This window comes from Adiantum capillus-veneris, chromosome 22 (assembly GCF_014529385.1).
Source record: "Adiantum capillus-veneris isolate H3 chromosome 22, ASM1452938v2, whole genome shotgun sequence".
NCBI classification, from domain to species: domain Eukaryota; kingdom Viridiplantae; phylum Streptophyta; class Polypodiopsida; order Polypodiales; family Pteridaceae; genus Adiantum; species Adiantum capillus-veneris.
The window spans coordinates 43,858,418-43,930,506 of record NC_140952.1 but is presented as its reverse complement, the minus strand read 5'-3'; the positions used below and the strand labels follow the sequence as shown (position 1 = coordinate 43,930,506).

Here is a 72,089-nt window from a genome sequence, read left to right as displayed (position 1 = left end):
AGAAGATACAAATTGGTTAGCATGGGATGCATGCCGCATGTCTGATCTCTCTCTCACACAGTACCTTTCAAAGTATCGGAAAATCATATTAAAACTAGAAGGTCTAGATGAATTCCAAAAGATATGGGGTTTTAATAGGGGTCTTGACAAAGACTATCATCTTCATGTCAAGACACAACATCCAAAAACTTTGGAAGAAGCCATCAATCATGCCCAAAGATATGATGATGACCAAGAGAGGAAGGGAGATGTTCCCTACTCTAAGAATAATTTTACTAAGAGCAATGTGGCTAAGAGCCAATGGCGAGGTAGATCTCCCACACGTTCCAAGAGAAATAAGAGACAATCTACCTATCCATGCCCACAAGAGGCTAAGAAGCCTACGTAATCACGAGATACTCCACGTGGGTCCTCAACGCTGATATTGAGTGTGCAAAGAAACACAATTTGTGTTTCAAATGTCTTTCAGACCAACATAACAAGAAGGACTGGCCTTTTCTTTTGCAAAGAAAAGGCCATGCACACGGTGCAACACCTCACATTAGATTCATCTCCTAAATATTGTGTTGTAGAGGTTCTTCATATGGAAGAAAAGCACAAGTGTTGTGTGCCTGCTTCAATGTGGCAGCCCACATTTGGCCCCCATGATTTGATTTGCATACATGGCACTATTAATGAGCAACATGTTTGTATTTTAGTGGATGATGGTGCAACTCATAACTTCTTGAACTAGAAGCTAGTCAAGAAATTGAAGCTTACAAAGACTCCCTGCTCCCACAAGTATGTGGTAGAGCAGATGTCTGGAAATAATAAAGAAGTATGGGACACGGTAGTTCAAGGGGTTGAGCTTATTGTTCAAGATCATACGATGACTGTAATGGGAATGGCCTATGAACTTTGAGAATAGCGGAATTAAGAGAATTAGGGTGAGCATTTTTGTGATATTAATTTGAGAACATAGATGGTGAACTTAATTGATGGTAGCAACATGAACATAGTACTTAATTCACTTGGCATGGAAAATAATTTTGAAAGAAAGAGAGTATTAGAGAACATGACAATAGTTGAGGACCAGATTTACTTGGAGCCGGTCCCCCTTCCAAAACGCGTTTATATTATGGATTCTCCCATCAAGAGAGACTTGGTACAATACAATCTTTGTGTTCCTTGTGACCTTGGTGATGCTATGAAAATGTAAAGCTTCATGAATCATGAGCTTTACATAAACTTTGCAAAAAGCATTAACTATCCCAAGCCTCAGTCCCAAGGCCTCAAACACCTTCGAAGGTGGAGAGAGCTAGCGGGGGAATGAGGGTAGGAAAGAGGAAGACGAGCCATTCATAGGAGAAAGAAACAGTTCCTCACTTATCATCACTCTTCTTGCTTAGCATATCATAATAGCATAATAATGAAGATGAAGAAGATGGCAAGCTTAAGCATTGAAGCATGGCTCTTGGTGGGGTTTGCATTTCATAGCCAAGAGTGTTGGTGTAGGCTCTCCACTTCTCAACAATCTTGGAGAAGGAGCTGGAGCTCTTGCACTTTGCACTCCACACAATGAGAGAGAGAGAGAGAGAGAGAGAGAGAGAGAGAGAGAGAGAGAGAGAGAGAGAGAGAGAGAGAGAGAGAGTGTGTGTGTGTGTAGGAGAGTATACCCCCCTCTCATGCTTCGTCCACAGCTCTCTCTCTCTCTCTCACACACACACACACACACACTCTCTCTCTCTCACACACACACACACACTCTCTCTCTCTCTCTCTCTCTCTCTCTCTCTCTCTCTCTCTCTCTCTCTCTCTCTCTCTCTCTCTCTCTCTCTCTCTCTCTCTCTCTCTCTGGTTCCAGTTCTGCTCGACTATGCCCTGGTCCTCGTCCTGGCTCTAGGCTTTGGTTTCGGCCTTGGCTGGTTTTGGCCCTGCATTGTTCCTGTGTGGCCCTTCTCGCCTACTCGATTTCAGCCCTGGCTTCTACGAGTCCCTATTTTTCCCTCAAGAAGGCCTTACAGTGGGTTGTGCTAGTATGACCTTAAGAAGGTCGTCCCTAACCCAACCTAAGGTTTCAAGCAAGAATCTCAAGCAAGAAGATGTTTCTATGTGCCTTGCTCTAAACCCTTGATGCTAGAGCACGCCTTGTGAAGTGCGCCACACTCTGCACAGTGTCTCGTCGAGCCAGTCAATAAGAATCAAGGCACATTGGCGGACAACAGGCTGTACAGTGCCACCCATGACCACTTGAGCATCATCCCGAGGCAAGCTCAGTTTTGCAAGAGTCATCACAACACCTAAGAAGATGGACAGCATGGCTCGCCTTCAAACCGAAGTCGAAAGACTCCGCAAGGAGAATGACGAGCTGAAGCAAAGGCTTCTCGCCTTTGAGCTCGGCTTGCCGCAGTGAAGGATAAGAAAGAATTGAAACAAATGGAAGTCAAATTTAACAAAGCAAAGGTGGAAGTAAAGACCACCCTCACAAGGGAAATCAAAACTCAAGTGCAAGAAGAAATGTCTCGCAAGGTCGAAAGCCGTGTATCGTCCATGCTATGCAAGCGACAACAACAAGAGGAAATGGAAAGAGGAAGGGGACCTCAATGACGAGTCCTTTGCCCACATTCAAGAAAATATCCACATGGCACAATGGGATCCAACAACAATCGCCTCTCTTACACACGAACATTGCACCAACCATGCTATCCGTACCTTCAAGAAGAAGACAGCCCAAATCAAACTCCTTGAGCAATTGAGGCTTCTCAAGGACACCAAAATGTGGTTTGCATAAGATCTTACACCCACCCAACACAAGCAAAAGAAAGAAAAAACTTCAAAAGATGCAAGAAGCACATGCAACAGGGAAGTGGGCAGTCTATCAAGGAGGTAAAGCTATCATCCAAGAGTTTCAAACTCACAAACCAACTCCTTCCTCATCTTCCCCTCCATAGGTTTTGCTCAACTTATCTTTCTTTTTATTTACCCCTTGTTGGACACTCAGTCCTTAACTGAGATGTATCTCCCAGCACCCCTCGCTTCGACAAACTCTTTGTAATGTTTTTTTTCCAGTCCCATAGGTCATATCTGACCTCCGTGGACAATAATTGATCTCTCTCTCTCTCTCTCTCTCTCTTATTATTTAGTTATACCATTTGGACATGTGTCCTCTTTTTCTTCTTTGAGAGAAAGAACTTAATTATTTATTTTTATGCATCTAAATTCTCATTGGACCCCTTTAAAGCCTAAGCACATCATGAGGGCCACATGTGGAGGATCATTTACATGTGTCTTTTATGCTTCTTAAGTCATTTGGTTTGAATTGAATACTTCAAACACTTAGTCAATCAAGCATGGAAACATTTTATGCCTCTTCAATCTTTGAATTGAACACTTCAAGAATCTTGGTCACTTAAGCATAAAAATCACCTCAAGCTTTGGGCAAGGTTCCCACAAACACTTTAAGCACTTTAGTTAGCAAGCCGACAAGCACCTCATGCTTGGGTGGGATTCCCACCTCAAGGTCTAAGGCCAAATGACTTTTTAACAATAAATTTTCGAGGTCTTTAATGAAGCTAATCCTAAGGTCTTTTAAGCTCCATTAGATGCATGTTGCTCTTTGATAGACTACCTCCTTTTGGACCCCTATTGAGATGTAACCATCTCTCCTCTTGGTCCCTTGCTGAGGTAAATCTAGAAGCACTTATTGCACATTGCTCTTTGGTAGACCGTTTCCTTTTGGACTCCTATTAAGATTCAACCATTTCTCCTTTTGGTCCCCTGTTGAGATAGGTCTAGAAGCATATATCTATATCCTAACTCTTGTTACTCTTTTATCTTTTCATATTAAATTATCAATTTAATATGAGAAAATCATTTGGTAAAGTTAGATATTATATTTTATGACATTACCTCTCTCTTGAAATCATAGTCATCCGTGATTATGAGGTAGAGAAGATAAAGCCTAGTCATTAATCCATATTTCTTAGCAGGTAGAGGATCCCTTTTTATCCTACGACATCATTCCAAAATGGATGACTAGTCAATTTGGTGCTTGGGAGACTTAGATGCCGCAAGCATGTCTTCTCTTTAGTCCATATCATACTTCCAAAGTAGAGTGACATGTTCTACTTGGTGCTTGGGAGACGCCATCACCCCACTAACATGATCCTAAGCATGTATACTTCTTAAATATTTTTCACAAAAAAAGAAAGAGAATGAGTCTTATAAGACAAAAACATTGTTCATTTAAAATGCATTTTCATTTGCTTACTCTAGTGTAGGATTGTAAGCATGACAAGGTCATGTTATCATTAAGCTAGGTTCCTTGCATCCATCTAGCATCTTTAGAAGAGTAATTCTTAAACTTAACAAGATATCATTGGATAACGTTATCGTTTCTTAGTACCTTGTCTTCTTGTCGAAGAATCGATTCAGGATGTAACACCTCTTCTTGATCTTTGATCTCTGACGGGTCCTCCATTATTGGTTCGTTTGTTGGCTCTCCTTTGTTAGGCTTGAGTAGGCTCACATGGTTAGCATTGTGAATGAGCCAATGGTTGGGCAAATTTAACTAATAAGCCGTCTCATTGATTGGCTTAAGAATTTTAAAAGAAAGGACCATAGTATCTTTTTGCTAGTTTAGCATAATACTCTTGGTAGCTTGTAGGATTCTTGCCCGTAGTATGTCTTAGATGAGCTTTGAGAAACTTTAGCAAGACTCAATCATTTTACTTAAAGGCTAAGGCTCTTTTGTGCCTATTAGCAGCAGCCCTTTTTTACTTTGCTATGAGATGGATATAACCTTTTTAATCTTTGGAAAATATTCTTGTATGACTCGGCTATATTCATGAGCAGAGCGGAGATCTTCCCATGTACTTTAAGTAGTAATGGACTTTTGGATCTTTACTCTTTAACCTCAAAAAGTGCTTTCCCCATAGAAGTATGTACAATTTCATCGTACGCATACTCTATAAGAGGTAGGTACTTCTATCATTGATAACTTTGACCTGCTTCCATGACATAGGCTTTTAGTAGATTCAAGAATCGTGAGATTAGTTATTTCACTTTGTTCATCCGTTTGTGGATCATAGGCCAAAAGAGAAATTTAATCTACTTCCTAGATTCTCAAAGAGACCCTTCTAGAAATTATTGGTCATTCTAGGATCTTTGTCCAACACTATGGATGTTGGCAAGCCATAATATTTGAAAATTTGAGATCTAAAGAGGGTTGCCATTTGATGTGCCTTAATAGTCTTTTTGACAAGCATAGAGTGTGTTTTCTTGCTACGCCTGTTGATTGAAACAATCCAAGTTGCTTTCCTTGATTAAATTTTAATTTGTGGTATACCACGCATTTTGAAACATACTTTTGTATGTTTAATTTTCATGGTAGACCAACAGAAATTTATTTCTACTCCTCAAAGAGTAGATTATGGAATCCTTCTTTGCCTCACATAATGAGAAGCATGGGATTCATAGATGACTTTCTTATTGAATGGGTGAGTAACACATAGCCTATTGCCGTTTGGAAGATAACCATCCTCCACGGTGAATGGTTCTTTTTGTCTTCCCTAATGCAAAGGGTGTAATTACCTAAAAGTCTTGGTCAGTAGAATACTCATCTATCATAAAAGATAGATCATTGTGAGTTGCTGTAGACACCACATTTACCCTTGGCCGTTGTGAAAGTGCATCAACCACTTGATTGTGCTTGCCAGCAATGTGAGCAATATGAAATTTAAATTGCAAAAGAAAATTTGCCCACCTCATTTGTTTGTCGGAGAGCTTGTTTTGCATCATGAATTTCTTGAGGCTTTGTGATCCATTCGTAGGATGAGTGGAATCCCCAAGAAATAGTGCTTCCATGTGTCTAGGGTATGTAGAATAGATAAATGCTCTTTTTGTTATATGCCCAAGGCCCGTTCATCGGAATTGAGCCTTCGGCTCTCATATCCTATGGCATGCCCTTCTTGAAGCAAAACCGTTCCAAGGCAATCACCATAAGCATCACATTGGACCTCAAATGGCTTTGAGAGATCCGGAAGCATGAGGACTGGGGAGAGGTAAGCTTCTCTTTGAGCTTGTCAAAAGCATTTTGCTCCTTAGCAATCTATGAATACTTAATGTTCTTATTTCTTAAGCCATGCAATGGTCTTGCTATTTGAAAGAATTTTTCTATGAAGCGTATATAATATGCACACATACCAATAAAGTTTCTTAGCTCATGTAGATTCCTTGGATTAGGCCATGCTTTTATTACGTCCAACTTTGATGGATCCATACGGATACCATCTTGAGAGATAATGTGACCTGAATATTGAATCTCTTGTAGAAAAAAATCAACTTTTCTTTTGATTAATGAAAAGCTTATTCTCTCTCACAACTTGAAAGATTACTTGAAGGTGTCACTTGTACTCCTAAAGAGAATTTGAGTGGCCTGAAGATTTTTGTCCATTGTGCGTTTGAATGCGGCTGGAGCATTTGTCAGGCCAAAACTTGTAACTTATCAAATAGATCTTCTACCCTCGGCATGGGAAATCCTTTTGTTTTAAAGTGATCCAATTTAGTGCTCTATAGTTGACACACATGTGATATGTGCTATCTTTCATTTGCAATAATAGTACCGGTGAACAGAATGGAGAGGAGCTAGGCCTCACCATCCTTTTTTCCACCAATTCATGCACTTGCCTCATGATCTCCTCTTGTTGAGATTGTGAAACTCAATATAAAGAGGTTTATTAGGCAGTGATCTTCTTAGAAGAATCTCTATTGCATGGTCATCATCCACTCGTTTTGGAGGTAGCTCACTAGGGATGCCATCAACCAAAAAATATTGGAATCCATTTAGAAAATTCGACAACTCTAATTCCTCTTGATTCCCTTTATTGCTACTTGTAAAAATATTAGAATCATTTACAAATTCTCTAACAAATATCATATACGCAAAAAAAATAGAGCTTTTCATCGACTTATCAAAATCAAGTGTATTTACCATGGATATGGTGCTCCCCGACTCATTAGCATCTATGTACATGCTCTTTTCCCTATAAGTGAAATATATTACTTTCAGGGAGCTTCATGTTGGTAGCCATACAGTTGAACCATGGTCCCCCTAGGATAACATCCTCATCTTGGACAGGAGAGATATAAAATTCTTCTTTGTCGACATAGCTTTGGACATGAAGCCTCAACTTCCCAATCAAGGGAGTAACAGAGGCTTTCTATCCCTTGAAAGCTCAATTGGCAGCTATAGTATCTCCCATCTTGAAAGCTTGAATGTCCAACTTAGTGGCCAACTCCATTGATATAAAGTTGTGAGTAGAGCCACGATCAAACAAGATGAAGGCATCATGTTCCCTTTTTCCCAAGCATAGGAGACTGATGAGCCTTTGTAATGAGTATCCTCTTTTGGAGCTTCAACTAGAGAATCTCTAGGAGTGTCATTGCATACATTTCTTTTGGGGCAAGAACGATAGCCATGTCCTTGCTCCCCACACTTAAGCATTTATGGTCTTTATGAAAGGCCTCTAATTCTTTGGGAGAGAGCTTATTTTTACCTTTGTAAGCTCCTTCTTTCTTGGCATTTTGTTGTTGGTGTTACCTTGGGAAGATTTTTGAGCATTGCTCTTCCCTTTAGCTTCATTTTGATCCTTGTTTTCCATGGGCTTGAAATTTCTTCTTATCCCTTGTTGGAAATTGATCCTTAAAGCAACCATAGTGCGGTGGATGACTTCGCTAATAGTGCTAGGCCGTTGTGAGTTGACATAACCGGCCATTTCTTTAGGTAATCCCACACAAAATTGTTTCTTTTGTTCGGCGAAGTTTATCCTTTGAAAAACTGTAGCTTTGAGATGTAAATCCCAAAACTTGTCTACATGTTTGTGGATAGACTCGTGAAGAGTAGCTTCAAACTTTGCCATTCGGTGAGCATTTTGTCCTTGGCATCGCTTCCAAGGAATTACTTCATTAGGAAAGTCGTAGAGTTTTCCATGTCATTGGGGCTTTGTTGTTCCCACGAAGGCTAGCTCACCATTGACGAGCAGATTTTTGGAAGTGCATAGTTACATGGCATAGCTTGGAGGACTCCGTGAAGCCCTCATCTCCAAAGGCCACATCCAATTGTTGGATGAAGGCCAATACTTTGTCGATGGCACCAAAGGTGCCATCATAGGTAAGAAAAAAAGAGATACTCTTTCCTCTCTCCTTGAATTTCTTGAGCTTTTGGGACCTTTGCCATGCAGGGTAGGTTTTGCAATGTCCTCTCCTCTTGTATTCTCTAGGAGAATAACTATTGCTTTCGTCGAAAGAGGAGGAAGGTAAAGAAGAAGGAGAAGAGGGTGACCTCTTTCTTGCCTTTTTCTTCCTTTGTTTCCTCTCCTCCCTTTTGCAATGATGAGGAGAAGGACTATGGGTTGACCATTTCCTCTTGGGAGGAGTTGGCAACAGTCTAGACCGCCGTCTTCATGGAGCCACATTTCTAGAGCAACTTAGGGATTCACTTCTTTCTCGTTCTTTGGATTCATCCTCTCTTATGGGAGAGAGTCTTCTTTCAGGAGCTCATCAAGAGGCCTCCTAAACTCTCTCTCTTCTTGGAGAGGAAGGGAAATCTCATAAGCACAAAGTTATTGAGTAACTTTAGCTTGCAAAGTAGGGTTGCCCATAGCTTGATGCAACCTAGTAACAAGCTAATTGATAAACATGGGGGCATCATCATTAGCACCTTCACGTGCAAAATCAAAGTTATCAATATTTGTTCTACTCTCTTGGTTATTGTCAGCCATTCTAATTATACTTATGTGTTTACTTAGTGTATTCTTTGGCAATTCAAAACCTTAGTTTCTACTCATCTTAGCCTTTGAAAATAATCACTTAAGTATCTACACCCACGGCTCGAATTGGTTAATTATACAGACTAGTGGGGTGGGTCTAACATAGCAAAATTGCCGAGGGATAGCTCCTTTCGGGCTTCTTATGGCTCAATAATGGTAAAGCCGTAGGCAAGTCTAAAAAGACTCCATTGTTAAGACCAAAGCTCCCCAGGTGTGCACCATATCCCACATAGTGGACTCAACAAAATCGATAATAGATTCCAATCCCAATTATCCTAATATAGTTAACAAAATCAACCATTATTAGGCTACTTAAGGACCTCTCTTCTTAAGCAAGAAAAGAGAAACCAAATACTCTGATACCAATGTAATGGGAATGGCCTATGAACTTTGAGAATAGCGGAATTAAGAGAATTAGGGTGAGTATTTTTGTGAGATTACTTTGAAAACATAGATGGTGAACTTAATTGATGGTAGCAACATGAACATACTACTTAATTAACTTGGCATGAACAATAATTTTGCAAGAGAGAGAGTATTAGAGAACATGACAATAGTTGAGGACCGGATTTACTTAGAGCCGGTTCCCCCTCCAAAAGGCGTTTATATTATGGATTCTCCCATCAAGAGAGACTTGGTACAATACAATCTTTGTGTTCCTTGTGACCTTGGTGATGCTATGAAGATGGAAAGCTTCATGCATCACGAGCATTACATAAACTTTGCAAAAAGCATTAACTATCCCAAGCCTCAGTCGTAAGGCCTCAAACACCTTCAAAGGTGGAGAGAGCTAGCAGGGAAAGAGGGTACGAAAGCATAGTAATGAAGATGAAGAAGATGGCAAGCTTAAGTATTGAAGCATGGCTCTTGGTTGGATTTGCATTCCATAGCAAAGAGTGTTGGTGTAAGCTTTGCACTTCTCAACAAGCTTGGAGAAGGAGATGGAGCTCTTGCACTTTGCACTCCACACAATGAGAGAGTGTGTGTGTGTGGGAGAGTATACCCCCATCTCATGCTTGGTCCGCTCCTCTCTCCCTCTCTCTCTCTCTCTCTCTCTCTCTCTCTCTTATTATTTAATTATACCATTTGGACATGTGTCCTCTTTTTTCTCTTTGAGAGAAAGAACTTAATTATTTATTTTTATGCATCTAAATTCTCATTGGACCCCTTTAAGGCCTATCCAATAGGATTTAAGCACATCATGAGGGCCACATGTGGAGGATCATTTGAACATGTGTCTTTTATGCTTCTTAAGTCATTTGGTTTGAATTGAATACTTCAAGCACTTAGTCAACCAAGCATTGAACATGTGTCTTTTATGCTTCTTAAGTCATTTGGTTTGAATTGAATACTTCAAGCACTTAGTCAATCGAGCATGGAAACGTTTTATGCCTCTTGAGAGTTTATCTTTGAATTGAACACTTCAAGAATCTTGGTCACTTAAGCATAAAAATCACCTCAAGCTTTGGGCAAGGTTCCCACAAACACTTTATGCACTTTAGTTAGCAAGCCGACAAGCACCTCATGCTTGGGTAGGAATCCCACCTCAAGGTCAGCCCTAGCTTACATAAGGTCAAAGGACTTTTTAACACTAACTTTTGGAGGTTTTTAATGAAGGTAACCCTAAGGTCTTTTAAGCTCCATTAGATGCACGTTGCTCTTTGATAGACTACCTAATTTTTGACCCCTATTGAGATGTAACCATCTCTCCTCTTGGTCCCTTGCTGAGGTAATTTAAAAGCACTTATTGCACATTGCTCTTTGGTAGACCGTTTCCTTATTGAGATGCAACCATTTCTCCCTTTGGTCCCATGTTGAGATAGGCCTAGAAGCACATATCTATATTTTAACTCTTGTTCCCCTTTTATCTTCCCATATTAAATGATCAATTTAATATGAGAAAATCATTTGGTAAAGCTAGATATTATATGTTATGACAATGATCCTTGACTTTCAAGTTATGAATATGGATCGTATTGATGTAGTTTTAGGATGGGAATGGCTGCATGGTTTAGGAAACACATTGCACACTAGTTATGAACACAACTTCTTATCCTTTATGGCTAGTGGTAAACATGTGATTTTGGTTGGTGAGAAAAATATACCATATGCACCTCTTATATGTACAGCCAAGCTTTCTATTTTACAGAAAGCATATTTAATAGATGAAGTCTTTTTGTGTTACTGCTTGTCTCCAGGTTTTGTGAATTCTCAAGAGCAAAGTGCTATGAATTCTAATTATGGTGTGCAAAGTGCAATGAGCTATAATGATAAGCAAAGTGTTTACAATTCTAAAGAGCAAAGTGCTCTCAATTTTAATTCTATTGAGCAACGTGCAACTGTTGTAAAATAAACATTACAGGAATTACAAGATTCTCCATCCCAACATAACTCTAGTTTACTTTCTCCTTTTGCACGGTAAAATCTAACTCACTTACTCACAGAGTATAGTGATATATTCTCAAGTGATTTACCATTGGGTTTACCCCCGACACGTGAGGTGCAGCATGGCATAGATGTCCTGCCAGGCACTAAACCGGTGAGTAAACCACCTTATCGTATGAGTGCTAGTGAGGCCAAGGAGGTTGAGAGTCCGTTGGCTGATTATCTCGCCCGTGGTTTCATTAGACCTAGCACTTTTCCTTGGGCATCACCAAATTCTATTGGTAAAAAAGAAAGATGGTACTATGCACATGTGCGTAGATTATCGCGGGTTAAACGCCATAACCATCAAGAACAAGTATCCTCTACCTCGAGTGGATGAGCTGTTTGATCAACTCCATGGGGCAAGATATTATACAAATATAGATCTTTGTTCAGGTTACCACCAGGTGCGTATTCTTTTATAAGATATCTCTAAAACTGCCTTTAGAACACAGTTCGGGCATTTTGAATTTTTGGTTATGCCTTTTGGTTTAACCAATGCTCCAGCTACATTTATGACACTCATGGACAGTGTCTTACTTCCCTATCTTGGAAAAAATGTTGTGGTTTTCCTTGATGACATTCTCATTTACAATAAGACTGAAGATGAACACATAGAACACTTACGATTAGTGTTCAAACAGCTACGAGCTCACGCTCTGTATGCTAAGCAAAGCAAGTGCGATTTCTTTAAAACAGAGGTACATTACCTCGGTCATGTGATCTCTTATTCTAGCATCAAGATGGACACTGACAAGGTCGCTGCCATTCTTCGATGGCCACATCCCAACACGGTTAAGGAGCTTCAAATATTCTTAGGCATGGCTGGATTTTATCGACAGTATATCCATGATTATGCCAAAATCGTTGTTCTTATGACAGATCAACTTAAAGCAAAAGGTAAGACCTTTTCTTTGGAAGAAGCCCAAAAATGCAGTTTTGAACAGCTCAAGGTAGCTATAGCCACTGCTCCCATCCTAGCAATTGTTGACCCACTTAAGCTGTTTGTGGTAGAGACTGATGCTAGTGATAAAGCAATTAGTGCGGTACTTCTCCAGGAGGGAAGACCTATAGCCTTTGAAAGTAAAAGTTAGATAGATCTCAACAGAATTATTCTATCTATGAGAGAGAGCTCTATGCCATAATTCACGCTTTATGAAAGTGGCGACACTATTTATATGGTGCCGAGTTTGAAGTAGTTTTTAACGATGAGAGTATCAATGGTTTACTCCTCAAACGGACTTGAAGGGCCGTAAAGCTAGATGGGCAGAAATCCTTCAAGATTATGATTGTAAGCTACGATATTGCAAGGGGTGATATAATGTAGTAGCGGATGCACTAAGTCGGATGCCTCAGATTAATTCACTTGCTTTCACGAAAATAAAGAGTGTATTTTTGGAGTCATTACGTGGAAAGTGTCCACAAGATCATTCATATGCTAGAGTGTGGAGTGCAGTTTTGAACAGGGATTCTTGACACTTACATGTCTCTGTACAGCCAGATCAACACGTCTCTGTATGCGTAGATAAAAACTCCAACACATAGAGCTCCACCTACTTAGGAAGAGCTTAAGCGATGGAAGAATTTTTCCATTGATGATGCTACTTACTCCACAAGAGTCAAGTATTTGTGCCAAAGGACAGACACTAGACACCAAATCTTATTTGAGTGTCATGATAGTCCAAGTGCTGGTCATCCAAGTATTTGTAAGACGTATTAGTTCGATGGCAATTTTATTGGCTAGGTTTCGATCGTGATGTTCAAGAGTACGTACTAAACTACCAATAGTGCCAAGTTAATACTTTACATCCTCAAGGTAGGTGGTCTTTTACATCCTTTAGAGATTCCACAAGGTAAGTGGGAGAGTATCTCTATGGATTTTGTAGTAGGACTACCTACTACATATCATGGACATGATGCCATATGGGTAGTTGTAGGCCGTCACAAAGATGGGTCAATTCATTCCCACTAAGACTACGGTTAAGGCATTGAAATTAGCACGGCTATTTGTAGAGCATATATATAGACTCTACGGTCTTCCAGCTAGTATCATTAGTGACAGAGATCGAAAGTTTAATAATCACTCCTGGAGAGCTGTGTTTCAAAAGTTGAAACTAAACTTAATCTAAGTACGGCTGATCATTTAGAAACAGATGCTCAAACCGAAAGAGTTAATCAAGTGCAAGAGAATATGCTACGAGCGTACGTTATCAAGAAGCAAACCAATTAGGAAGACTACTTACCTATATTGGAATTTGTTTATAAGAGTTCAAAGCACGTGACTACAAGGTTTAGTCCATTTATGCTTTTATATGGATTTCAACTTAGATCACCCGTTACGGTGGGGTTGGCTAAGGAGAAGATACAACAAGCGAAGGATTTTCTCCAAGACCATTTTGACATGCTTCGAGTTGCTAGACAGAATGTTAAGCAAACTCAAGATCGATATAAGAAGTATGCAGATGAGCATCATCGTCTTGCTACTTTTGAAGAAGGAGACAAGGTTTTCCTCAAGGTTCCGGAGTATTCAAAAAGTCTAAAGACGGGAAAAGTTGCTAAACTTTCACCACGCTATTGTGGACCGTTTACCATTCTCAAACGTATAGGTCAACTAGCCTATAAGTTAGCTCGTCCAGAGCACTCACGAGTTCATCCTGTTTTTCCTGTTAGCCGTTTACAAAAACAGCTAGGACAGAATGATAATGTCATTGACACAGGGTGTGTTAGTTGATCTTATCAAACCGCCAAGCATCTCTCATGGGCCCGAAAAGATTTTGGATTGTCATGAGATTCGCACGGGACATCATGTCAGACGACAGGTGTTGTAAAATGGCTAGATAGACCTGAAGAAGGTTCTACATGGGAGAATGTCTCCGCACTTAAGAAACGTTTTGCTACGTTCGTTTCGAGGAAGAAAACAATTCTCCAAGGGGAGGATAATGTAAGGACATGGGTCCTACGAAAAAGGACATCGGCACGGTCGGACAGTGTGTACGCTAGGGAGAGGCTATAAGATAGCACAGTTGGGTGGAGACTAGCACACGCATTACCACCGCCTTTTCATTCATACTCCCAGTTTTCATTTAGAAACACTCCATCTAGGATTGAGGTTCTAGGGGTGTCCATTGAACTAGATGCACTGCGGCTCTCTATGGTTTGACCCTTAGTGGTTGTTAATTCAGGAGCATTTGATTGCTCGACTAGCATGGATATTGACATAGGGGCCTTCTCCTTTAGCTCTCTCCATTGCTCTACCTTTCGTAAGCTTTTGATTTCCTATTCCCTAGCTGCAAGGATATATCGCTCAACCTCTTGCACTTCGGCAAGGCTTCTATCATCAGGTAATATAACCTCGGAGGGGATAGCTCTGAAGAGTCATCAGGTAATATAACCTCGGAGGGGACAGCTTTGAAGAGTCACGGAGTGTAGTGAATGGAGGATTCACATGCATACTCTCCATGAGCATGGGGTCTACATTGGTCATGAATGATGAATTTACTTTTCCACCCCCTTCATTTACATCGCTAGCTCCATGTTCGGAGCGAGTGGCTCTAATAAGAGTATCTTTCAAGCGGCTAAACACGCTCCACCTGGACCGTGGACCCATGGCATGCATGTCTTTTCTTGAACTATTGGGATTGGGTGTCGGGTAGCCTTCCATGACGTCGTAGTCAGAGGAAGAGTCACTGGATGCAATATGTGGGTTCTGAGTGGTACTACCTTGGATTCCCGTTGAGAGCTTAGAGCCTAATGTGGAAAAATAATGCGTGCCTGCGTAAACGGAGACACTCTCTATATGATCGTCCTCTAGCACACGACAAAAGCGTAGGTGCATGTGACCTCAACGTCCTAAAAGTGTTGTGAGTGCCCGTGAAGACGGCTCACCTAGTTTTTTGGGTGTTTTGGAATCCAAATTTACTCTCGATTCATTTATTTATTTTTAGTTTTTTAACCAAGCCATGTAATATGGCGTCTGATAGCTCAAAACGAGTGTTTTGGTTAGAGGATATGTCGTGCTTTACAACCCCCAATTCGGTTACTTAAGGCCCTCGGAATCCTAAAAACAGTCTTTTTTTAGTCGAGAAGAAAGCTAAAATTATTAAGTCCAAGGCGAAAGAAAGGGTGGAGAACTTGAAGGACTTGTCTCACATACCCTCCCTTCACCTTTGAGGGGGTAGTCTTTATATATATAGTAGTGTCTAATAATATATCATAAGATGAGGACTAAGGCTCGAAAATGATCCCGATCCCTTCCTTTTAATAAAAGATTTTTTCTTTCCTTTTGTTTTTGAAAAAAATTTGTTCTCAAATTTTTCAAGCGTTTATCTTTTTCAATTTTTTTAAAAAAAAACTTTATGTGGATAAGGTTGTGCTACGTGGGCATCGAGATCACGCGCACAGAGCTTGCCTAACGCGCACAATTGCATCTTGCAGCTACAACACACTTAGAACAATAACACTGCACACTAACTAACACTGCACAATACTGTCCACTACAAACAACCTGCACATTGCAGAGCTACTAACACTAACAAAACCTGCACATTGCAGTCACTAACAAATCTAATAAAAGCTGCTAAAACCTACACATTGCAGTCACTAACAAATCTAATAAAAGCTGCTAAAACCTACACATTGCAGCCACTAACAGATCTAATAAAACCTGCTAAACCTACACATTAGAGCCACTAGCAGATCTAATCCAAACTCAAAAAAAACCAAAAACAGTTGAAAAGAATGGCTTCAAGAGGTAGCACAGAGTGCTCCTCAAGCTTAGTGCAAGGCAATCCTTGGTAGCGGCACCAAAAATGTGTGCTTCTACTGCATGTGTCGGAGGCTGAAACTTGTTGAACACGGTGTGTGAGCCACGAATGACTGCAAGAAATTCCGTGCCACGAAGAAGAGGGAGCCGCTGCCACCGCGCTCAATCGCCTCGCCGTCATTGATGCTGCCGCAATGCTCTCTCTCTCTCTCTCTCTCTCTCTCTCTCTCTCTCTCTCTCTCTCTCTCTCAAAAGCATACACACACACACACACACACACACTCGTGAGCACACAATGGAGAAGAAGGTAGCGGTAGAGCAAAAGCACTTCTTTAGCATACACCTCAAGAATGAGGATTTTAGGTCAAAATGGACCTTTTATATGAATCTGACCCATTCATAGATGGACGCCCACAGTGGCCGGTCATAAGGAAATAAATGTAAAAATGAGATAAGGTGTGCGTCTCTCATCGGTGATTATCTACACACTTATAAGACCACAAGCCCAGTCCATGACTCAAATAAAGTGATAAGGCGTCCGTCAAAGGTGATAGGGTGTCCGTAAGTGGTTAACAAAGGTAAACACATGTTTTGGCATGCAATCCAAGAAGAATATTAGGTGGTTGGTAACAATCCTTCTCCTCTCTCATTTGACTCAAGAGTTGCTAAGGTCATCATCGATATTGGTAGGCAATAATAAAAAGATAAAAGATTGCAAGTCCCAGATGTGGCGAGCTTTGAGGTTGAATGGAGCTTGGCAAGGGTCTTAAGACCCTAAAGGGAATGTTGCGGTACAAGAAATGTGCTCCCACACTATTTTCATGTATTTATTGCTACCATAGTAAAGTCTGAATGAGCATTGAGGGCAAGGGCTCCATGAAAAATAAGAAAAGGGGAAAAAAAGCTAAGGTATCTCTAGTTTGAAAATGATAGTGAATAAGACACTACCGTAATGGTTTCAAGGCATCCCTAGTTGTGAACAAAAAAATTGATGATTCTCTACATTAACGACGCTTGGAAAACGAAGCCTACACAAAGAAGGGAAGATAGCGTAGAAGAATTTGAAGGCATTCTATTGAGTGAGGGTCCCCATGGTGGTGCAATAGAACTAACAAAGGATAAGAGGTAACCAATAAGCACACAGGATGGGCCCAAAATAGAATTTATGGGTGGTAGAAAAAATTGGTACTTGATTTTAAATTGTTCTACTCCCAAATCTCCATTGTGGTGAAAGGTTTCCACTTACAGGGAACGAAGAGGTCCTTAGACTTTGGCACGCTCTTGTGTGGCAATCTCTTGACAATTCTTTAAAGCTTCTTTAGAAAGTAAAACTAAACGATGATGAGCTTGACACCTCTTTAAAGTTGGCAATTGACACTTTCATTGTGTGACTCATATCATGGCTAAAACACACATACAGCATTGCATGGCGAGAAAAGCTTTTCACCTCTACATTTTTTTTTTACGTGAGCTAGAGCTAAAATTGTTGCATACTTTTTGCACATGGGATATGCTTCCTTGACAAAAACACTTCACTAGGAACTTGGAAAAATGCAGGAATGGAGCACTCACATCATCAAGCTAAAGCAATCTACTTTAAAAATATGCATCTCATAAGTGGAGGAAAAAAGAGTAGTGCTTTCCATGCAACGTTCACCTAGTTCTTCATAATTTTGGCAAGAATAAAAAGGGAGAGGTCTTACATCAAAAAAAACTTAAGATACAAGATTAGTAAAGTGATTAACACGAGATGATCACAATTCTATCATGTTTTAAGTGCAAGAGATCGGCTCCATCAATGGATGAAAAAACAGAAAGGTGATGGATAGAAAGCTTCTTCCTTTTTTTGTAAACTTGTGTGAGATTTCAAATCATTTTAATTTTTGTTCAATTTTTAAATATTTGTTAATGCTTTTAAGTTTTACATTCTGTATAAGCCAAAGCTCTAAACTTAGAATTTATTTTTCATTTAGAGTAGCACATACTCCATTGTTGTATATCATGGTGGAAGATGGGCAACAAACAAACTGTTTGGCACACACGGCAATCAATGGCATGGTTATTGATGATATCCCACAAAACCCCCTAGGGCGATCATTTATCAAAAGCTGCCTATATCACATGCGTTCAAGAGGTTATTACTAATATATCGATATACATATCACATTTACACTACGGGCCTATTTAAAAAAACCACATCCCCCTCTAATGTATGCATATAAGTATACATTTTGGATAATTAATGATCCTCTCTAGTTAACTCAGATGATATGATACACATTTTGAAAAGTCATCATCCTAGGAAAAACCCTCAACCTCCTATCTCAAGTAGATGATGTCTCTATTATTCATCTTATTCATCATACATTTGTTAACCTCTTTCCATTACCAATTTTTACATAAACAACCTTGCCGGAAACCCCCCCTCGCCCCCATGCCGAGCAACACCGCATGAACTCTAGCAAGAAGAGCAATAACACTAAATTCATGAGAAAAGGGAGGAAGAAGAAGAGGATAGAAGGAGATGAGAAAATAAAGAGGGGTGAGGAGCATGCAAGGAATTTCTGTGAGGAGGAGCACAATAGGAAAGGTTCAAAAAGAACAAAGGGGCCCTCTAGATAATGAAGGAAGCAGGCCTACGACTGCAAAAGCACACGAGAAAGTTGTAGGGCAAGCAAATTTGAGGAAGTTTAATCTTAAGAGAGTAGGCCACACAACAAGCAAAGAATCTAGAGCAAGATTCCCAAAGATCTAGATGCAAAGAAGAACTAAGGGAGAAAAAACAAAAGGACAAAGGGGGTGTTGATCGTCACCAACGTGAATTGTCATTTTCACCTGGTGATTGGGTTCTTTTCCGGTTTGAAAAGGCAAGGTTAAAGAATATGAAGGCAAAGGAAATGTTGTTTCCTAAGCTTAGCATGTGTTACTATGGGCCTTTTCAAGAGCTTGATAAAATTAGCGATGTTGTTTATAGACTGAAATTGCCTAACACTTGGAAGATTCATAATGTGTTTCACGTGAGTCTTCTAAGACCATTTGTGGGTGATGTGCCTGAAGATATGCTAGATGAGGATCAACTAGAAGTTGAAGAACTTGATGAGATCTTGGTACCTGAGAAATTTTGGCACACAAGGAAAGAAAAGTTAAGGGACAAGTTGCAAGACATTATTTGGTGAAGTTCATAAACTATCTACCTATGGATGCAAAGTGGATGGAAGAGTGTGAATGGCTAGAGTCATCGAATGTATTGCAGCTCTACCTTGAGGCCTTTGGGTTACAAACTACATATGTCCTAACTCAACGTGTTTAAACAAAGGGTAATGATGGAGTTATCACATCGTATGTACATACAAATTCAATGAAATAGAAGTGTACATCGCTCCACAAGTATCAAAGATACAATGCTCACTTATATGATAGATAGAAATGACAAAAGTATGAAACTTTGATTAAGTCATTTGTATCTATGTTCCATGACCTTTCTTGGCGATACATGTGATGATGAAAGGGTGTTAATTACACTAAATCATATACGGTATGTATAAAAAACATCCAAATTTTCTATGCCATAGATGATTTAGTGCTAACCGAACTAAATCATTTATGGCATGTATCGAGGATGTTTGCTATTTCAAGAGGGGGATATATCACGAAGGTGTGATAACCACTACCTTAGTTGGTTTCTTTTTCCTTGATTTTTGTTTTATTTTTGGGATCCTCTTTTTGAAGTCACAAATGCCCAAACATTGTGTGACTAGTGTGAAACGGCCAACGACCAAGAGTTTTACCGTAGCAGTAAATACTGGGATGACACGAGTTGGTCGGGCCAATCGACACCAAAATCCAAGCAGTAAAAGTATTTTTAGGCTCAATTCAAAGTCATTTAGGCCCCACACAACACTTTATAAGTTGATGGCTATTAGGAAATTAACTCAAAATAGGCAAACTTAACACATGGCAGCACAAGAACTCATCTACAAGCCATCTCATCTAGGGGCGCCCAAATTTGCAAGAGGAGATCAACTTGGGGCTGATCATCTCCATCGTGAGCCTAATGTGTGTGTGAGTAGAGGGTACAAGCAATCTCAGCTTTAATGGAAAGCTTGTCTTCTTCCCTGTTCTATGTAGCACGATGATTCCGCTCTCGTGCACCTCTCTCCCCTTTTGAATATAGAATCATGATGTCGAGTCAAGGGCTACTAATCTGTATGTACAGTTGTGTGTGTTCATACGCGATTGCCAAGGCAAGAGCCTCTTGTCTATGTAATGGATTAGCTAATTGCTAATCCCCCGCAGGTAAGGTGGTTTCAGAGAAATTTCTTGTTCGAATCAAAGGGCTAGTAGCTCTACATGTGCGGGAGCTCAAGGGCTTGCTATGGATGCGATCGACACACGAATCAGAGCCCAAAATAGTAAATTATAGCTTGCTGCGTATTTTTGCAGATTTAGGGTTTTGACCCTTTTTTATCCTAATACCCCCAAGAGCTTCGGGGAAGCTAGGGGATCATTATACAAGTGTTCTGGTGCATTTTTAGGGTAGAAAATAGAGAATTCAACGTGCTGCAAATTCTCGCCAAGTTTGGGAAAGTGCTCAAATGCGTTGGGAAAGTCACCTTTTTCATGGAGGTTTTGTCTGTGAAGCTTCCTTCTGCAATTATGCTACCAAAATTGGGCTAGAGTAGACCATTTTCAACCCAATAGAAGGGGGACACCTCTCAGGTATTCTCTCCAAAGTTTTAGTTGAATAAAGAAATACCAAAATGGGTGCCAACCTTTGGGGCCAACGTGGTGTCATTGTCTGCTTGGAAGCACTCCAGCTACCAAGCCGTGGTTTGTTTGAAGTGTATTTCTTAGTCACAGGTTTATTCTTGAAGACCCTTTGTGTCGTAAATTTCAAGCAAAGTTTGTCAAAGTAAAGATCGGGTGAAAGCTAAAGTATACCACCCTTTAGCGAGTCTACGGGCCGGTTTCGGTGCATGTCATAGTGCACATAGCCTTTGTTATCCTGTGGCGCACCGGCGAGTGCCATGGCACAACTACGATGCCCATATAGTGTCCCATGGTTCCTCACATGGTCAATTTCATTGGGGTTTTGCAATGCCCATTTCATTTGGCTACATATTGTTTTGTGGTGCTTGTTGGAGGGATAAGGCACTATTCGGAAAAAATGTGTTTCAACTTAATATCGTGCGGTTTTGAATTTCAAACATGTCGGTTGAGGGCAAGCGCAGAAGGAGAAATTCCCCCTCAAAATAGAGAAAAATAGTGACAAAATATGGAAAAATAACCTAATTTCTAAAAATTTCCTCTTGGCAAATTCAAGAAAATGAATTTTGTATGTTTAGGAAAATGGTTTTTCCCGAACATTGGGATTAGGGTTTGTTTGGTCATTGGTCTTGCATAATTGTTTTCAGTTTTGCAAACAATGTCAAGAAAGTCAAAGAACGACTTTATTCCCTTAAAGCCATGTTTTCGCTCTCCCTCTCCATTTCTTCTTTGTGATTTTTTATGCCCACGAAGGAGTATCATTCTTGTACCTTTTTTTTTGGCTCTCCTCTTGCCGCTGTCTCTTTGTAGATGTGGGGGCGGTATTCACATTTTTTAAAGCGTGTTAGAGACTTTTTGTGACATCGGTTTCCATATGTCGCTTGTTGAGTGACTTGCACACAATCTTCTTGTGCCTTGTGCTCAGCCTTAGTCCCTTGTGCTCAGCCTTAGTCTTAGCTTCCTCATTTTCTTTGTAGGCTCTCTCCTCATCTAGTAAATTTCTCCTCTCTTCCTCTTGCTACCTCCTTATTTCTATCTCTTCTTGATCCTTCTTTGTTTGCTCCTCCTCTTTGTTTCTCCAAGGTAAGCTTAATTTTCTTATACATTTACACATCGATCTACTTCAAAGACCTTGTCCTTTGTGTGCAAAAAAGGTTCCTCATTTACACATCGATCTACTTCAAAGATCTTGTTCAAAAGGTGCCTTGCATGTTGACGAATGCACCATATTGGTGTATGCATACTCAAGTATAGTTAAATACTATTGCCACTTGCCCTTATTATCTAACACATAGCATTTCAGGAAATCTAAGAGAGTAAAATTAGCCTCTTCTGACTGTCCATCAGTTTGTGTATGAAATGATGAGGAAAACTTGAGCGTAGTGTCCATGTTATCAAACAAGCCTATCCAAAACAGGATCGTCATACGAGGATCCCAATGATTGATAATTGATTGTGGCATACCATGGTACTTCAACACATTATACATAAATAATCGTGTCATCTTATAGATTTTATCTTCTTCTTGAGAGGAGTAAAATGGGCTTGTTTGTTGAATCTGCAAATAATGATCTATATACCATCATTCCCTAGCGTTGGAAGATCAAAGATGGAAGCCATAGCAATACTTTTCCATGGCTTGTCTGGAATAGGCAGTGGCTGTAACAACCCTGGTGCCTTTTGCCTATCAAACTTGACCTTTTGGCAAATCACGCATGCTCGCACAAAGGCATCCACATATGTCCTCAAAGTAGGCCAATAAAAGAATGTCTCAACCGCTTTCACTGTCGCATCTATACCACGATGCCCTACATACGCGGGCGGGGGGGGGGGGCATGGCTTTCTACATAACTTTATGTCGCAATGCCTAGTGACACATACTCTGCCATGCATCATTATAAAATTATCCATGAGGAGATAGTGCTCATGACATTGTCCATCCCTCAACTGTTCAAAAATTCTTTTGCAAAATCTTCATCAGTAGCATATTGTTCATTCATGTCATCAAGCTCACGATGAGAAGGAATTGACACAAGTGAAATTTGCGGATTTCTTGATAATGCATCAGTCACAACATTCTTCTTCCCTTCCACATGCACAATCTAAAAGTGGAACATAGAGAGAATGTTTGCCCATCGCATATGCTTTTCAATATAGTTTGATTGTGTCAAGATGAATTGCAAGGTCTGATGATATGTTTGGACAACAAAATCAACACCTAGTAGGTAGTGTTTCCAACTCGAAAGTGCATGAATCACAGCCCCAATATCTCTTTTGTATAGATTTGTACAGTCTTTTTCGGCCCTTGCAAGGTTCTAATTTCATAAGGTACTACCCGACCATATCGCATTAGCACTGCCCTGACACTATTGCCACATGCATCACACTAGACCAGAAATGACTTCCTAAGATCTGGTAAAATAATTCTCGGATCCGAAGTCATATTTTTCTTGAAGATATTAAAAGTTGAAATCTCTTTTTGTGTCTATTTGAAAGTGACCTCTTTCTTTTGCATAGCATGTAGGGGTGAAGCAACCTCGGCAAAGCTCTTCATAAACCTCATAAAGTAAGAGCATAATCCCAAGAAGCTATAGATATCGTGCACAGTCTTCAAGTTTGGCCATGTCTTAATTGCTTCAATCTTGGCAGGACCCATTCGACACCGTCCTTTGACACTATATGGCCTAGAAAGTGGCTCTCTTCCAAGAAGAATTCACTTTTCTTAGGATTGACGACCAACTTGTGACTGCAAAGTTCTTCAAACACAATGGTCAAGCAATGCATATGCTCCTCTTCATTCTTTAAATAGATTATCATGCCATCAAAGAATGTGCCAACAAAATTTTGATGTAGGCGGAAAATCCAATCTATTATCCTATTCAATGTAGCAAGAGCATTTGTAAGACCAAATGGCATCACTAGAAACTTGTAAAGACCAAATATTATCATAAACGCAGTCTTATGCACATCCTCTAATACAAATCTAATGGTACCCACTTTTGAGATATATCATGTTGAAAATTGTCTCACCCTCTAGTCGATCAAGAATATCATCAATCCTTGGAATAGGAAACATGTTCTCAATGGTATTCTTATTCAACGCACAATAATCAATACACATGCGCCAAGATCCATCCTTCATTTTCACTAAAAGCACTAGGGAGCAAAAGGGTGAAGAACTAGGTTAAATCATCCCTTTCTCTAACAGCTCCTCTACTTGGCTCATAGTGTCTTTCTGTTGGGCCACATTAACCCTGTAGGGAGGGCTATTTGGTGCGCTACAACCTGGCACCAAATCTATTGCATGATCCTCAAGCCTCTCCGACGGTAACCAAAACGGTAATGAATCATAAAAACAATCACTAAAATCTTGCAAAAATGCTGACCTTTCTTTATCGAGCACAGATAAATTTGAATAACAATTATCTGAAACATCACGTGCAAAAATAAATTATCTAGAAAGATGATTCTTAATTACAAAAGTGATAGTCATATATGATACAATAGGGACAGACTCCCCTTTAAACTTTACATCAAGGATGTGGGTTTTGCCCCTATGTTGCAGGGTCCACATACGATCGAATATGCAGACACAACTTTCCAATGATGGGAGTAACATACTCTAAGTGGCCAGGACATGCCAAGCATGCCTCTGCCATGTACCCCATCTCTTCAGCTTTGATGCCCAATTGATAGCCAACTCCGGTGAGATAAAGTTTTCCTTAGCACCTTGATCAAGAAATTGAGTGATGTCTGATCCCTAACTTTACCCCACGCTCTGCATAACTCATTGGCATCCGAGTTCGGTCTATCACCTAGCATGTCTGGTGCTAAACCTGTCGTGGGTTTGAGCTTCTTCCCTTTCTTGTCCTCTTTGTCTTCTGAGTCAGCTGGCCTCTTTCGGACAATCTGTAGCAAAATGACCAGGCTGCTCACAAATAAAGCATTTATTCTCAATCATCAAGCCTTCTTCTCTTCGAACGACTTGCACACAAAAGGATTCCTTTTCCATTTATTGCATGTCCAGCAGATGTCTCAGCTGAGTTCTTAGCTTTCTCTTCCTTTTCTGACCCCTTACGCTTAGGAGTCGCTTTCACAAAGGGCTTCTTTGCTGAATTTTTCTTGGGTAAGTGCCCTTTCACGTTGCCTTGAAACCCACAGTCCTCTCCCTTCTGCAAGGCATGAGCAATATTGGCAAATTCCATAAGCTCGGTAAGGGTAGCCACTCTGCTCTTTGTATAGTAGTTTCGAAGCCCTTTAAACTACCCACAACAATACTTCTCAATCTGCTCTATCAATTAAACAAACTGATAAGAAGTTATTAAGAGCAACGCTTTTAAAAAAATCCGATTGTACTTCTCTAATCTTTTGCAAGAAGCCACATTGAGCTAGTGCCAATCCATCATGACATCGGTGTCAAATTCATTTGACAACCACACAAATGCAAACATTTGCTTGAAGTATACCCATTGGGCGGGTGCCTATCCTTGCATCTACTGTGTCATCCACCATGCACGCATATTTTCTTTCAATAAGGTGGCAGCTTTCTTGACCTTGGAGGCCTCTGTAAAATTTCCCCCTGCATAAGTTGTATCAAACTGTTGGAGGAAAGTAAGAGCCTTTGTCTTATTCTCGAATCCACTTAAGGTATCAAACTTCACAACTACACCACCTTCCTTGTATACTTTTGGTTTTTTCAATGTTCCCAAATTATCATAGGGAATTGTCTACAACATGAGTACAATGGTGGGGATCATCAGTGCCCCTTGGCCATTGACATTTCCATTCCCTAAAACCATAATGTCATTCCAAGTTCTTGTGCTCTGTCTTCGACAAAAACCAACCAAGGCTCACTCTTTAAGGGAAAAGTGATCCCAACAATGGAACCATGAAACCGGCCCATAGAGTTGTTAAAGGGAAATATACTTTAGCTTTCACTTGATCTTTACTTTGACAAACTTTGCTTTACCTTCACAAATAAACCTGTGATTGGGAATTAACTTCAAACAAACCACGGCTTGGCAGCTAGAGTGCTTCCAAGCAGACAGTGACACCGTGCTAGCCCCAAAGGTTGGCGTCCCCTTTTGGTATTCGTTTATTTAATTAAAACTTTGGAGAGAAAACTTGTAAATTCCTACGAGCTGTCCTCCTTCTATTGGGCTAAAAATGGCCTACTCTAGCCCAATTTTGGCAGCGTAATCGTGGTAGGAAGCTTCACAAACAAAACCTCCATGCAAAAGGTGACTTTTTCGACGCATTTGAGCACTTTCCCAAACCTGGCGAGAATTTGCAACACGTTGAATTCTATGTTTTCTGCCGCGGGGCAAGCTTTTCATTAAACTTATGATGACTTGCACCCATTATTCACACACACAGTAGGCTCACAATGAAGATAATCAAGTCCAAGTCGATCTACTCTCTCAAATATGGCGCCCCCAGCTCAAGTGGCTTGCATATGAGCTCTAGTGACGCCATGTGTCCAGTTTGCCTCTTTTTGAGTTAATTTCCTAAGACCCACCAACTTACAAAGTGTCGGGTGGGACATAAATGAATTTGAATTGAGCCTAGACATACTTTTACTTCTCGAACTTTGGTGTTGATTGGCCCGAGCAACTCGTGTCGTCCTAGCCTTTACTGCTGCGAGTGAAACTCTCGACCCTCAACTGTTTGACACTGGCCACACAATGTTCAAACATTTGCGACTTCAAAAAGAGGGTCCCAAAAATTAGAATTAGAATCAAAGGGAAAGAAACCAATAATAAGGTTAGTGGTTGTCACAAACACCTTCTTTTGAACTCATCCTTGTATTGTAGCACACAAGGCCTCGTTTTTGTCCATGGGGTAAGCGTATGTTAGCTGCAAAGCTAACAAGCCACTGAAAGCCGATTCTTGGGAAAAAAAAATTACTATTGTATATGAGATCCTAATTGATTAGACTGGGGCCAAGGGCTTCCACATGGTAGCTAATTGCTCATCAGAAGACTTACGTAGTCAGATTTGAGAGCTGAATTTAACTCAGAACCCCCATTTTGGCCTTTTGGCTAAGGTACATAAGGTAACTTTTGTAAGAATGACGTAAGTTTTTGGGTAATGGCTTTGAGTAGTTTATCTATATTCTTGCTTCATCCGCTTGTATCTTCCTCATGGAAAGTGCATTCGCAATTCCACAAATGGCATTGTGTTCACATGTGAAAGCTCTCCACAATGCAAGTCTCACCTTATATTTCCAAGTTTTGGCAAGGCATCCTTTTGCTATTTTTGCTCGTTCTACTTTGAATTTTGAGCATAGGAGAGGTTAGAGGTTCTCTAGATGGACCAATTGAGCATATCAAAGATCAAAACCAACCTTCTAAATTTAAGCATGCTATCAAGAGTCGTTTTTTGAACAAGCATTCCATTCAGAAGTTCTATCGGGTCTTGCTTATCTTTGTCTTAAGTCTGGTTAAACAGTTTAGCTTGATGAAATGCGCATATAAGATGTGCAACTATGAGTCACTTTTGATGTTCAACAAGCTATGTATGTCAAGTGTAACGAATTGCCCGTTAAGGTGTAGGAAGTGTTCAACAAGCTTATCATTTGCATTGTTGTCGCTTGGAACACCTTTATTATAACGTATGCTATGCAAAGGCTTGGTGACACGGCTTTGAACTTTTTCAAGGAAATGTGACTTACAAGGCTCTTTGCCATACTAATTCAGATCAAGAAAATGGGAAGCATCCCAACTACAATAATCTAGCAGATGGCATGCAGAAGACCAAAGAAGTTGTTATGGCTCTTCCCATGCGGACGCTGATGGAGAAGGATGGAAGCATCCCAAACATGGTCACCTATAGCAACATTATAGATAGTATGTTAAGGCAAAGAAAGTGAACAAGGCTCTTGTTGTCCTCACTTAGGTGGTGTGAAGGGATGCACCGCAGGTACCATGACCTTCAACAACTTGGTAGAGGGCCTTGTAAAGGCAAGGCAGTCTTGCCATCCTGACTCCCATGAAGAAGAGGTGATGCAAACTAGACATGATCACGTGCATAAGTCTTGTTTAGGACCATGAGACCAATACACTCCAAGATTGCATGAGCCAAGGGAAAACAACAAGATTCTTACCGCTGCGACTTAGTTGCACAAGGGAGGGGATGCACCCCAAACAACATCACTACAACAATCTGTTGGATTTGTGTGTTGAAAGCTAAGGAAGTCTATATGGCTCTTGCCATGTGACCCAAATGAAAAAGCATGTGCACCAGCTGGATAGGTGGCCAAGTAATGGCCAAGGAAGTTTTGTTGAAAGAAGTGCGTACGATGAAGGAAAAAGCAACAGCTATAACATCGCATTCATGACAACAAGAAGCTCATTAGACAACATAAGCTTAAGGTAATGATTTAATCTACATAAAATTGTAGTGCTTAAAAAGAAATAAGTCCCTCTTAACACTAGAAGAGAAGCATAAGTCCCCCTTCACAACTGGAGGAAATAAAAATGATCGGGAAAGGACACATTCTCTGCGGTATTATTAACAATGTGGAAGATGGGCCAACTCCACACCATATAATGTGATGGTGTTTTCTTCTTCTTCTGATGGGCAAAAGCATCCCCATGCACGAAATGCATCTCTCCATTGTTGGAGATTATCGTCTACAAACTCTTCTCCTCCACGCATCCATTAATGCCAAATCCTAATTGTGTTGCGAGGTCGTAGAGCTTTCCGTAAAATCTTCATGGAGAAATGCTACAAAGCCTCAAAAATAAGCTATGATATGAAATGCAAGTTACAACTCTACTCCGCTTTTTGAATTCACATGTTTTCCATAGTGAAGCAATCAAAGCAAGCTAGTTTCATCTTTCGAATTCTCTTTTTACAAACCTTTGGCCTCCTATGGATTAAAGCCCTCAATTTCTAAGCTTTTAGACATCCTTTCACAAATTAAGACAATTTTCACAAACTTGAGGTCCATGTATGTTCTTTGCACATTTGCAATGTTTCCTTTTGGAGTAGCCCTTTGATAATAAACAAAATGGAATTGCCTGCAACACCCATCAAACCTCAAAAGGAAAGTCATGAAACCTTTTATAGACATTTAGAAGCCATTCAAGCCAGCCGTTGGCTTAATTCTTCCTTCAAAATTTAGCATTTGGGTAGGACTAGGACTAGGACTAGGACTGCGACTATTCTACTGTCCATTCTACTGTGGTTAGAAACAGTGGCTAAGTTCCCCATGAACTGCGACTCCATGTTGCCCTGCTTCTATACTTAGAGAAGAAACACTATCAGCATCCCCTCTGAACTGCCAATCGAAACCGAAGGAGTGTGCATTGTTGTCCAATTTTCTGGTGTCAAGGTTACCATTCTCAGCAATTTTGTCTACTTAGATGGCGTCTTTGCTGAAAAGGCTTACCTGTATTTCCACGTCCATGACCTACTTTCTTGTGCAAGAGATGCCATGATGCTCGCTTCTTGAAGTCTGAAGCAACTGCTGGAAACATTCACAGAGAACTTATCCTCTTTGCTGAACTTGTGCTCCAACTTAAAACTACAAGTTTCAGCTCATGTTGTGTTAGTCTAAGTATCGATGGCCTGTCTGTCAAAGAGATCTTGCTAGCACATTAGCAAATTCAAGTTGAAAAGCATTAAAAAGCATTACAAAACAAGAGACAAACCTGAAGGTTTTCGGTCCATTGTACTTTGTGGTGCCTGCCACTTCAACATGAGTGGCCTTCCAAAAGCTTTGACTACCTTGCAGAACTAGTTCTCTGCGACCATCGCTTCCAAAAAGAGCACTGAAAGTGAAATTATAATAAGATTAATCCTTGGATTTTTCATTGCATACAGAGTGGTGGGTGCAATTTCAACACGCTTCATAAAATGATGAGAAAACTACTCTGCTTATGTGTAAGACAGTGGTTGCAATCAAAATATGACACTGGTCTTCACTGGTCTTCACTGGTCTTCAGACATTGTCTTGGCAGGATAATTTGTCACGATAAGATCACATCCGTGCCAACCTTGGCTTTCAAGAGGATCTGATTTGAACTTCTGAAAACTAAACAGCAATGTGGCAGCCAACACATGGTGATTGAGGAGCATCCATCATTACCTGTCGGTAATTGTAAGATCACTTGAGCCCCTCAAAAAAAAAAAAAGCGAGGCATCATCTGCATAGGCTTAAGAGGTCCAGAGCATACAAATTTAATAGAAAGCCTGAATTTGATGGCGTAGCTCAGCCTGCTCATTGTTTGCCTCACAAATATTATAGAGCTCCAGGCCCTTGCCATTTATGCACCAAGACGTAGATCAATCAGATGATTCACGATTTAACACATTCTCACTGGTAACATAGCCAACTTCTTTTTGTTAGGGGCAATCTAGGATCTGGAGAAATTTAGGCATCGTCAGGAGGCCTGCTTATGATGAGTAAGAACAGCTTGAATCATTATGCTACCTAATGAAAGAGGCCATAGGCTCCTCAGTGTAGATCATTCGGCTCAGCCACATTCAGAAGCCTTCTAAACAGCCATTTTCCATTGAGCCCTTTACCCAAGGACAATGTAGCCTTGGATTGGGCTTGTTCCATCAATCAGTAAGATGCCTCCTCCAAGCTGATACGTCGATAACTGATGTCTAAAAAACTGCCTAGGTTTGCAGATCTTTGCTGGGAAAGGACCAATAAACCACCGGAGACTTATTATTTTAGGAACTTGATGATCTGAAAGCAACCAAGTGAGTGTGTCCATGTATCTCAAACTGCATGACATCCATGTCCATGGCTGTTTTCTGTCGTTGAGGATCGATGGTCACCAACTTGAGGCTTATTTCATCGATTATCGTAATTTGGCATGGATGACTTCACAATTAACCTCGTATGACATTCATCTATGTGTGGATTTTATCCACACCTATATTCAAAAGAAGAAGACGTTATTTCAACAACCCAAGTTTTGTCTCATGAAGCAACCGAGGAGGGCTATAAACAATTCACCGTGATATGAAGCTGGAATCAATTGATGACCAAGCAACATCCAGGCTGGAGTATCCATTTCCTCTGGACGGCATTGCCAACAAAAAAAGAGTAAAAATACTAATTAGCGTTTCCTTGACAATTTACAAAGAGTGTCAAGAAAACTATGTGATCATGTAAAGAGCAATTAGCTCTAAGAGTAAGAAGTGAAGCTACTGGAGATCAGTGCTGACTGAACTCTTTAATGTAAGCTCAGCAGGCAGTGCAGCACTGGACTGTATATGCAAGTGATGGAGTGCACTTCGTAAGTTCTTCATAAACTTTCCAGCAACCTGCATAATGTTTCGGGCTTGCTTAAGATAAAACTGTCCGGCAAGTTCTGTAACTAAAACAAGCAACTTTCTTTTCACCACAAACTTGGATTCTGTGATCAGGGCAATTTGAGCAGCATATTATAATCTCAACTCCCACGACCATTAAACAGAGGAGCTTTTCTATGGAATTAATGGTAGTGAGCGAGATCACAATAAAAAGCATGAAAGTGCGCCTTTTGCTGACCTTATAATAGCTCTTTTCTTGCTGGAATTCGATACACAAAGTTGGGTCACTGGATAAACCTTCAGCATAACTGTAATTGCAAAAGGCAAGAAAGAGAAATTAAAAAGACGTCTCAAGAAAAGAAAACTTAAGAAACAGAGATATTCAGACCTTGAAGAAAGTAGGAGCCCCTCATTCACATTATGGCAAGCATCAAGACTGCAAAAAGAATCTGCCAAGACTTAGCTAAGAGCAGCTTTAATACTTGTTTATGTAGGGTGCTAAGATGAGCCACAAAATAAAACGAGCATGCCAACCTCCTCTGGAATTACTTGCATAAAACAGCTTCATACAGCTACTTAAACTTAGATTATGTGAGGTTGACAGTGAGAAACTTCTCTCGCATGCATGGCCTCCATAGCTTGCCAAAACTGCATCATATCAGTTAAATTAACAAGAAAGTAAGATGCTCCGAAAGAAAGTTAGCAGGCTTATTAATAAGCTACTAGTTCTAATTTACCAAGCAGCATTTCCACAAAGATACTTAGCTAGGTGAAATAAGCAGTACTGGATCGGTCATAGGGACACGTTCTACCTGTTTGAGTGCTGTTGTCTGCCTGGAGTTCTACTTTCTCTTTAGTCCAAATTTTGTCGGTTTAGAATGTCATAAACTTGTGCTTGAAACACTAGGAATGGAAATTAATTTAAAAACTGGCAGAAAAAAGTAAAAAGTTCACCTTCCAAATTCTTTATACAGATTAAGTTTGTTCACCTGTTTTGTGGCAATTGGTTGTGTGTCACAAAGCCACTGAAGACCCGGCGGGTTAAGGTTTCCCAGACCCCACCCTAACTGACTTGTAGATCCCGGCCAAGGGGCCTAAACCCTAGAAGCACTAGAAGAAGCAGAAGTTCTCATGATCGCCATTTGATCAGAGGATAGTGACGGGCTCGCTACTGCAGTTCGCCCCCCCCTGCTGTGCCATCACTACCTCCCCCCCACTGCCCCCCCGCCCGCGCCAGCCCCTGCGCGCGGCAGCCCTGCCCGCCCATCCCCCTGCTGCGCGTACCCGCCTGCTGCCCCCCCTTTTCGCGCTGCCCCCAGCCCGCTGCCTCCCTTTCGCGCCGCCATCCCCCCCCCCCCCCCCCCCTCCCCCCGCTGCCTCTTGAGAACCAGAACATTGCCCGCCTGATCCCCCCCCCCCCCCGGGATTCTTTTTTCCCCGAAGCCTCCTGCAATTGGCTCGTGCAGCACTGTCTCTTTGGGTAGTGCTCGGCGCGCTCGGTTGCAGAATCTCTCCACCGCCCGTTTCTTCACCATAGCAGTAGACACACACGGAGGCTCCAGCTCTGCCACAGAGGGACTCGTCCGAAGCCCCCTCGCCCGACCCCGCTGAGCCCACCATTCGACTTGCTCTTTCGCCGACAGAGCAAGCGAACCTAGCCGCAGAGGTAGAGCGGTTGCAGGCGACTTCTGTCATCTACAAGATTCTCGGCACCCGACCTAGCAGAGGAGAGCTGCGTGACCTTCTCCAGGCCCGCCTTCTCGCAGAGGTGGGCAAGATCTTGGACGTACAGATACTCGGACGAGGTTACTATCAGATCGAGTTTAAGACCTCCGAGATGGCGTCCAAGGTCATCGCCTCGAGTCCATTGACCATCCGAGCAGCACGAGCCCACTTTCGACAGTGGAGACATGGTTTCGACCCTGCTTCGGATGTTCTAGTAGAGGAGGCAGACATCCCCATCTCTGTCTGCTTTCCGGGGTTGCGGAGGGAGTACTTACCACTTTTGTCCAGGATCGGCTCAGCCATTGGGACTGTCCTGGAGACACCTCGCACAGCAGCCTCAGTAGCTACCAAGGCGGCTGGCATTCCCTCAGTTCGCGTTTTGGTCAGAGACACTCACACGCTCCCGAAGGTTATTCTTCTACCTCGGGTGAGTGGGGGTTCGTTTAGACAGAGTGTGGAGTATTCGGGCCTCCCAAACCAATGCTTCATTTGTCGACAGATGGGCCATCTGGCAAAGGCCTGTCCACGGAGGAGGCCTCGACCTACACCACAGCCTCAATCCCAGCCTGCAAGGGCTGGCCAGCAGACACAGACAGAGACACGACACACACATGCAGAGTCACCCTCTGAGCCTGGGGCTCTAGCGGAGGAGGGATGGCAGCAGGCCCGTGGTAGACAACGACAGGGGCCACAGCGACAGCCTGGCACTCAGAGTGGTCCTCAGGCGCCTACTCAGCAGCAGTGGGTTCCCACGGGGAACCGGTTTGGTCCTCTTGAGCAGGATGAGGTCCCTGCTCGAGCCCACCCCAGCTTCACCCTCAACAGTCCCTCCCCCCCTAGAGTTCCCCCCCTTTTCCTCCCCCCCGCCTCCTGCTCCCGCCGCCTCTTCCCCCTCACCTCTACCTCTGCCGCTCCCTCCCGCCCCTCTTCTCCACCGCTCCCCCCAGCTCCTTCTCCCCCCCCCTCCTGCTTCAGTTCCACAGTCGACCCAGGGGGCAGGGCCTTCTCCGACTGCTAGGAGATCTCTTGGCAGCGCCTTTGCCACAAGTCGCCTAGCGAGAGAGGGACAGCCTTTCTTGCCGCTCCCTCTGCAGGTACAGACGTCTCCCCTTGCAGCTATCCCTCGTGGTCTGACGAGCATTGACATCCGGCGCCGATGGGACTTCTTCGACTACGACTTCACTCGTTTTCTCGGCGACAGCAGACCATGAGGCAGCCTGCTTCAGGGTCCATGTTCTGTTCCTTGCAGCTAGGGGGACAGAGGCCTTGGACTCAGCAGTTGGCTTCTCCTCCCCCTTTGCGGCAGGGACCAGACAGAGTGGACTCTCGACTCAGTGTTGGGATGGTTGCACACACAGGTCCTAGAGTTCTCTCACCACATGGGAGAACTAGGAGTTACAGACATGCTTCAGACTTTGTGGCCATTGGCCAAGTTTACGGTGACACCTCCAGACTCAGCAGGATGTAGACACATTGTGGTTTACTTCTTTGCCGATACATAGTGCTTGCCATGCTATGTATACATTCATGAGGACTCCTGGACAGAGGAGGTTGCTTTACGTACGGCTCACTCTGCTTGGGCTTAGGCCAGGCACTCGTTGCAGTCACGCCTATCTAGAGGACACTCGGATGCGGATTACTCCCCATCCAAGCCAGCCTCGAAGATAGCCCGTCTAGCTGTTGCAGCAGCATCTGTTCTCTCTCGCTCCCCATGAGGATTGTCTCATGAAATGTGCAGGGACTAGGTGGGCCCCAGTTTCAGCGTCAGCGGGGCCGACTGCGTCAGGAGCTTCAACGCTGCCTTGTGAGAGGAGAGATTTATCTCCTTATGCTTCAGGAGCACCATTTATGTGAGAGCCGCATTAGACATTGTGGTCAGCTCTTGCGTGGACGATATGATACTTTTTGGTCAGCTGCTTTTGGACCTGGAGGCATCCAGGGTGGGATATGTATGACTATTGCGGACTCTTTGCAGCAGGCCATTGTGGGCAAAGGGATTATTGTGCCAGGCAGGGCTCAGTGGATTACTATGCAGGTTTAGGGTTGCCTAGTGGGCTTCCTGAACATCTATGCGCCCAATGTGGAGAGTGCTCGAGCAGAGTTTTGGTCACAGATAGTTTAGTCTCTACCGCAAGCAGAACATTGGTGCATAGGAGGGGACTTCAACATGTTGGAGGACCCTTCTGACAGGATTGGTGATAGCCATGCTACTGTGCATGGAGTCTGGCAGCTTGGGAGAGGTTTTGTACGACTCTGAGGGTTTCGGATGTTTGGCAGCACTCTGGTTTTGTGAGGCCCCCAGACAGCCTTGCCTTCTCTCGTTTGGACCGCAGAGTGGGAGGAGTGAATCTATCGCGGATAGATCGCTTCTACACTAGTGACCATTTCAGTGACTTGGGAGGGACAGTGGACATTCTGGCAGGGACCTCCTTCTCAGACCATGCACCAGTGATCCTCACAGTGGCAGACAGGCAGAGGAGTGGGAGCACGATGCTTCGCATCCCAGAGAGGGTCTTGTTGGACTCAGCACTCAGAGAGCGGGTAGAGGCTCTCTGGATAGAGAGCTAGGATAGGCAGGATTCTCCTGCTAACAGAGTGGCCTCAGGCCTAGCTCAGATTAGCCATTTTTTTCTCCAGGAGTCTCTGGCTCGCCGGGCTGCAGCGAGAGGAGCAGCGTCTCACACGGGGCATTGCTTCGTTATAGAGGATGCAGGAGCAACATCCAGACAGTCCTTGGTTGGAGGAGCAGTTATAGCAGGCTCGACAGGAGCTTGTTAGCACAGAGGAGAGGTGACATGAGTTTGCTTTCCACCGACAGGAATCTCAGTCGACCCAGGTGGGCGACAGAGTGACTGGTGCTTTCTTTGAGGCAGTGGGACCTCGGCACTCGCATGCCAAGGTCAGTGAGTTGAGGAGGCCCGACGGGTCAGTTGCTTCTGAGACCGAGGATATGCGTGCAGTTGCTACTAACTTTGACCGTGAGTTACTGTCTGCAAAGTCCCAGTCAGAGCGTCAGGATGCATGCAAGGAGCAGGTTTGGGCACAAATGCCTTGTCTTGTGACTGAGGAGATGCGTCAAAGGCTTGAGCTGCCTCTTCAACTTGAGGAGTTGCACACGGCTCTTAGGGCCCTCCCCCGTGGTAGCTGTCCAGCAGGTGAGGATGGGTTGACTCCCAGTTTTTTTCTTGGAGTACTGGGACCTGCTTGGCCCAGATCTCTGTAGTGCTTTTCAGTACATTTTGCACACAGGAGTGATGCCTGACAGCATGAGTGAAGGCCTGATCTACCTCATTCCCAAGGAGGGTGGCTCCTTGGATGAGATTCGACAGTGGCGCCCCATCACCATCCTCAACTCAGCCTACAAAATTCTTGCCAAGGCTCTGAGTTTGAGGATTCAGCCACTTCTAGAGAGCCTTATACATGGGACTCATACAGGTTTTGTCAAGGAACGCAGTATCCTTGACAACATCTTTACTCACGTGAAAGCTTTTGTTGAAATGTATGTGCAAGAATGCGTGCAATGTCAGTTCAACACAGCTGAACGACAAAAACGTGCTGCATTATTACATCCTTTGCAAATTTCCGATAGCAAATGGACAAGCATTTCTATGGATTTTGTAGTTGGATTACCCCAAGCCAACCATGGGCACGATGCCAGACGGGTCGTTGTCAATCGACTCACAAAAATGGCGCCATTTATCCCTACACATTCCATCGTAAAGAGCCACGAGTTAGCTCAACTCTGTATGGAACACTTACCCAAACTATATGGTTTGCCCAATGAAATTGTCAGTGATCATGATCCAAAATTCACAAGCAATTATTGGCAAACGATCTTCCAAAAATTGGAGACCCATCTATGTACGTTGTCCTCATACCATTTTGAAACTGATAAACGGACCAAACGTACGAATCAAACCATGGAGGACATGCTACGAGCATATGTCTCCCGACAGCAAACTGATTGGGAACGCTATCTCCCATAGATTGAGTTTGCTTATAATTGTACAAAGCACTCGGCTACTGGCTATAGCTCGTTTACGCTTATGTACGATTATGAGTCAAAACCACCAATTGCCACCCGATTCAAGGGGATCAAGATGCAATCGGTAGACGATTTCTTACACGATATGCAAGAAATGCTTCAGATCGCGAAAGTGAGCATTAAGGCGGCACAAGATCGTGCCACTTTTTGCGCTAATCATAAGCAACCCCACGAACTCCAGGAAGGCATGTGGGTGTACCTTAGGGTACCGAAGAATTCCGAAACAATCAGAAGGGGCCAATGCTCGAAATTGTCCTCTCGTTATTGTGGTCCGTTTCAGATCACAAAGAAGATAGGTGGGGTTTCGTATAAGTTGGACCTGCCTCCACGCATTGCTGTTCATCTTGTGTTCCACGTGAGCCATCTGAAAGAACAGTTAGGGCATGATGACTTAGTAATTCCTCATGAGCAAGTCCCGAACTTAGAAGACACCACCCGTTATATTCCACTTGAAACCGAATCGGTTCTCGATCAAAGGGTCCGCAAGTCTCGCAAGTGAATATTTGATCGAGTGAAAGCATCGTCCCGAGTCCCAAACTTGGGAGTTGGTTAGATCACTAAGGAATCGTTTCCTCGGCTTTATACATAGTAATAGGGGACGCCCTTTTTTGGGCTTCCCATCCCCACTTGCCGTTCTGCCCTCTTTTTTACACTAAAAATCCATTTGAGCCCCGTCCCCCGTCCCGGAATGCGTCCCTTGTGACTATGGCTTTATAACCGAGGATATTGCTAAAGACAGCAATTAAAAATAAGGGGGAAAGTGTTACGTCCCCAGACATCAGGATGGCGCCTGCAATTATGTCCGGCCAGAGTGAACTTGGCCCTTTGGTTATGAAGTCCTATAAATAGGACATGAGTCTCATTTGTGAGACATCTTGTGTGATCACCACACTAGGACTCTAGGCCCTTGGCAGCTCTACCCGCACACCCGTATTGGTGTGGGCTTGGTGGTATGGGACACCGGTCCTTGTGGTAGAGGCTAGCCCGCTTGGCTACAGGCTCCCAGGCTCAGGGGTGAGCCCGTATGGGCTCTATGGCTGGGAGGTGAGCCTGATGTCCACTCACTATGTGCATTTAGGTGTGAGTTTGGCTTGTGTCATGTCATGTGTGCAGGATGGACCCGGCGAGGGACTAACAGAGGGAGCTTCTGCAATGATAAGAAAAACCTAGAGAAAGGTAGAGAGAGAAAATGTTGTAGACCCCAAAACGATGACAATTTGCTATTGCTAAAAAATGAATACAAAAAAAGGGGGGAGGGGGGTTCCCCACATTTGTCCAACTCACACTAAAACTCCACAACCAAGAAAAAGTGGGGGCACCCTGACAAAAATGCCACAACATCATTGTGAGTGGTAAATTGGCCAAGGGACCAAATTTGGTCTCCGGCCACACATACACTAGGAAAACTGCAGAAATAGGAGAGACTTACCCCAAGAAACCCTAGGAACAGGGGTCCAGCCTCATGCGAGCCTACGGGGTGGGCACATACATGGCTCATACCTCAAGAAAAGATCAATCTACCTCAAATACGGTCGGGCACAGCTACAAAACAGCCCTCACTCCCTAAACTGCTCTTGGGAGATATCGAAGCCACCACCAGACAAAGATGAAACTCTCAACATTCTGCATGTGAAAGCTGCTTCCAAACTAGAAAGAGACTTTCTAGCAAAAAGAGGTCATAGTGGTAACTGGCCTTTGGTTACTGGGACAATTCGTCACAACTCCAACACATCAATATTCCATAAACCATCATCTTTCCCCATTGTTCATGGTTTAAAATGAAAGCAAAAACTGGTAGTTAGACAAACTGTTTAGCTGAAATTAACCCCAACCTGTATGTGTCCCGTTGTTCCATGTCTTCTCTTGTGAACTTACCCCTTCTACAGCAGCTGGTAAATGAACTTCATGTTCTCGCTGTCACCAAAATTGGAGAATCGAGTCATTGTACAATGGTAAGAAAAGAACATGACATATTCTTTGTTGTCACTTGGGAGAAATGCTAGAACAACAACCTAACATTGCCCAAAGTTTGAAACAGAATATTGGAATCAACAGAAAAGCATATCTACATTCTGTTTTCCACTTAAAACAACTGACATAAGTTCTACCAGCATGAACTTCCCAGGCGATTAAGTTAATATCTCCATGCTAGCAAGTATACGATTCAAACTAGCAACACATAATGGAAGGGAAGAGAAGGTGGGAGGTTGTTATACATTGACTGAATTAAGAGTTTCATAAAACACCAAATGAGTATACAATACATTTTCATTTGTATTGGGCACGGATTTTACCATGCCTGGTTATTATCACACTTACACAGCTCTCCATCTCTTCAGGATTTTGCAGTCACTATTTTACAGCACTGATGCTTTTGTTCCGTGCTTTAGTTTGGTATCATCGGTTCCATTGTTTTCTATAAATCTCTCCTCTCTCTACTTATTTGCAGATGAGGAAAGAAGACCACCGTAGCCCCCAAGTTTTCAATCAAGTCAGCGCTCCACAAACGGAAGGATAAGAAAGAAAAACAACTAAACAGCTCATAGAAATCCACTAGGAATGTAATGAAAGCACATCAACCAAATGACTTCCCGCGTTGCCAATCAAAGGGCTTCTTGCCATCTCTCTCTCTCTCTCTCTCTCTCTCTCTCTCTCTCTGTGCACACAACCTAAGGACAGAGACGAGCAGATGGACAGCCACCCCAGTGGAGGACAGGATCTATGAGCTTTGCAACCGAGAGCCAGAGACACAGGAACATTACATATGCAGATGCACAGTATGCTATGACACAAGGGGGAGGTATCACTACCTCTTTCGGAAGGATTTCGGGGCCCTCCATCATGTCATGTAGTATGAGGACCAGAAATGCATAGGGCTCTTATTTTTGGAGCTCCAGAGACGCCGCACAACACTACTACGCGGCTCGAGACCGCCTCCACCAGAGACACTGAGACAAAGAATAGTAATAGATTTCTTCTGCAGGCCAGACCCCACACCCATCAGATCAACAACGATAGAGCCACTCCACCGCATACCTTACACCCACCCCCCCTGTGGAGTCACACTCAACAAAGCCACCACACTATGCCAAGCCAACGACCACGCCCACCAAGGCAGAACCCCATATGTCACAAACTGGTGACATGGCAGCAGGCCCCCGGACAAGCACACTGCTGACGTGGCAGCAGTCTCCGTAAAACGCACCGACAGGCTGACGTGGCAGGTTGTACGGACGTCCACATTTTACGCTGCTGGGCTGCCGTACAGAATCTCCGCAATTTGCGGCGCAAAAAGCGGACTTTACGGATTTTCGGAAATAACGCTGGCTGATTTTAGCAGCTTTTGGCACAATTGCTTTTGAGATTATTAAGCTTTTGAGTTTAATGCTTTTGGGGCTCTGCTTTTGGGCATCCCTTGTACTTATAAATAAGCAGGCAGGGCTTCACTTCTAAGAGCATCTAGACGCAGAGTCTGCGAGTGAGCACCTGCCCGCTCTCTTGTACTTTGAACACAAATTAATACAAAAAGAAATACCGAAAGGGGCGCCAATCTTTGGGGCCAATACCTCTAGGCATGGAACTACGTCGAGCGTGTCGACCTAATTGTGAAATGTGAATTGTTTTGAAGTGAATCTCTGTTGTGTCGTGGTAGAATCTTGACTTGGGGTGTCCAACTTTGTTACAATGGTATCAAAGGGCGGCCGATTTCTCTTCTACCGGGAAATCCAATCCGTTTCTCGCAGCACTTATGGATTCCAACAAAAATCAATCGACTTCTTCTGCATCTACGAATGCAAGAGGAGATCACGGAGAAGATTCTCATGAGAAATCAGAAGAGTACGGCCCACCTCGGACTACTCAGTCTGAGATTGAAGAGATGGAACGCAACAAAGCAGATGATTAAAATTGCAAAGGATCCAAAATTTGCAAAATTTTTGACTCAGCAATCCCTTGCAGAAGTGCATACCCAATGGCAGAAGGCCACAGAGCCACCCATCAAACCGGCACTCATAAAACCTCCTTCTCCAAGGATGTTTACAGAGCAAGAATTACAAGAAGTGGTTCAGACAGAGATCAGCCGGCTTTTGGACGCAAACAACAAATCCAAAAAGCACATTAAAAAGCATAGGAAAGGAACTGACTTCCTGAGTTATTTGGGTCATCAATCTACCTTTGCATCGGCAAGAAAGCAAAAGAAGCGTGTACAATTTGAAGGACTACCCAATTCTTCTTCTTCTTCTTATTTTGACAGTTCTTCTAGCTCTTCTGATTCGAGCAAAGGAGACAGAAAAGGCAAAAAGCAAAGCTTCGGAAAGGGCAAGAAAAAGGCAAAGAAGCCTAAATTTTGCCGAGTTTCTGACAGTTCTACAGAGGACTCATCCTCCGACAGTTCGGACTCCAACGATCACATGTTTTATGCAAAGAAGAAGCATTTCTATAAAGCCAACCAATATGACTTCCTTGAAGATAAAAGCAAGAAAGTAAGAGAATTCAAAGAAGGTGGACAGTCAATTAAGTTTGACTCTTTTCCTGGATTTCGAGATGCTCCGAGGGCTTTGGCCTTCATACAGCAGTTTGACATAGCTTTCTCTAGAGGGCATTACTCAGAGCACTCCAAGATTAGGAGGGCTACATCTTTCTTCAAGGGAAATGCTCGAACATGGTGGTCCACCCTTCTACCGAGAAAGGAAGCTCGAGTTAAATGGCTGAAATTCAAAAGGCTTTTTATTTCTTCTTGGCTGACTCGGGAGTACGAACGAGATATACGAACTGCTTGGAATCATCTTCGGATGACCAAGAGAGATTCTCTGGACGCTTATTGCGAGAGATTTTGGAGCTCTTTTCTACCAACCTCTTCATTTAAGAAGGTCTTGTTTAAAGAACAGAGTGAGCAGTTTTGCTGCGGACTTCCTACAGAGATCCGAGACTATTGCTTAGAACAAAAGTCAAATTCTATTCAAGAATTAATGGGTCATGCGAAACGGGGATTTGCCATACATTCGGACAATCTGACTTATCCCACTAATGAGGTCTTGACTCAGAGAACCCAGCAGACTTCTAATGATGAAAGTAGAAAGAAAAAGAGTTCCCAAGAAAAGAAACACAAGGATTCAGGACCCCAGCTCACTAATTTTTCTTACCGGAGATACACTTTTTGAGACACATCGTCTCAGCAGCAGGAGTAGAGATGGACCCGGCCAAGATTGAGACTATACGTGATTGGCTCAATTTGAAGAATGTCCATGAAGTTAGAAGCTTCTTGGGCTTATGTTTTTACTACCGGCGGTTCATTAGAAAGGTTGCAAAGGTTGCTTCCCTTTGCATATCTTGACAAAGAAAGGAGTCCCTTTCTCGTGGGGACCCACAAAGGTGACTGCCTTTCAGACTTTGAAAGAAAAAATTGACTACGCGACCAATTTTGACTTTGCCGGACTTGCAAAAATCATTCGAAGTATATTGTGATGCTTGTGGTCGTAGTATGGGTGCGGTCTTAATGCAAGAAGGCCGTGTCATTGCCTATGATTGTTTTCAAGGCCGGAACTGACAACACAGATTTCTGAGAAAGAGCTTTTGGCGGTTATCCATGCTCTTACTTAGTAGCAACATTACCTACTCGGAGCCGATTTTACGATCTTCACAGATCATCAGAGTTTACGCTACTTCTTGTCGCAGAAGCAGCTTTCGGAAAAGCAGATGAGGTGGGCTAACATCTTGTCACAATTTCACTTCCAGATTGTCCATGTACAGGGACAGAAGAACTTGGTGGCAGATGCTTTGTCCCGGAAGCCGTTGGTCTTGGCTATTTCCGCGATTCACCATAGAAGCTTCGAGGACATGGTCGATCAGTACGTCACAGATCCAAATTTTTCGGATGTATTTAGTCGAATACAGAATGGGGAGGTAGTAGCAAGATATTCCATACAGGATGGCTACTTGATGAAGAAAACGATGTTGTGCGTTACAGCCATTGAGGGAAAAAGGTTCTAACCGAATGCCACTGTCCACCATTTACGGGTCACCGCGGCATTGACACCACCTTGAAAGGTGTGGAGCGTTACTTCTTTTGGCCGAGACTCAAGAAGGATGTGGACGATTTTGTACACAGTTGCTTGGTATGCCAGAAGGTCAGGTTTGACATGCATAAAGCAGAGGGATTGTTACAGCCTTTACCCATTCCCACCCGCCCCTGGGAAAGTATTGCTATGGATTTCAATTTTTATCTCCCGAAGACACAAAGTGGGCACGATGGTATCTGGACTGTTATTGACAGATTTAGCAAGCAAGCTCATTTCATTCAAGTGAAGAAAACAGTCAAGCCGTACCATTTAGCGAGAATGTTCATTGCACAGATATTCAGATTACATGGCATACCTGAGACAATCGTCTTTGACAGAGATCCCCAATTCACGAGTTTGTTTTGGAAGGCTATTTAAGAGATCATTGGCACACGGTTGCAATTCGCATCATCATTCCACCCGCAAACAGATGGGCAATCTGAGATTGCAAATTCAGTCGTACTGGATTTATTGAAGTCTTACATTTCTGATCAGAAGACTCAATGGAAAAAGTTTTTGCCCTTGGAGGAATTTGCCTACAATAACACGATCCACTCTTTGATGGGAAAGGCGCCATTTGAGATTATGAAGGTGCTACGAAGGTTCCACCCTTCCTAAGCACGAGAGATAAGATTTTTGAAGCCGACCAGTACACGAGGGACTTGGACACTGCTTTTGCCAAGGTCCAAGAGGCTTTAGCGAAATCTCAGGAAAGACACAAGAAGGCAGCAGATCGACACCGTCACGATTTGAAATTCAAGAAAGCCGATTGGGTGCTCTTACGTTTTGAGAAGGCACACCTGAGAAAGAAACAGGGAAAGGAGCGGCTTTTTCCAAAGCTTAGCATGAGATACTATGGACCTTTCCAGATAAAAGAAAAGATAAATGATGTCTCCTTTAGACTGAAGCTGCCTGATACTTGGAGAATTCACAATGCTTTTCATGTGAGTCTCTTAAAGCCTTTTAAAGACGATGTACCCGATGATGGGGAGCCAAATGAGCAACCCGAAGCGGAGGAAAGCGAGGAGATACTTGTTCCAGAACAGATATTGGCACATAAAGATAGAAAGATTAAAGGTAAAGTGATAAGGCGGTTCTTGGTTAAATTCAAAAACTATCCTGCATTGGATGCGAAGTGGATGGAGGAGGAGGACCTAGCAGATACTCCTCAGATTGTGAAACTTTATCTTGACGCATTCGGTTTAACATAGCCTACTCCGATAGAACCCCGATTTCAGGATGGGCGAATCTAGTGCAGCGGGTTTGCACAAGAGGGGAGTCACTCCACTCCTTTGTCAATAGATTGCCCCGATTTTTGATATAGAGTCACTGATGTCCCTTTGGGTTTCAGGAATACTGCTGGGCTGACAATATTCTCCTGTATGACTTTATGAACTGGAATTCCCGACAATGAAAATGATACTAATTGATTTGTACTTGACTTGTTCGAGTGCAGAAACTGAAAGACGAAATGACTACAGCATTTCGGTCTCATAAATCTCTATAAACATGATTGCAATATGGATTAGTTAATCGGACATCTATAGGTTGTCATGTGCACATCCAACCCTATGTGCATGTGGACAAGCTACTTCATGTCTAGGGTTCAAGTCAGCTTAGGAAGTGTTCTGACACCTTTGTGAGCCTGTGCGCAGACCGTGCATGTCCAAGCACTTCGAGTAGTTGCATTTTCTCTGGTTGCACACAACATGATCATCAGATTACAGTCAGTACCCATCAGGGGCATTTTACAGTGCACAGAACCCATTTTTCCTATTTTAGCCATTTTTCACTTATTATTAATAAATGACTTTGTTGAGAAACTGGGTAGGGCAAATTGGCTAAGCAGATATATAAGAAAAGCTAGCGCTAGCACTTTCTGGCAGAAGAGGCAGCAGAGACCCAATGTAACAATGCACCTTCTCAGCAAGAGCCAGCAGGACAACCTAGAGTTTTTCAGCCACCAAGACCAGCCAGCCTTTTTCCCTTGCAGATCAGTCCTGGCGTTTTCAACAGCGCAATAGCGTTTTCGCAGATCACAGAACAGCCTGGCGTTTTTGCACTTGCAGATTCACATCAACGTTTTGCAAATTCCCAATGACAAAACCAATCCTAGCATTAGCGTTCTCAGTTTTCAGCACTTAGACTCCCTAGCAGTAGCCCCAAACCTCGCAGATCTCACCTTCCCGCAACAGATCCTCGCCACGTGGTCAGATCAGCCAGCATTTTCAGTTTCAGCCTGCTATTCGCAGATTTCAGCATCTGTGTTTTCAGCGCATCGTCGTCGTGTTGTCATCATTGTTGTCCTTGTAACAGACTTGGACACTCCAAGTCAAGAATCAATCGCGACAGCACCAAATAACCACTTAAAAACAATTCACAGATCACAATAGATTTGCACTGGCCCGGCGGAGTACCGTGCCTAGAGATATTGGCCCCAAAGACTAACGCCCCTTTCGGTATTTCTTTTTGTATTAATCAATTCAAAGTAGAAGAGAGTGGCTAGGGTTTCACTCTCAGACTCTGCGTCCAAATGCTCTGAGAAGTGAAGCCCTCACCACTTATTTAAAGGTACAAGGATGCCCAAAAGCAAAGCCCCAAAAGCTTCAAATCAAAAGCAGTTTGTTTCTCTCTCACAAACTCTTTTGAGTTTTTAAAAAAAAGCAAAGTTATTCTCTTTCTCATTGCGTAGGAGAAAAAGCATGTTTTTCCGTACTGCTGGCCGCAAAATGCGCCGCAAATCATGGAAATCCGTACCAACACTGCCACGTGGCATCCGTCGGCAGTTTTAGGGTTTTGCTGACAGAAATTAGGGTTTCAGCCAGAATTTAGGGTTTGCTGCAAATTAGGGTTTCTGGCAGTTTTTAGGGTTTGCAGGGATTTTAGGGTTTCAGCCTGAAATTAGGGTTTCTCCGTAGCCACGTCATCACTTTGTGACATACCCCCCTCTTGAAAGCATTGTAATCGACCGCGATTACGCCTACAAAACCGACAAAAGCCATAAACCGTCTTAGCAGACACTGACTGTTAGAACCTACGTACTAGTAACACACATCTAGCACATGTACAAAATCGACAGTCACATCACACGACATCACAGGACATCACATGACATTCAACATTCATTCGGATCTTAGACCATGATTTATCGGTAATGTAGCTAGCAATCACATCTAGGTCCAATCGGGACCTCATCGATGTCCGATTGACTAACCCCTATTGCAACCATGTCTATTCGAGATCAATCAGACCAAAATGCTGCAGTCATTTCGTCTATTAGTTCCTGCACTCAAAAGAAGTCAAGAACAAATCAGTATCATTATCAAGAATTCCATTTCATAAAGTCATCCAGCAGAATACTGTCAGCTCTCAGTATCCCTGAAGCTCAAAGAGACATCAGTGACTTTAGTATCAAAATCAAGGCATCTGTCGACAAAGGAGCGGAGTAACTCCCCTCTTGTGCATCCCACTGCACCAAATCTTCGGCCAAGCTGAATTTCTGGGTTCCGTTTGGAGTAGACTATGCTAAACCAAAACATCGAGGTAAAGTTTCACAATCCGAGGAGTATCTGCTAGGTCCTCCTCCTTCCACTTCGCATCAAATGTAGGAAAGTTCTTGAACTTAACCAAGAACCGCCTTCGGACTTTACCTTTCTTCATATCCGTATGTGCCAAAATCTATTCAGGAACAAGGGTCTCCTCGTTTTCTTCCACTGCGGGTTGCTCATCAGGCTCCCCATCATCCGACACATCACCCCTAACAGGTTTCAAGAGACTCACATGCAATGCATTGTGAATCCTCCAAGTATCTAGCAGTTTCAATCGGAAGGAGACATCATTCATCTTTTCAGTAATCTGGAAAGGTCCGTAGTATCGCATACTAAGCTTTGGAAAAAGCCTCTCCTTTCCCTTTTTCTTTCTTAGGCGTGCCTTCTCAAAAGTAAGAGCACCCAATCATCCTCCTTCAGTTTCAAGTCGCGACGATGGCGATCCGCTGCCTTTTTCTGTCGTTCTTGAGACTTCTGCAAAGTCTCGCGAACCTTGGTAAAAGCCGTATCCAAATCTCGGGAATATTCATCCGCTTCAAATATCTAATCTTTCGTGCTCAGGAAGGATGGAACCTTCGCAGCACTTTCAACAATCTCCAATGGCGTCTTCCCCGTCGAAGAGTGTTACTGACAACGTAACCGCGAAACGTTTCAAGGCCAAAACGTTTCACCCTGAAACGTGGTGTTTCACCACGAAACGTTTCAGTCCAAAATGAGAGCACAGTGAAACATGAGACCGAAACGTGCGTTTAGCGACTTTGAAACTAAAACTATGGTAACTTGTTGTTAGTGAGACGGCTTGTGTTTCAGTTGGTGAGCGAAACGTTTCAAGGCCCGAAACGTTTCCCTTGTCCTTACCTGTTGAAACACATTTCATGGTGACGCTGAGAGTGTATCTTGTTATTGTAGGCAAATTCCACCAAAGATAAGTTCTTTTCCCATTGAGTCTTCTGATCCGAGATACAAGACTTCAATAAATCTAAATGCACTGAACTGGCAATCTCAGATTGCCCGCAAGTCTGCAAGTGGAACGATGACGAGAACTGCAACCGCGTGCCAATGTTCTCCCAAATTGCCTTCCAAAACAAACTCATAAATCTGGGGTCTCTGTCGGAGACAATCGTCTCAGACGTGCCATGTAATCCGAAAATCGTCGTGATCATTCTGTGTTCTCGGGAGATCAAAAATTAAATCCATTTCAAAATTTTCCCAGGGACGGGTGGGTATGGGTAAAGGCTGTAACAATTCCTGTGCCTTATGCCTGTCAAACTTGACCTTCTGGCATACTGCGCACAAACTCTTCCAAATCCTTTTTGAGTCTCGGCCAAAAGAAGTATCTATCTACCCCTTCATGGTGGTAGCAATGCCGCGGTGACCCGTAAAAGGTGGACAGTGGCATTCAGTCATAACCTTTTCCCGCAACAGCTGTGTAACGCACAACATAGTCTTTCTCATCAAGTAGCCTTCCCGAATGGAGTATCCAGCTACTGTCTCCCATACCGTATCCGTGTGAAAATATCTGCAAAATCTGTATCTGTGGCATACTGATCGACCATATCCTCGAAGCTCCTATGATGTATCGCGGAAATAGCCAGAACCAACGGTTTTCGAGACAAAGCATCTGCCACCACATTCTTCTGTCCCTGCACATGGACAATCCGGAAGTGGAACTGTGACAAGATATTCGCCCACCGCATCTACTTTTCCGAAAGCTGCTTCTGTGGCAAGAAGTAGCGCAAACTCTGATGGTCTGTAAAGACAGTAAAATCCGCTCCGAGTAGGTAATGCCGCCACTGAGTAAGAGCATGGATAACCACCAAAAGCTCTTTCTCATAAATCTGTGCTATCATCTCCGGCCTAGAGAACAAACGGCTCTCATAAGCTATGACATTGCCTTCTTGCATCAAGACCGCACCCAGACTACGACCACAAGCATCACAATATACTTCAAATGACTTCTACAAGTCCGGCAAAGTCAAAATAGGTCATGTAGTCAATTTCTCTTTCAATGTCTGAAAGGCAGTCACCTCTGTGGGTCCCCACGAAAAAGGTACTCCTTTTTGTGTCAAGATATGCAAAGGGGAAGCAACCTCTGCAAACTTTCGTATGAACCGCCTGTAGTACGAACACAGTCCCAAGAAGCTTCTAACTTCATGGACATTCCTCAAGTCGGGCCAATCACGGATAGTCTCTATCTTGGCCGGATCCATTTGCACTCCTGCTGCTGACACAATGTGTCCCAAAAAGTGTATCTCTGGTAGGAAAAATTCACTTTTCTTTGCATTAATCACTAACTTGTGATCTCGTAATGCCTGAAGGACCTGCAACAGATGAGCTCTGTGTTCTGCCTCATTCTTGGAGAAAGCAATGATGTCGTCAAAGAAAGTGCCAACAAATAGCCTGTACTCTCGAAAAATCCTGTCCATCATCCGGGTAAATGTCGCAGGAGCATTGGTTAAGCCAAAAGGCATCACCAAAAACTCAAATAACCCAAAAGTCGTCCGAAAAGCTGTCTTGTAAACGTCTCCCGGCGTTATCCTGATCTGATGATATCCACTCTTCAAGTCAATCCTGCTAAAGCACGAGGATCCCTCTAACCTGTCGAGTATATCATCGATCCTAGGGATCGGAAATTTGTTCTTGATGGTGATTTTGTTGAGAGCTCTATAATCGATGCACATTCTCCAAGATCCGTCTTTCTTCAAAACCAACAACACTGGAGAGCAATACGGTGAAGTACTAGGCTTGGCAAGACCCTTTTCCAAGAGGTCTTTCACTTGGTTCATAATCTCTTCATTATGTGCTCGGCTCACACGGTAGAGTGGCCGGTTCGGTGGTGTACTACCAGGTATCAAATCAATGATATGATCTTCAGGACGAGCAGTGGTAACTCACCTGGCAGGCCTTCTGAGAAGCAATCGGCGTGAGAGTGTAGAAAATCTTGGCGTTCTTTATCAAGTTTAGACATATTTTTCCTATCATCATCACTCAACTCTTTCATAAAGATCGAGTAAACAAACAGACTGGATTTCATTAATTTTGAAATGGCCGAAGCCGATACAATAGGGACAGACTCGCCCTTCAGTTTAATATCAAGTACAATTGTTCTGTCCTTTTCTGTAGTCAAAGTCGCTTTTCTCGCCCGATAATCGACCATGGCGTTGTTCTTGTGGTACCAGGGAATCCCTAAGAGAACATCACAACCCTCCAAAGGCATTATGAAGAAGTCCTCATGCCCAAATACCCCTAACAATGCAACCGAAGTTTGCCAATGACAGGTGTAATGGCTACGTCCCTGCCGGGTGCCGCTAGAACTGCCTCTGCAAGTGGTCCATCCGATCGGGAGTAATCTCGAGCCGCGCCGCCAATTCCGGTGAAATGAAGTTGGCCTTGGCTCCTCCATCAAAGAAAATCAGGGCCTCTTGATCTTTCACTTTGCCCCAAGCTCGGCAAAGTTCTGTACTCTCATCCATGGTGTCGGGATCAATACCCACACAATCTGGAACCAATCCTGTTTTCATCTTGCCTTTCCGTACACAGTCCTCAGCTGCTCTCGAACTTTCAGGCCTTTCGTCGTCCTTGTCATTTCGTTCTTTCTGTGCCTTTTTAGGGCACTTCGTGGAGATATGTCCAAGTTCCCCGCATCCAAAGCACTTCCCCTCCCTGATGAAGCGAGCTCTCTCCTGAGGAGTAAGCTTGGGTCGTGCATCCGTTCTCTCTGGATTGCTCTTTCTCTTTCTACTTTCATTCCCAGAAGTGTGTCCGGGTCGTTGTGTCGTGACCTCATCTGTGGGGTAGGTCAGACTGCCATAGTAAATTGCAAAAACTGGCTTCGCACGACTCATCAACTCCTGAATAGAAGCTGACTTCTGTTCCAAGCAGTGATCTCGGATCTCTGTAGGTAGGCCCAAGGTAAACCGCTCAATCTGTTCTCTGAACGAGATCTTCTTGAATGAAGAGGCGGGTAGAAAACAGCTCCAGAATCTTTCACAGTAAGAATTCACTGTATCGCTCTTGGTCATCCGGAGATGGTTCCAAGCAGCTCGTATATCTCGTTCAAACTCTTGAGTCAACCAAGAAGAAATAAAAAGCCTCTTGAATTTCAGCCATGTAACTGGCACAGTCTTGCTTAATAGAAGCATGGACCACCAAGTGCGAGCATTCCCCTTAAAATAAGAAGCAGCTCTCCGAATCTTGGAGTTCTCTGAATAGCGTCCTCCCGCGAAAGCGATGTCAAACTGCTGTATAAAAGACAAAGCCTTCGAAGCATCGGAGTATCCCGAAAAAGTATCAAAGTTAAGTGCTTGGCCACCTTCCTTAAACTCTCGGACTTTCTTGCTTTTATCTTCGAGAAATTCATATTGGTTGGCTTTGTAAAAATTCTTCTTGTTTTCATAAAAGTTTCCGTTGTCAGAGTCTGAACTGTCCGTAGACGAGTCCTCTGTAGAAGTGTCACACTGGGCGTAACTTAGACTTCTTTGCCTTTTTCTTGCCCTTTCCGAAGCGTTGTTTCTTGCTTCGCTTTTTGCTTTTTCTGTCTTCTTTGCTCGAGTCTGAAGAACTAGAAGAACTATCAGAAGAAGAAGAAGAAGAACTGGGTAAGCCTTCAAACTTGACACGCTTCTTCAGTTTCTTTGTGTCACGTGACACATCCAACCCTATGTGTCCGTGGACAAGCTACAACATGATCAGGGTTCGGTTCGTCCAGTCAAGTCTAGATTAGCAGTGATCTGGCACTTTTGTGAGTCTATTCGTAGACCGTGCATGCCCAGTCACTGAGTGTAGATGCATATCCTTTGGTTGCACACAGCATGATCAATCAGTATTCCCTTCAGAGTCCATCAGATTCAGTCAAGGGAATTTTCCAGTGTATTTAGCCTATTTTTCCTATTTTTGGTATTTTCACTTATTATTTTTAAGTGACTTTCCAACAAAAGTAGGTAGGGCAATTTTGCTAAGTTAATATATAAGCAAACCCAAGTTAGCATTTTCTGGCAGAAGAGGCAGCAGGAGCTTCCCGCTCAACAGGCAACTTCTCAGCAGTACCCCCTCAGCACCCTAGCGTTTTTGGATCTTCCTCGTCGCCGGGCATTTCCAGACCTCTGGCGCTTCCATCCATTGCAGAATCGCCACCATCACCAACATCACCTAGCCATTGCAAATTCCCCTCATCGCAAGCAATCCCAACTTGCTAGCGTTTTCCAATCTCAGCCCTTCCAGCGTTTTTAGAGTTCATCTGCCAGCGTTTTTACTAATGCTCAGCCATGCATCAGCGTTTTTGACTTTCAGCCCCAAACTGTAGCAGATCCACAGCGTTTTCAGCAAGCCTCATCTGTACCAGATCAGCCCCATTGGTTGCAGAAGTTCCCCCAATTTCAGCCCATAAAAACGCAGCCAAACAGTCATTTTCAGCCACCGAAACAGTCCCGAAATTCAGCAGATAGAAGACCACAGATTTCAGCCCTAAAGTCGTGGTCGTCATCGGCATAGTCCAAGTTGCATCAGTCCACTGCATATGCATTGTACCACTTTGTGCAATCAAAAAGTAGACCACTCTCGCCGACGAGAGTGGGGCCTTCGGAGGAGGGTTTTACAACGTCTCTGGTGTCGTATCTCTCTTCTCTCTCTATCTCTCAGTCTCATACACTTGCACGCACATTGTCCATTCACTTTGTTTGTGGTCATAGCATTCTCTCATTAAGAACGGAAGGCTCTACCTTCCATAAGAACAAAAGGAACCTTGAGCACAGTTCGGAGCAATCATCATCAGCAAAGCGCAAACATTCATTCCGCTGAACCTTACACTTTGCCTTGTCGAATGTCGACCGACGACCCAAATATCCCAGGAAGTGAGTGCCTTTCTTCTGCTTTTTGCCGTGCTTTTTGTCTTTCTTTTGCACGTCGGAAAGCTGAGCAATCCGTGCATCAACCACGTTCTCGTAATTCCTTCTCTATATACTGTTTGTGATCAGAAGGTTTCTTGAGAGCGGGTTTCAGGGGTGGTGTAGTGGTTTTCTACCACTATGCATGCACTTCCTGAAAAGAAGTCTCACTCATATATTTTGCCAATTTCGGATCCTTCACAAAATTGAGCATCATCTTTGTTGCATCGCCGATCAATTGACGACGCTTCATCTCTCTTTGCTCCGCCTGAGTAGGCCGAGGCGGGCCATACTCTCTGTCTGAATCTTTGTTGTGATCCCTACCCGCATCTCCAAATGTAGAGGGAGTCGACTGATCCTTGCGTGAAGCCATAGGTGCCGCGGAAAAAAAAATTGAGGATCGGATTTCCCGTAGAGGAGAAATCGGCCGTGCTCTGATACCACTGGAACACACTTGGACACTCCAAGTCAAGAATCAATCGCGACAGCACCAAATAACCACTTAAAAACAATTCACAGATCACAATAGATTTGCACTGGCCCGGCGGAGTACGGTGCCTAGAGATATTGGCCCCAAAGACTGGCGCCCCTTTCGGTATTTCTTTTTGTATTAATCAATTCAAAGTACAAGAGAGTGGCTAGGGTTTCACTCTCAGACTTTGCGTCCAGATGCTCTGAGAAGTGAAGCCCTCACCACTTATTTATAGGTACAAGGGATGCCCAAAAGCAGAGCCCCAAAAGCTTCAAATCAAAAACAGTTTGTTTCTCTCTCACAAACACTTTTGAGTTTTTTTTTTTAAAAGCAAAGTTATTCTCTTTCTCATTGCGTAGGAGAAAAAGCATGCTTTTCCGTACTGCTGGCCGCAAAACGCACCGCAAATCACGGAAATCCGTACCAGCACTGCCACGTGGCATCCGTCGGCAGTTTTAGGGTTTTGCTGACAGAAATTAGGGTTTCAGCCAGAATTTAGGGTTTGCTGCAAATTAGGGTTTCTGGCAGTTTTTAGGGTTTGCAGGGATTTTAGGGTTTCAGCCTGAAATTAAGGTTTCTCCGTAGCCACGTCATCACTTTGTGACAGTCATCACAGACATAGTGTCAAAATTCAACAAATACCAGATTTGTAGATTTCAGCCCTAGCGTTTTCAGTTTCCAGACCGTCTCGTTGCCGTCACCATTGTCATCGACATCGTCGGCAAGTCCATTGCATTTAGATGATTGTACCAGATTTGTGCAATCAATAGCATAGACCTCTCTCGCCATAGAGAGTGGGGCCCTTGGAGGAGGGTTTGACAACATTCTGGTGTCGTATTCTTCTCTCTTTCTCTCAGTCTCAGTACCTTCATTCATAGTGTCATTCACTTTGTTTGTGATCATTGCACTCTCTCATTAAAGAACGAAAGGCTCTCCCTTCCGTAAGTAAAAGGAACCCTTGAGCACAGTTCGGAGCACTCATTTTGAGCAAAGTTCAGCATTCACTTCCGCTGCACCTTACATTGGTATCAGAACTTTGGCAGTGTTTCTGTATCACTCAAGGAAAGAACCGCAGAATTTTTAATTTTTTTTTCTTGTTGCGGTCGCAAGTAACCCAAGTCCACTTGAGCGTGATTCCTAATCGTGTTTTGAAGAGTGACAGGAAACCCAAGAAAGAAGGGCTTGTCCAGCCTCCCCTTGTGCCTCTTTTCACTCTTTGAGAGCGGATCGTGCACTTAGCGGCCAACCAATCGACGTGAGGTGGGAAAAAGCAACCTTGGTGTGAGCACAAGGCCGCCAAGGGGTGCGCCCGCGAGAAAGAGTAGAGCTTGTGCTTGGGTAAGAGAAGATCCTTCTCTAACACAGATTGCAAGCTAAAGAAGAACCTCAAGAACCTCAAGAACTCAAGAACTCAAGACCCTCAAGAACCTCAAGCACCCAAGAACCCTAGATCTCAGTGTATGGTCATCATCCGAAGCCGAATGGATACTTCGCGTGAAGGTGATGAGCATGGAGATGGCGAAGAATTTTCCCCACCACGAGGTTTTTTCGACCCTCCCCCTTCCCCATCTACACTAAGGATTGCACCAAATCCTATGGAGGCTTTGGTCAAGACGATGATGGTCATGATGATACGACAAGAAGCGCTACGCACCGCTATGGAGCGCAAGCGCGAAGAAAGAAAGGCAACCTTGGATCGTGAGCGTGATCAAGCACGCTTGGCGGCCGAGGAAAGAAAGGCCGAATTGGATCGCGAGAGTAAAGAAAGAAAGGCAAAATTGGATTGCGAGCGCGAAGAAAGACGATTAGCCTTGGAGCGTGAGCGCGAGCAAGCGCACTTGGCAGTCGAAGACAGAAGGGTAGCCTTGGAGCGTAAACGCGAGCAAGCGCGCTTGGCGGCCGAAGACAGACGAGCGGCCTTGGAGTTCGAGCGTGAGGCGCAAAGAGACCAACGCATGCAAGAGTTGGTCCTACAGGTACTTACCTCGAAACCCGAGCCGGTCAAAGATGTTGGTAGTTCATCAAGTAGCAGAGACTCGAACTCCAACAACCCCGTCACAGAGAAGATCACGTTCAGTAAGTATGACGGTAAGATGGATGCTAGTGTTATTCATTCTTGGTTGCATCAATTTAATGCTTACTTTGCGACAACTAAGAAGACAGGGAATAGCAAGGTTTTTACGGTAGCCATGTACCTAGCCGGTGATGCCATTAACTGGTACCACGCATGGCAAGAGACACAGTTGGCCACGCACCTAGAGGAAGCCGACGAAGGCGCGTCCCTTTCCTTCAATTGGGCCGACTTCCAAGACAAGCTCAAGTCGCAGTTTTTGCCACCTCAATACCTAGCACGGTTAAAAGACAATTGGCGCAGTCTCAAGCAAAATGGTTTGCCAGTTATGTTTTTCTCTAGTCGTGTTTTGCAACTCGGCACCCAATTACGCATATCGGATGATGAGCGCAAGGAGGCTTTCTTTTTCGGGTTGGACGACTATATCAGGTTTGATGTCGAAGTCCTCGACCCCGTAGATCTTAACAAGTCGGTAGCGATTGCTCTCGCGCACGACATGAAGCACAATAAGGGAAAGCCGAAGGAGAACAAGACTTCTCAAAGTACCTCTCAGACTCCTCACAACCCTCAAAACGGTAAGAACGGTAAGAACGGTAACAATGGTAAGAATGGTAACTCTTCTAACCAATCTTCCTCTAGTCTCTCAGAAAAGAACACTCACAATCAATCTAAGGGTAAAGCTAACACAATTGCTAAACCTAAGCTCACCCCAGATAGAAAAGCGGCAAAAGGAATTTTAGGAGGATACATCACCTCCGAAGAACAAGGCATTTATTCCAAGGAAGGTCGATGTTATCATTGTCACGTCAAGGGTCACATAAAAAGAACATGTCCTAAGATTGAATCTAACAAATCTAAAGAACCCATAGAACCCACATCCTCTGTTAATGCCATAAATGAGAACACTAGTGTGACCCAAGTTTCTCATGATCCTCCCATTGATGAGTCTCATTAACAAGGTTGTACCAGTCCGTACATACAGATCCTTACCATACAAAACATCCGTACTGATTGTACAGTACGCGGATTGATCGTACTGTACGGCAATTTTTTATATATAAAAAATTGGGTCAATTGGGCATCTGAATGCGAACAGTAAGCATAGCGATTTTATTTTTGCACTTAGGGCAACGAATATTTGCCGTATGTACATAAATTTGGGGGCGCCTATTCTGCGCGTGGCCGTTTTGAGAAATCTCTGCAACGCAGCAGCACTTAGTGTGTGTGCAGATTCACAATAAGGTATCTGAGCATCTTTTCTCTCTCTCTCTCTCTTTGTCTCTCTCTCTCTCGCGTCTTGTGCCACACACATTGTGAGCACTCAGCAGAACTTAAGTCTTATATTTGCAGTTGATAATGTTAAAGGTGTGTAGTAATCATTGATGTGTTTGCATGATATACATTTTCTAAATCTCTAATGAGGAATGGAAATTTTGTTAAATGTTCTCTCATTTACTTGTTTTTTACTACAAAGGTACGTATTTTTACGTACATAAGAAATTTATTCATACAGAACTACGTACACTACGTATAGACCGTACATTATGTATGGTACCACCTTGCGAGTCATTAAGTGTTATGGTCATGTGAAGGGTCAACATTTTGTCATATTGTTTGATCCAAGCAGTATGCATGATGTGATTAGTGACTCTCTTGTCGAAAGAGCCCGCTTGGAGGTTAGCAAGACATCTCCTTTCGAGGTGTCGCGCTTCGCTCCCGGTATGGACTCTCTCATGACGCAAGAGTGCCTTGATGTGTTGTTCACTACTCAACAAGCGTCCTTCCGCAGAAAATTTATAGTATCTCCTCTTTCAGGATGTGATATGCTTTTAGGCATTCGATGGTTTCGTGAACATAACCCTCTCAATACGTTCACTTTCAATGCCAAAAGTGACTCTCCCATTGTCATTCGTGGGGAGGAAGTTGTTCATTCTTCATCTCTCATTTCTAATATGCAAGCGAAGATTGAAAAGGATCAGGAGAAGGAGACTCTCTCAGTTTTTTCTTCTCCAAAGCACGACACATGATTTGCATGATCAAGATGTGATTATTCACAAGCATGATGATTTGCAGGATAAAGACGTGATTGTTTACAAGGATAATGATTTAGTTGATGCTTTTTCTAGTGAAGCTAACCTCATTGCAGATTTGATCAATCACGGAGAACCGATCTTGGCTCTCGAGTCGATAGGCATGCCATATTGTACGATGAACACGATCCACTCATGAATGAAGCACAATTGTATGCGGATTATTCATGAAAAGATGAAATATTTGCATTCAACGAATTCACATTCCATGTCTCTTCCTTAGCATGACACAGTCTTAGATAGAGCACAAAAAGGATTGAGCATCAAGCATCGGCATTTTCATTGTGATTTGCCACCGTTGATAGATTTCGATCAAAACACAAGTTTCGATTCCAATTTTTGTGTGTGTTTGATGAATGGTTTGGCACTCCGTCTCTTTGTTCATCTACATTGCATGAACAATCTTTAAAGATTCCTAGAATTTTTCCAGGCACTCTACATGGAATGGGTATGTTCATGTTTTTGCGTGGAAAATGATTTCAGGAATTTCCCTCCTCGTAGATTCTTGAAGAAGGTGGACCTACGTCCATAAACGCACTTGGACCATTGAAGCAGCCTCAGATGACTTTGTCGCTTTCGGCGCAGCCCAAAGAAGCAAGCGTTGCAATCCTTTATGAAGTTCAAGTATCGCACGACCCACGCATCAGAGTGGGCCGACAAAGAGTCCTTCCCAGGATTCCAGACATTGTTGGTGATCTCCCTCGACGCCATACAGTTCGGTACCAATACCTCACTTTAAGAGGGAGGGGATGTCACGTGCACATCTAACCCTATGTGCATGTGGACAAGCTACTTCATGTCTAGGATTCAAGTCAGCTTAGGAAGTGTTCTGAAACCTTTGTGAGCCTGTGCGCAGGCCGTGCATGTCCAGGCACTTAGAGTAGTTGCATTTCCTCTAGTTGCACACAGCATGATCATCAGATTACAGTTAGTACCCATCAGGGGCATTTTACAGTGCACAAAACCCATTTTTCCTATTTTAGGCATTTTTCACTTACTATTAATAAGTGACTTTGTTGGGAAACTGGGTAGGGCAAATTGGCTAAGAGATATAAAAGAAAAGCTAGCACTAGCACTTTCTGGCAGAAGAGGCAGCACAGACCCAGTGTCTGGCAGTGCACCTTCTCAGCAAGACTCGACAGGACAACCTAGCGTTTTTCAGCCACCAAGACCAGCCAGTGATTTTCCCTTGCAGGTCAATCCTGGCGTTTTCAACAACATCAGCTCAGCACTAGCGTTTTTGCAGATCACAGAACAGCCTGACGTGTTTACACTTGCAAATTCATCAATGTTTTGCAGATTCCCGATGACATAACCAGCCCTAGCATTAGCGTTCTTAGTTTTCAGCACTTAGACTCCGTAGTAGCAGCCCAAACCTCACAGATCTCACCTTCCCATAGCAGATTCTCACCGTGTGGTTTGATCAGCCAACGTTTTCAGTTTCAGCCCGCTGTTCGTAGATTTCAGCATCTGCGTTTTCAGCGCATCGTCCTCGCATTGCCGTCATCGTTGTCCTCACCGACGTAGTGTCAGAATTCAACAAATACCAGATTTATAGATTTCAAGCAGCAACCCCAAACCTCGCAGATCTCACCTTCCCAGAGCAGATTCTCGCCGTGTGGTTTGATCAGCCAACGTTTTCAATTTCAGCCCACTGTTCGTATATTTCAGCATCTGCGTTTTCAGCGCATCGTCGTCGCATTGCCGTCATCGTTGTCCTCACCGACGTAGTGTTAGAATTCAACAGATACCAGATTTGTAGATTTCAGCCCTAGCGTTTTCAGTTTTCAACCGATCTCGTTGCCGTTACCATTGTCGTCGACATCATCGGCAAGTCCATTGCATCTAGATCATTGTACCAAATTTGTGCAATCAATAGCATAGACCTCTCTCGCCATAGAGAGTGGGGCCCTTGGAGGAGGGTTTGACAACATTCTGGTGTCGTATTCTTCTCTCTTTCTCTCAGTCTCAGTACCTTCATTCACAGTGTCATTCACTTTGTTTGTGATCATTGCACTCTCTCATTAAAGAACGGAAGGCTCTCCCTTCCGTGAGTAAAAGGAACCCTTGAGCACAGTTCGAAGCACTCATCTTGAGCAAAATTCAACACACTTCCGCTGCACCTTACAAAGGTCCCGACTGGATCTAGATGCGATTGCTAAATGCGTTGCCGATTAATCATGATCTGAGATTTGAAATGAATTTGAATGTGATGTCAAGTGATGTTCTGTGATGTCCGGTGATGTGACTGTCGATTGGTACATGTGCTAGATAAGTTGTGCCTAGTGCGTCAGTACTAACAGTCAGTGTCTACTAAGACAATTTATGGTCTCTGTCTGTTTTTATAGGCATAATCGAGGACAATTACAATTCTTTCAAGAGAGGGGTATGTCACAAACCGGTGACGTAACAACAAGCCCCCAGACAAGCACACTGCTGACGTGGCAACATTCTTTGTAAAACGCACCGACATGTTGACGTGGCAAGTTGTACGGATGTCCACATTTTACGTCGCTGGGTTGCTGTACGGAATCTCCGCAATTTGCGACGCAAAAAGCGGACTGTACTGATTTCCGAAAATAACGATGGCTGATTTTAGCAGCTTTTGGCACAATTGCTTTTGAGATTATTAAGCTTTTGAGTTTAATGCTTTTGGGGCTCTGCTTTTGGGCATCCCTTGTACTTATGAATAAGTAGGCAGGGCTTCACTTCTCAGGGTATCTGGACGCAGAGTCTGAGAGTGAGCACTTGCCCGCTCTCTTGTACTTTGAACATAGATTAATACAAAAAGAAATATCGAAAGAGGCGCCAGTCTTTGGGGCCAATATCTCTAAGCACAAAACTACGCCAGGCCGTGTCTACCTAATTGTGAATTGTGAATTGTTTTGAAGTGAATCTCTGCTATGTCACTGTAGAATCTTGACTTGGGGTGTCCAAGTTTGTTACGCCATATGCCCATATTATCGTCATATCAGAGCTATCCTAGTGAGACACCAAAGACACAACACAAGACACCTCAACAACACAGCCATGGCCCACCTCATAGCCGAGCTCATGGGCTGATCTAGAGACCTAAGAAGAGAGAATATGTGATCTTCCCCTCTTTCGAACTCTTACCTTTAGTTTAGGATGTTATTTTCAGTTTTTTATGATGAGATGACATCAAACATGGATGTAATTCGGTACTTGTCTCGTACACCACATTGACCTTTTCAAGACGTAAAAATATCTCTCTCTCTCTCTCTCTCTCTCTCTCTCTCTCTCTCTCTCTCTCTCTCTCTCTCTATGGATGCAAGACATCAAGAAGTGGTTTGGAAGCTAGGATGCATTACACTCGCTTCATGATGACTCAATAGACTCCAAAGTGAATGAGGCTTTTTTCCAACGCCATTGTATCACAGCTTGGGCAACACCTAGGGGTTCATGCTTCATACATTGCACCACATATGTTGCCCCCGACTACTTGAGTACGATCTACACTAATGCCTTCATCTGCCTCAGCTTTCATTCATTCTCTACGATGCAAGACATGGCGTTGGAGCACCGGTAAGGAGTCTCATCAACTATGCACTTTATGTCCCCATAAAGTTTACGAGTCCGAGCATCCCAACATACTTGACTGCTCAACTTTTGATCATGTTAGAGCCATACATTCTTCTTCCAACCACAATGTGGACTCTCTAATGCAGCACTCATTTCCACAATTCTTGAGCATCGAAATCAGCTCCACACAGCACACATGATATGTTTATTTTGGTCCCATAGGTCATATTTGACCTTCTAGGACATAAAATCTCTCTCTCTCTCTCTCTCTCTCTCTCTCTCTCTCTCTCTCACATGCAAGACGAATAGGGTTCCGACTGGATGAAGGATGCCCTCATGTTGCGCCAGAGAGCCACAGGTCTTGTAGTTCTGAGCGATGGGAGAAAGAGAGAGGGCCTTGGGGGTCCGAATGCGGCGGAGCTGGCAACTGATGCGTGCGATGTCTTCTTGGAAGCTTGAAGTCATGACTTCAGTACTGAAGTGCGAGCAGATTTATCCAAAGCTTCGCCAAAGTTTTCTCAAATTTGAAGGGCTAAGGGAACTCTCCCTCTCATGATGGTTATGAATGTAAAATTTACATGGTTTTTTAAGAAATAACCTATGTGCCAATTAAGTTCAATTAGTAAGAATCAAAATTACAAAAATGGCATTGAGGCAACAGTTCTTAGACCACCAAGGAAGAAATGAGGCAGGTAGCCAGATCGACGAATAGACGAATGTATATGGATATTATTGGATCCCCACATATACACGCGGCCTGTCACAAAGGTGCTTCAATAATGTGTGGGGTGGTTGAGCCACAACCTAAATCACATGGCGTCTTACATGCGATCGTGCAGTGGGATCGATTGTGGTGGATTGAGTGCAGGGATCTCAACGCACATGGACGAGCGGAAAAATATATGAGGCCAACGTTCGCAGGGTGACTCAAACACATGACCTACCTGTTGACAGGCGGACACCCTAACCACGTGGACGCGTAGCTTTTGATGTCATCCATGACAAAACAAACCATTACATAGTAAACACAATTAGGCAAAAGTAAACTCAAACACCATCGGACGATGCATGCCAATTTTGAATTGTGTGCCCTAGTTGCACACCGTCAATCCCATTACTCGATCTTCATTGAAGATCTCGTGTGATATAGTGTTGAGGGTGCTAACAAAGATTCCACCTATCAACCATTGGAAAAAGATAAGGGGGACAAAGAGGGATAATCACCTAAATGCCCATAACACTTTTGTGAATTATGATACCCTTATTCCACCAAAAAGACCCTTATATAAAACTAGAAGGATGTCATTAGAATTTGAGGATTCAAAGGAGGAGGGGAACTTTGTGTCTGAAACTCAAGATACCGCATAAGTTAAAGAACCAGAAGTTGGCCATGAGAAAGAATTGAGAAGTGAGGAGAATGTTATTAAAGGGCTTGAGGAGCATGACAAGGAGGCTATCAATAAGATGATTCACTCTCCTAGAAACTCAGTAGACATCATCTCAAGCTGAGAAGGAAACTCTACCTAAAAATCAAGGAGTCAAATCCAAGAGGAAGAAGGAAAAGTTGACTAATCCAAATAGAGCTTTTGTCTCACTTGCTAAACCTCCCCAAAATTCTAAAAAATGAGTTGCAGAACCATTGGTTTTTCCCTCAATTCTAATGGGCTCACTGACCTTACCAGGGCAGTCTACATCAAGAAATGGATGTCTGGTTATCGGTTTCGTTTTGACTTTTTTTGCTTGCATGAATTTAAGATTGCAAGAGATGCTCTCATGTTCAATCTTCTGAGAATAAGTAGAAAACACAAATGGTTCTTTACTCCCCATGGCCCATGCAAGGGATCGAGGGGTTGTTCTAGGTGTAGCTGTGAGAGATGAGCACCCAATCACTGACATTCAGTACAGGCAAAGAGGCAATTGGGTTGTTGTTTCCTGAAGGAACCATTCAATTATATTGTTGTTTTCATATATGCTTCTAACTCTATTTTTGAAAGAGCTACTATCTGGATAGAGCTCAGCTGTTTGTCTTCTCCTTTGTTAATTGCAAGGAATTTTAATATGGTTATTTGCACAAATGACAGATGGAACTCCTTAGGGTAGGCCATTCAAGGAAGAGAGAAAGAGTATTGGGAAGAAATGTATGAAAACACACTTTATATGACATGTTACAAGAGTCTCATTTCACTTGCTCTAACAAGCAGTATGGTAATTGTTTCAGAGCTGCAAGGCTAGACATAATCTACATGTTTGGATATCTTATGCAAGTACATTGGTTGGTAAGTTGAAAATCTGACTCTTCTTTGTTGATGTTTGATCATAAGCCCTTGCTCATTGAAATGAATAAAGGAGAGCACAACTTCAAAGCTATTTGGCATCACTTGGATAGTGCATTGTTTAAGCTTGAGTCAATTAAAAGTGAAATTCAATGTAATTTTCTAGAAGCTTTCATCTGCAATCAAAAACCTTTGAAGCTTGGGATGTTTATAATAGAAATATTCAAAGGCCTTTAACAAGGTTTAAAAGATTGATCAAGAAGAGTAGGTCTAATAGAAGAATGATGTGATAGAGAAAGAGTCTCTAATTAGTGACCCTCCTTCCCTTGAGCTTCTTAATCTAAAAGAAGAATTGAGAAGGGAAGAGCTCCTAGAGACACAGGGTGCCCTTGCTTGGACCATACATTTCTAGGTAGGTAAAATTGACAAGCCCAACTCTCAAATGTTCTCTCTATTGAAGAAAAAGAAGTGCAAAAACCATCCCTTTTTTTAAAAATAAGGATGGCCTCCATGCCAAGTCGCATAAAGAAAATGTAGAAATTGCCAGGCCTTTTTTCTCCAATATTTTCTCTACTCTCCCCCAAAGAAATGGGGATATCCCAAAGGCCAAGGCCCAAATTGCCTCTTTCATACGAAAAAAAGTGTCTATAAATATGGTTAAAATGTTGGATCATCCCCTTTTTGAGAGGGAGATTAGAGAAACTATTCGATGTTTAAAGATTGGCAAAACTCCCAGACTAGAGGGAGTACCTAATGAATTTTTTATCCTTTACCAAAACAATTTGACACCTTATAATCTGTTTTTTTAGCAAGAAGCCCTGACTCAAGGAGCTCTTTCCCCCAATATTAATGTTGGTGCGGTCAAATTAGTACTTAAGAGATGCTCAAGGGAGGAGTCATCTAATTGGAGACCCATAACTTGTTCGACCTCCATGTACAAAATTTTCTCTCTCTCCTTAGGCTTAGCCCTCTCATGGATTAATTCATATTCAAAAAGCAAAACGGATTTATCAAAGGAAGATTCATTTTGGATGCCATAATAGGAAGGAATGGAACATGCTTCTGAATCACATCAAGATTACATTGTTTTTTTAATTGATTTTGATAAAGTTTATGATAGGACTGAATGGGAATTCATAGTGCAATGATTGCATGACATGGGACTAGGTAGACATTTTATCATATTTGTTCAAATTTTGTTTGGAAATGCTTCAACTAGAGTTTCTATCAATGGTGAGTTTATTGAGCCCATTCCTTAGCACAAATCCTTCAAACAAGGTTGCCCTCTTTGACATTTACTCCATGCCATATCTTTTGATGCTTTGGGTTAGCTTATTCAAATATGTAAGGAATAGGGGAAGTTCAAGGCTATCAACATTGGTTCTATTGAGCAATTGTGTCTACAACAGTTTTTGCAGTTGATACCAATTCACTAGTCAAAAATGATGCTCAACAGAGAAAAGCTTTTGGGATTGAATGAATGTCTAATGTTTGGCTAGTGGATCTGTTATCAATCAAACTAAAATTAGGTATAAATTTTTAGAAGGTGATTGTCCTGTGCAAGTATCACTTAGGATGGTTTTCAACCAAGTGTGGATGGAAAACTATTCATATTGCTAGGAATACCAATGTGTTTCCATGTCACATTCAATCAGAGATGGAACTGGGTCCTAGACAAGCTCAGGAAAAAACTTTACTCATGGAAAACTTTTCAACCCAAATTGTTTTCTAGAGTCTTTGTGCTTAACCATTACTTGTCCTCCCTCATATATTTTTTGTCTTGTTGGATGCCCTCACAATACTAGTTAAACAAGATTTTCAGCTTGGCAAGAAAGTTCAAGAGAAGGTTTTTATGGGGTGGTTCTGAAGACATCAATAAATTTCCTAAAGTGGCCTAGAGCACTTGTTGCATGGAAAAATAATAAGGAGGTTTGGGCAAAGTGAACATTCAAAAGCTTGCCACACAAAACTCTCTTCCAAGTGGATGATGACGGTTGTTGCTGCTAGGCTCTACTCATTAAGAGGAATATGAACATGTTCCACCTCAAGGATTACAAAGCCAAGAAGGGACTAACATTAACTGACATTTTCATATATAATGCTAATGTTGTTCCAAAAGGTTTTCATCTTGTTTATAGGTTCTGGAAAGGTTGGTTCAGTTCAAAAAGAAAATGATATCCACCCAAAAAGTTATTATTTCCAAGAGCTTTTGTCTTCACGATTCCATTCGGTTTGTGCTTCACCTTAAGGCCAGCCAAATCTCTCTCTCAAGAAGGGCTCATAGCTGCTATAAAGTTGGCATCAAATTTTGGAAGGATGTCTTCAAGGATAGCAGATGGCTCACGAAACACGAGCTAAGTTAGCAGTATAACATTTCAAAAGGATTTTCTAATTTTCTTTTAACAAGGATGGAGTCCATGAAGACAATCCTCCAGAGAAGCTTTAAAGGGACTATATTTTCCCTCTCTATAATATGCAGCGATATCTACAACTTCAAGGAGAATAAAGGCAGATGTGACCCAGCCTCTGTGGCTAAACTCAACCCCAGATTTGGGATCTCTTGGAATTCTCATCAATGGGCCTATAGATTTAAGCGCTTGTGGGCCTACCCCTTATCAATCAAGCATAATTGTTCTTTTGTGGGTAATCCTACACCAGTGTATATGGAAAGGGGGAAAATCCAGATTTTTTGGTATTTCAGGTGGTGTCTATTGCAGATGTAAAGTGCAAGAGAGCTCTATTATCGATTGCTCCTAGCTAGTGGTGCTAATCACTCCTAGATTACCTATAGGCCTCTTTTTCTAGGTGTAAGAAAACACATGGACATCCCCCTATGGACCTGTCTCAGTAGTGCTTATTCATGGAAAGTATGGCTTGAAAGGAACAAGGTTTTCTTTGGTAGGATCTACACTACAAATGCCACCCAACTCAGGCTTAGTTTTTTAAATGTCATGAAGGAACTCAATCACATGTGAGAGATGCTCCCCTTTTGGATGTAAAGATTATTCATAAAACCACAAGGTGGTAGCAATTGAAAAGTACCATATTGTCCATTTATGAGCCTGTTAGACTTTCCTTGGTTTATGATTACTTGTCTAGGTTCCATCACTAGCTTTAGGAAACTTTCCTTGTTTTTAGTCCTTATTCTTCTTTCAGGACAGGATGACCTCTATCCGTCCCTAGGGGTACTTGTAGTTTTCTCCTTTTCTCTATAATTCAATACTTTTCCACACAAAAAAGGAACTAGGATCTTTTCCATTCCTTAGAGCCTCAATCGGCATTTCCATTTAGGTAGAAGAAACAAGATGGTCAGTCCCTCTTACTTTCCTCTTGAGTGATGACTACATCTTTGCTATTTAGTATCACTCGCATAGAGTGGAGTGTCTGATTTGAGATATTTCTTCCTTTCTAAAAATATTCGGGAAATGATTATGGACTAGCTCCAAGGGGAGTTTTGAGCGCTTATTACTATCTTAGATATAATGTCCTTCCTTTAACAACAAGGGGTTTCTTTGGTTTTCTTCTTTGTGAGGAGCTTAAACATCTCCTTGAATGGTTTTTCTACTTTGCTTGTCCACCATTGTCTTAGAACAATTGGGTATGTTGAAGGGAGAGGGATTCTACTTGATTGATCTTAACTCTTCCATCCATGATTTGATCTTGGTGGCTAGGATCTCAAATGAATTAACATAGAGATCCTCCCTCCTTTATCTTCTGATTTTGATGTGAAGGTTTCTAACCATACAATAGATTTAACATCTTAGACTATGGGTAAATTAAAGAGAGACAAGCCAATAAATTAAAGAGAGGCAAGCTAGTAAGAAACCATTGATTTTTTGTTGCTTTTATCATAAGGTTTTCATGAGGGGGTATTGATCATAATACATGAGGGTGTCGTTGGGTTAAGCCTTTGATGCATTGACGAATTGAAGGACACTACTTTTCATGTAAGAATACCACCTTGTTGTGCTCAACTCTACAATATTTGTTGATCCATAGCTCATTCTCATGGGACACCCAATGCCAAGCATCCTGGTCCTCTAGTGTGATAAATGAAAACCCAATGTTGGTCACTAAAGATCTCTTCCAATCTAGTTTGTAAATCTAAGCATGGAATTTTCACTCCTTAAAGAGCTTATAAAGCAAATTTGTTGGATTTGATCTACCTAAATATGTTGTTAGCTTTATTGGGATCAGTGATCCACTCAATGTTCAGAGAGATGCACTTTACTTTTTGTTTTTTGACATTTCTTAGTGCTACTAGACCTAGATTTTCCCGGGTTTATTTCCATTCATGCCTATTTCTCATGTCATCTTTTCTGAAGTACCATTGGGGATACATCTCATTCCAAGCAGGCTCTATCATGTGTGGAGGAGCATTCTAGATTTATTGCTTGCATTGTCTCCTCATTGAATTGGTCTACATGGCTTGGAGAGTTCGTCTCTCTGCCATATCCTTGGAGGGAAGACTTAGCAACCTCTAAGACTTCTAAAACTTGGAGACTGAGTAAGAGAGAGAACTTATATTTCACTCCATTTTCTCTTTTCTTTTTTGGGATATTCTTGGACTTTTCTCAGAGGGAGCCAAATTGCATTCTTTGGGGGTTGTTAATCAAGCTGAGGCTATGTGGCAAAGGTTTGCATATTTGAGCTGGGAAAGCAGAAGCAAGGGGAAAGTTTTAGTATCTTAGCCAATCTAGATGGGTAGTACCTGTTGTAATGCCCCAAAATCCCATAGTCAAAGTAGGAAATTGTTAAATATTTGTAAACTACGGATTTAATGAATCCCTTTCCATCATCCCTTGAATCTCCATCGATTCAACATACTAGGAATAAGCTCCATCCCTATTATAATACATTAGGGGCTCAATGGAGTGGGGAAGTTTATCCAAGAAATATCTTATAGCAACACCTTTTAGAATCTAGTTTGTAGATTCTCAAGGCATTCCCTAAAATAGCTACAATCTCCACCTCCTCATATCAATTGTTTCAAAACGCAAACAACACACAATTAAACAAAGAAAACAACAAGGGCATGATAGAAATCAAAAGTCATTGTGGTGTTTGAATAGTTGAGTTAGTTAGTACATGAAGAAATGACCTATTGTCATGATGCTCCATTACCCACAAGGGGAAACTCAGAGAGGATGTCAATTTTTGAACAATATCATCACTCGAGTGGATTATTGGCATCTGTTATCCACTTGGGTGTATGCTATTGGGGAAAATAGGTCATTCTTGGTGATGCCTTGGTTAATATACATGCCAAATGTTGTCCTCAATACAGCCATGCTTGAAAAGTATGCCAAATGTGGCCCACTTCAGAAATGACACTAAATGCTTGAGGAGAATACTGCTTGGAATATTGTCACTTGGAGTACTTGGATTGCAAAAATACTCCAATAAAGGAGTGGTAAGGAAGCTTCAAGTTGATTTTTTCTATTTTTAAAAATCAAGGTTGTTAGAGGAGATGTTGCAATATGCCAAGCAGTCGATATGTGAGCCAATTGTTTTGATTGATGATGCTTTGGTAAATATGTCTACCAATTGTTGTGCTCGACAATGCTTTGGTAGATATTTATGCCAAATGTGGTGAAATTCAAAGATCATGAAAAGGGTTTGAAGAGCTATTGAATAGCCACATTGTGCTTAGCAATGCTTTGGTCGATATGTACATCAAACGAAGTGGCCGACCATAAATAAATTAGGGAAAGGGAGGCAAAAATAACGGGCAAAGAAGGCTGATTATGACAAAAATAGAACATTTGTAGGGAGAGAAAAGCGATGAGAATTTTTTTTTGGAGGAGCGCAATGTGTGTAAGGAGAAAGAGCCAGAAGAGGTTATCTATGTGATGATTGATGGGCGAATTGAACTGGTAATGGCCAGAGGAATTCAAAAGCTAGAGAAGGTGTCGGTGGTGTGATAAAATTAAATCAGGGGTGTGCAAGCTGTTGAGCCAGCAGAGGATCACACCCACATTTTTGCTCACACTCATCATTTGTAACCATTGATTGTAATAAATGTCTTTTCGACATTGATTTTGATTTGAGCCATTCATTAAGTAACGGGACTCAATTGAGTTTCCAGCTTGTAATCCCGAAGTAATTTCACTTGCTGATGTAATTAGTTAGAGATGTTCTCACCTCCAAGGCTGAGGTATATAAGCCAAAGTTTTTGTAACCTAAGGGGATTCAGATTATTAATCAAAGTGAGTTTTTGAGCGTCGTGACTGTGTCAGAGAGAGAGAGAGAGAGAGAGTCTTATCTACTTGCTACGCGAGCTACAGAGCCGCCATTGAAGAAGCGACACCGCCATTGTGTTAGCAACGGCGAGAGCTACGCACAGATACCAAGAGTGTGCGCTATCGGCTTCTATGTGTGGTAAGTTCCTACGAGCTTCGGTGTGAGTTTTCTTCCAACTCGTGTGTCGGAATGGAGCGTGCAGCATATCTATAGAACCACAACGAGTAGAACTACACATTGGTACCATCGGGGTCAAGTTTCGATCACCTGTATTTTTCGGCCTGTCTTCATACGCGTTTACTGCACGGAGTGGTTATAGGTTGATTTTGCAGTTCAAGTCTTTAGGGTGTTGTTCTTACCTAGTGTATAGACTTCCCCTTGAGTTTGAAATCGATTCAACGATGATTTTGTTTCGTATAGCATTCGTTCGTAGTACGGATTTCAGTCACTTGCGTATTTTAGAACTTAGATTTGATTTCCTTAGTAGTGATAGTCGTTAGAAGGTCGAGTAGGTGATTTGACACCCACCTAGTTGTTTCCATGCGCCTGCGGGTCAAGCTCCGTCCTCGTCTGACAAATTCTGTTGTTGGTTGAGTTCTCGCTATTTAGCTTCCGCTAGCGGCGTAACCGCCTTAACATTTGGCGCCGCTGCCGGGGACGAGAGCCCTAATTAGGTGACCTTAGACTAATCCTACTAGGTGAGTCGTATAAACTACTTTGTATACTTTAGTTAGAAAAGATCTAGGAGTGGTGGACTCCGAAGATCTCGAGAGATACTAGGAAGTGGGGTATTCCTGGGTCTTCCGAGTTGACAGTATTTTTAGTTTAGCTTAGATTTGTTTGTTGTTTTGTTGGTGTTGAGTAGTTGTTGATAGAAGAAGAATTTGCTAGTCCGTGAGTGACAGTGGATCTCTTTGAAATCACAATTACCAAACCCATTTTATGATTAGGAATAGCTTAGGTAGGACTTCATTTGATCCTGATCTGGAGCTAGTAATCATTGGAGTATTTGCTTGATATGGTTGATTGCATGTTAGATCACTAAACCGTCGAGTTAGTAGTGAAACTTGCAATAAACAAAAGTCAGAGAAATTTTCTGTGTATCTGGGAGTTGTTGAGCACTTGAGAAAGCTTTAGGAAGGATTCTGTGCCAAAAAACTGGAAATCTGCAACTTTAGACATCATACGCGTATGATGTCTAAATGACCAAATAGAGACCAAAACAAAAATTTTGACTTTACCAGAGTGTTCAAAAGGGGGGTTATACCCTAATTTCAACTTAAAACAAGAGCATTAACACTCAAAGAAACCCAAAAAGACAAGTCGGAGTCCAAGAAACGCAAAGAATAGGAAATTTTGGATTCAGATCTTGTTTTTACATTCAAACCTGACAAAAACACTTGAAACTCAATTATAAACATTGGAGAAGGCTTAAAACCAAGAATAGTCAAAATCTGGGACAAAAGACATCATACGCGTATAATGTCTTTTAGCACATCCACTGCTTATTTTTTATATCTGACCTGACAAAATTGTTGCAAACACTGTAGAAAGCATAAATATCAAGTCTTGACCCAAATTGATGAAAAAGACATCATACGCGTATGATGTCTTCTACCTAATTCTGGACATATTTTGATACTTTGCCAACACAGATCCATTGTAATAGCTGTCTAGAGGTTATATTTCAAGTTTCATCCCATTTGGATCACAATTGACCCAAAACAAGTCAAAAGCGGAAAATTGCCAAGAAAAGCCTAAATTAGCCATAACTTGCTCAAACAGAGTTCAAACAGAATTTTGTGAGTGGACAGATCATAAGGGGGCTACTGAGAGTGAGCATAACCAAAATAGTCCAAATCTGAGAAAAAAGACATCATACGCGTATAATGTCTTCTTCAGCATAAGTGCAACAAAATTCTCACTTGACGAAACAGAAGATGTCCAACTGACAAGATTAAACAATTGACCAAGTATCAGTCAGTTTGGATCAATTCTGACCACAAAAACTTGGGAAAACAAATTGCCGAGACGGAAAAGTTAAAGTCCTTTAGGGGAATTGATGAATTTGAGATCGGGCAGGAATCTCCAGAATAACCAACCAAAACAAGGGGAACAAGCAAGTGTCATATCAACCGAGGGAAGTGTAAATCAAAGTTGGGTGCAACCATTAGAGCCGGTCTTTGAAGGAAGTGTTTCTGATACTTCTTCGGAGAGATCTTACGAGATTTTCACCGAACACATGGAACACTTGAACCTGAACAACAGAGAAAATATGGCAGCAGGATCATCAAACCCTTTCGCCACAATGAAGCTATTGTTCATAAAATATCAGTACGACAATGAGCAAGGTGCCAAGATCTACAAAGATGGAATGGACCGCTATTGTGTAAAGATAGAAGAGAGACCTAGTGAGTTCAAGGACTTAGTGCCTGTGAGCTATAGCGGAGATAGATATCTAGATGACGAGGGCATCATGTACTTGGTAGTCCTAAACCCTAACATTGTGGACAAGTGGGGATTGATGGACACCAAAGCCAAAGTAGATGAAGAACTCGAGGAGAAAGCACCAATAATGAACTTCCCTGATGCGAGGTTAAGAAGAGAGAATGAAACTACAAGGATCAACACTGATAACATCTATGTGGGGCTATACAAATATAATAATGGAGAGCAAGATCTCTATTATAGATGTGAAGAACCCTACACCGGAGAGTTGTCAGACCAAAAAAGACTTTATGTCTTTATCTACACAGAGGGATCGGAAGTGAAAATTGCCGCTTACGACAAGTATGGGAGGCAATACTCAACAATGGGCAAGAAAGAATTAGAAGGATATACATACTTTGGGGGACCACTACATCAGTATTATGTTACTTCTAGCTCACAAAGACCAGCACCAACAAATGGAGTGCAAAACCCAATGACGACAGGAGGACAAAGAACTCAGGCTGCTGACTCTTTCAGTCAACCTCAGTACTCGAAGCCCGGACCAATGGGATCACTACATTCCAGAGAGTCAATGGATACGAATCGAGGTAGTGCAGTTCCAATCCCCACGTATACCACTCCAGGTCCAAGGTTCGAAGCGGAACCATCACAATTA

The 72,089-nt window shown here is 42.6% G+C and overlaps 1 protein-coding gene across 1 annotated transcript; it reads right to left on the bottom strand.

The window, feature by feature from the left end:
* Positions 1-28,573: 28,573 nt before the first annotated feature.
* Positions 28,574-61,008, bottom strand: LOC147429237 (uncharacterized). Its single transcript, XM_086495363.1, has 10 exons — positions 60,762-61,008; positions 38,638-38,719; positions 31,570-31,683; positions 31,424-31,484; positions 31,274-31,343; positions 30,932-31,047; positions 30,737-30,799; positions 29,418-29,537; positions 29,156-29,290; positions 28,574-29,087 (listed from the first exon to the last, which is right to left on the bottom strand). Exons 1-10 carry the CDS (start codon positions 60,930-60,932, stop codon positions 28,952-28,954), a joined length of 1,068 nt encoding a protein of 355 aa, XP_086351489.1. The 5' UTR covers positions 60,933-61,008; the 3' UTR covers positions 28,574-28,951.
* Positions 61,009-72,089: the final 11,081 nt, after the last annotated feature.

Bases quoted from the DNA above. Each gene is read 5' to 3' on its own strand.
- LOC147429237 (XM_086495363.1), bottom strand. From the start codon at position 60,932: ATGACTTCAAGCTTCCAAGAAGACATCGCACGCATCAGTTGCCAGCTC. The intron at 31,485-31,569 runs GTTGGCATGCTC...AAGTCTTGGCAG, and splicing joins TGCAAGTAATTCCAGAGGAG to ATTCTTTTTGCAGTCTTGAT. The intron at 31,344-31,423 runs GTCTGAATATCT...TTGCAATTACAG, and splicing joins GGGCTCCTACTTTCTTCAAG to TTATGCTGAAGGTTTATCCA.